The sequence below is a fragment of the Amphibalanus amphitrite genome, unplaced genomic scaffold (genome assembly GCF_019059575.1).
Source record: "Amphibalanus amphitrite isolate SeventyFive unplaced genomic scaffold, NRLGWU_Aamphi_draft 000340F_arrow, whole genome shotgun sequence".
In the NCBI taxonomy this organism is placed as follows: Eukaryota; Metazoa; Arthropoda; class Thecostraca; order Balanomorpha; family Balanidae; genus Amphibalanus; species Amphibalanus amphitrite.
Genome location: NW_024881835.1, coordinates 116,076 through 179,757, shown reverse-complemented (window position 1 = coordinate 179,757; position 63,682 = coordinate 116,076). Strand labels below are relative to the sequence as shown.

Below are 63,682 nucleotides of genomic sequence, written 5' to 3'. Positions count from 1 at the left end.
GACCCAAAAAAGTTGCTTACAAAAGTTGTAAGTCGTTCAACGAACTATCAAACGCCGTTGCCGTTTGTCGCTACGATTCGTGCTTTTCGAGTTCTGACGGGGGCCAAAAAGGCCCCCGCCCGATTCAGAGACTTTCAGAGCCCGCCCGGAATACGGTTAAGCGCTTGAACGATATATGATAACACACCAAGTGTTACTCTGACCGTCATCCAGTATCCACCCATTCCTCGCAGATCCTCCCCCTCCTGCTGCGGTCCGGCCGCCGCCGGCGCCCGAGTTTTTTTTTTTTGCCAGTTACCATGCCACTCGGAGGCTTGTGGTATGCGTATGTTTCTTACCGCTGCCGCGGGAAGAATAAAGAAACATACCAGTGCGCTGGCCATATGAAAGCTGAACAAAAGTCTGCATTATGTTGTATGTAGGCATGAGACCCTCTGATAGAAAGGAGGCCCCTTTAGGGAGGAGGCCCTCTGTAGAAAGGAGGCCCCCGGGATTCCTCCGCCCCTCCCTTGGCCAAATCCTAGCTACGTGCCTGGTGAGAGAGAGAGAGAGAGAGGGAGAAAGAGTGAGAGAGAGAGAGAGAGGGGATAAAGAGTGACAGAGATAGAGAGGAAGCTACAAACACACAGATGATAGGTACTGGTGGGCGTGGAGTGCGGAAACAGCGGCCGGTGGGAGAGTGGAGAGGGAGACGAAACAGAAAGAGAGAGAGAGAGAGAGAGAGAGAGAGAGAGAGAGAGAGAGAGAGAGAGAGAGAGAGAGAGAGAGAGAAAGAGAGAGAGAGAGAGAGAGAGAGAGAGAGAGAGAGAGAGAGAGAGAGAGAGAGAGAGAGAGAGAGAGAGAGAGAGAGAGAGAGAGAGAGAGAGAGAGAGAGAGAGAGAGAGAGAGAGAGAGAGAGAGAGAGAGAGAGAGAGAGAGAGAGAGAGAGAGAGAGAGAGAGAGAGAGAGAGAGAGAGAGAGAGAGAGAGAATGGATCGGAAGGTGAGGGGGATATAGAGAGAAGTACCTAAGAGATGAAGGAAGTCGGAAAGGAGCATTCTGCTGCTTTCTCAGTCGCATATTGAAATGCAGTTTGCGTGCCAAGGTAAATTTACATTGCATTCTTTATACAATTACAATGGAATAAAAAATCATCCAAGTCAATGCATGTGAAGCGTTGGAATGTTGAGCGTACTATACTATTTCTGGCGAATGACCCATATTGGCCCGCTCCTGAAGCAGGTTTTGTTAGCACACATGCGTTTTTCCTTGAAAATCTGCATAAAAACGGTATATCTGTCGTGACCATCAGCTACTATCGGCATATAAACTACGGCGTCTCCTTCTTCCTGTAGCATGCACATAAAACCGGCATAATCTGCATCATTGAGGGAGCCACCGGTCGACCTGTCCGGTGCCGTTTTGCGTACAAAAAGTCGGGCCATTCTGCGCACAATGCCCCGTGTGTGCAATGCGCGGTGACGGCCGCAGGCGCGGTCCGCCGTGTGGCTGCCCGCAGGACGGGCGCTACAGCATGCCATTCACGTCCTCTACCCGGCCCGGACCGATGCTATCGACTACCAACGGAGATGGTCAGTGACCCGAGGTCCCGGTACATGCAGCGATGATGGACGGCGACATATCGAATGCCCGATCCCCCTCTCCCACCCATCGAGCAGCCACTCAGCCACTCTTTTAAGAGGTCAAATTTTCAGGCAAAGGTCAAGGGATAGATGTTAATTGTGTTCTTTGAAAATGAAAATATTAATGCAGTATCAAGCACTTTGGTGCTGAAAGAGCTCAGAGCGGAAAACATGTGTGCGAGGTTTTGCGGATTCATATATCATTAATCACACAACTGATTTGAATACGACCTGTTGATAAACCTCAACATTTACACTGGGAAAGTGCCAGTGCGACGTTTCCGAGCCGTTAGATGACTGTCGAACTTGTCTATCACTTTTGTTGCCTTTTTATTGACATAAAAAGCCTATAAATGAGAAACTTTTCACAATCACGCCCCGATTCACGGGGGTGATTGTTAGTAAATGAATCACGCCCCGATTCATTTACCACATTTCACTCATGAGTGAAATGTGGTATTTTGCTCACAACACTGACAAAGGTTTTTCGCAATGCATATTTATAGATGTGTCTTGTTGTTTAGTTCAGAAAAGCACAAAGCGTTCTTTTGTCTTACTAAAGACATCCAACGTACCATTTGGCTACTCGTAAAAGCCCCTGCCATGCAAGAATAAACGGGGAGAGTCGAGTATTTGATAAAAGGAATAGACAGAGAAAAGCAGAGAAAAATACACAGAGGAGGGCTTGGAGAGAGAGAGAGAGAGAGAGAGAGAGAGAGAGAGAGAGAGAGAGAGAGAGAGAGAGAGAGAGAGAGAGAGAGAGAGAGAGAGAGAGAGAGAGAGAGAGAGAGAGAGAGAGAGAGAGAGAGAGAGAGAGAGAGAGAGAGAGAGAGAGAGAGAGAGAGAGAGAGAGAGAGAGAGAGAGAGAGAGAGAGAGAGAGAGAGAGAGAGAGAGAGAGAGAGAGAGAGAGAGAGAGAGAGAGAGAGAGAGAGAGAGAGAGAGAGAGAGAGAGAGAGAGAGAGAGAGAGAGAGAGAGAGAGAGAGAGAGAGAGAGAGAGAGAGAGAGAGAGAGAGAGAGAGAGAGAGAGAGAGAGAGAGAGAGAGAGAGAGAGAGAGAGAGAGAGAGAGAGAGAGAGAGAGAGAGAGAGAGAGAGAGAGAGAGAGAGAGAGAGAGAGAGAGAGAGAGAGAGAGAGAGAGAGAGAGAGAGAGAGAGAGAGAGAGAGAGAGAGAGAGAGAGAGAGAGAGAGACTGTACGCGGATGCAGGCAGGGTGACTGAGGGGCCCTGTTCCCCTTCCCCCTTACCGTAACTGCGCCGCACCTTCAGAGCTCGGGCAGCTCAGGTCGAGCGGTCAGTACGCGGTCAGCCCACGCCAACCAGATTCCTCGGTAAAAAGCGAAAGGCATTGACCTGGCCGTGGTGTGCTGGGGCAGATGCTGGGGAGCCGGAGGGGTTTCTGGAGGCGGAGGTATGGAGGGAAGGAGCCGCACCACGCGAGCGGGTCGGGCCGTGTCGGGAGGGAGAGACGTACGGGCTGAGCTGATGCTCCGACCTGCCGGACGGACGGACGGACGGACGGACGGACGGTCGGACGGTCGGACGTTCGGACGGAGCCACGCAGCCGGCCGGCCGGCCGCCGGGCCTCCTAACGGTGCGCCGCCACCGGCACCGGCAGCGGCAGCGGCAGCCCGCACGAGCCGGTAGTCGGTCACACGTGAGCCGGCCCCCGCCGAGACAGCAGCGCACTGACCGGGCGGCGGCTGCAGGGAGGCACAGCAGAGACTCACGTGCTGAGGTGACAGTGGCAGTGGTAGCGCGCTTATACACGGGGCTGAGTGCGACTGCGGACCTTCTGCGTTCGGAGTGTCTAAAACCGTGACAACTATTTAGAATAGGTAAGTGGAACAAATGGCGTCAGGCTGGTTGAACTTTATCACAAATTGAAATATGCACGCTTGATTCCGCCTTATAAGCTAAATGAATTGACAAGTGAGCTTAACCTATACACTTAATCTACAACTGAGCTCTGAAAACCATAACGGAAGTCGGAATGATAGAAACTATCTACATTTACCTAAAGTGTGCCTTTATATTTATAAACCTCCAACGCTTTTATTATTTGCAAAAAAGAAACATTTTCATTATTGCGGTCTTGGCATTATCAACAGTTAACGGACATTGTCTGAAGTCAATGTTCCTGGGAGAGGAGCAATAAAAACTGCACTCCAGTAAAACTACATATGTGTGCGTAACTCTTTTTTGCAAATCTAGCAATTGTCACAATTCAATAAATGGTATAACTTACCAGTATAACGCCTTTTGGGGCGACTAACGGAGCGAGCGAGAGGGTGGGCCTTGCACGTGCGAAATTGCGAGGGGGTACCTCCAACTGACTTGTGCACGGCACCCTACTAACTGGTCTCTAGCGATGTGCCAAATTTGGGCACAATCGGCCCAGCCGTTCTCGAGATCTGGAAGCGGCACCCTGCACGTGCGCACGTGCAAAATGGGTCCCAACTGACTTGTGCACGGCACCCTACTAACCGGTCCCTAACCGTGTACCAAATTTGAGCGCAATCGGTCCAGCCGTTCTCGAGATCTGGAAACGACCCCTGCACGTGCGCACGTGCAGCAGCACCCCAACTCTGGCACATGTATATGCAGTGCCTAGTGGGTGCCTACCTACATGCCAACTTTCAGCGCAATCGGCCAAGTAGTTACCGAGATATTGCAACAATTACAAAAGTGACACCTCTTCGTTTTGCACGTGGCACGTGCATAAGGGGTCACCCACATGCATCGGGAATAGTCCAATACTTGGTAGAAGGAATGAAGCTACCCTACAAAATTACCGCGTGTAAATCGGTCAAGTGGTTGCTGAGATATAAGCCTCGCAAAAGCGTGACCACGGCCGGCCGGCCGGCCGCTCATACTCAGAAATTTCCGTTAATCTAAGGAAAGACTACGCTCGCTTCGCTCGCTCCGTAATCAAATTGTTTCTTGTCAGCGAGGTATTTTTTGGCTGTATGCTGTAGTGCATTTTGGCCATATTGAGCATTGTCGCTATAAACACCAGTATAACGCCTTTTGGGGCGACTAACGGAGCGAGCGAGAGGGTGGGCCTTGCACGTGCGGAATTTCGAGGGGGTACCTCCAACTGAGTTGTGCACGGCACTCTACTAACCGGTCTCTAGCGATGTGCCAAATTTGGGCACAATCGGCCCAGCCGTTCTCGAGATCTGGAAGCGGCACCCTGCACGTGCGCACGTGCAAAATGGGTCATAACTGACTTGTGCACGGCACCCTACTAACCGGTCCCTAACTGTGTACCAAATTTGAGCGCAATCGGTCGAGCCGTTCTCGAGATCTGGAAACGACCCCTGCACGTGCGCACGTGCAGCAGCACCCCAACTCTGGCACATGGATATGCAGTGCCTAGTGGGTGCCTACCTATATGCCAACTTTGAGCGCAATCGGCCCAGTAGTTACCGAGATATTGCAACAATTGCAAAACTGACACCTCTTCGTCTTGCACGTGGCACGTGCATAAGGGGTCACCCACATGCATCGGGAATAGTCCAATACTTGGTAGAAGGAATGAAGCTACCCTACAAAAATTACCGCATGCAAATCGGCATGGGTGGAGAACATGCCCCGGCCACCCCGGCCGTGGCCGGGGTAACTTTCAGCCGACCCCGGCGCGGCCGGGGTAACTTTTTCCACTTTTGTAAATCCTAAAAGCTGTCTCCATACGAAAAAAACTGCCATCTATAAAAGCGTCTCTCATTATTCTTATCTACCTTGAAAAGTTCTTGAAAATTTACTTTATTTTCATTTTGGAGCTTCTATGTTTTTAAGTCTTTTCATCGCGGAGCCCGACATGTTTCATCAAACAGAAGTACCTAAGTCATATTTAAGGGCCGTTATCGTAAGATGGCACTGTAATAACATCACAAGACAGGACGAAGGTGATATCAGTGAGATAGAAGGACGAGCTGCTGGGGCTCAAGGCTCCCCCAACTTAAACCGCGCCAGGGTGGTGGCCTTATCGTAACACGTTGAGTCGAGAGGTGGGCTTTTCACGCTCCTTCTAACTCGGCTACTGGGCTACGAGGCGAGAAGCGGAACGACGTTTGAAAGAGCGACAAACGTGATCAGAGAAACGTGATCAGAGAAATCTGGTCATGTTTTAGGCAAGCTCAATAATAAAATCCCCATAGATCATCAAAAGCCAAATTTCTCTGATTTTAGCGTTCTCCGACAACTTTTCTCACAGTTCATGAACATAACGGAGCTTAAACACTGCAAACAAAACATTCGATTACTCGTTTAAGGCTCGGTCGCGAATAATATTTCAGGCGCGAGCTCAAATCAATAAGAGGGTCAAAACGGTCAAATTTGACATTTTGTTTTGTGTGGGAAGGTTGCAACTTCCACGGAATAAGCTTTGCAAAGGGCATGATGACATTTTTAGCACGATCATCCAGCAAATTTGACCTGATGACCTGACCTAGCACTAGGTGACATGCGTCCGAAATTTTAAGGCGTGTTGCAAAATTGTTGTTACAATTACGAAATCTTCCGCACCTGCGTGCAGCAGTTTTCCCTAAAAACGTACAAACAGCAGACATCCATTATTCTATGCCACAGAATAGGGGTTTGTTGATAACCGTTGACAAATATTTGAGCATCATCGTCTTTCTGACTTTCAGTCGCCGGCCGGGGTAATTTTTTCAAACATTCTCCACCCGTGCAAATCGGTCAAGTGGTTGCTGAGATATAAGCCTCGCAAAAGCGTCCGCACGGCCGGCCGGCCGGCCGGCCGCTCATACTCAGAAATTTCCGTTATTCTACGTAAGACTCCGCTCGCTTCGCTCGCTCCGTAATTATCGGTACAAAATGAGATATATTTTAGCAGCGGGAGAAAAACTGCAGGAATATTTCAATCAATGCATGATTTTAGTTATCTCTTCATGAGGCGATCTTTTGTTGATCAGTTTATTTTCTTTTCAGGCTTTGTATCAGCAAAACGTATAGCAGAAACTCCCAATTAATAACGAGCTGAAGAACCTTAAATTTGTTTTTCACTCTACAAGGAAAGAGTGAATTTGTAGTTGTTTGCACCAGAAGACATACCAGAAGTCTGGGAAGAGCAGGCCCACGTTCTGACCTGCCGACCTGGTGTGACCGGCAGCGCCCCGGGCGCTCCCAGGTTCAGGTCACAGGATGGCGCCCTGCCGCCGGCTGGCGATCTGCCTCTGTCTGACATTGAGCCTGTCAGTCTCGGCTGTGAGCACCAATGACCCGGCGAAACTGGGTGAGGTATCTGCCGGAGACGTACCCAGGAGGGACGGCGGATCGGGGGTCCCGCCCCGACCGCCACCCAGCACTGCAGGACTCATCGGAGGTGAGTCCAGGGGCGGAGGCTGGGTCCATTTTTAGATGACGGAGGGGTAAAAGTGGGCATCGTGTGACTATTTTGATAATCCTACTATCCAATTCACTAGGAAGTAGTCAAATGAAACACTCCCGGTCTAAAACTCTTCCGGGCTCGGTAATTAATGAAACAGAGCTAAGTAATGTGTTCATGCTTCGTATGTCTTTCATTTTGTGAGAAAATGTACCGATTGTTTAAAGAAATGCAATAGTTTATGGCGTGAGTGATTCGGCAGCATTGACCATAAAACACCTTGTGATAGTCGCACTCCTTGATCCCGAAAATGTGTCTAGTCTTTGGATTACCTATGACTGTATAGGGAAGCTTCAAGAAAAAAAATAAGTCAGAGTTTCGTAAAACTTTAAATCGTTACATAAGCATTAAGCAGCGCTACTCGTCGGTGCTGGAGACTTCAACGGCGCATATGAAAGGAAAGAACTTTAATGCGGACCAGCACACTAACCCACGAACCGTTAGCAGCAGCCCGTCTCCGTGCCGCGCTCCTGTCGCGGTTTTCTGAATCGAATACCACCGGAAACATCCGTCACAGGGACGAAGTCACGTGCCCACACACTCGCCGACAACAATATGCTAACGAACGCGTCTGCTGGTGTCGGTAACGGTGGGGGCCAGCTGTCGTGCGACCGCAGCGCGCAGCCGGCGCGGCCGCGGCCACCGACACACGGTCTCCGCCAGTACACACAGCGGCAGTGAGCTGCTGTTGTCCCGGTCCTGTACATACAGAGGAATATTGTCACCGCTAGTATACACCACAGCAGCCACCGACACACGGTCTCCGCTGGTGCACAGTGGCAGTGAGCTGCTGCTGTCCCGGTCCTGTGGAGAGGCATATTGTCACCGCGCTCCCGCAGCTATACCGACACACGGTCATCGGCAGGATCACTCCGAGCACAGCGGTTGTGGGCTGCCGTCTGTTCAGTGGCACGCAGTCGCCACTCGGCCGGTCCTAGAACTCACAGCGGCTCTCGCTCTTGGGGCTGCTCAACCCCGGTCTGTACGAGTAGGTGTGAGCACAATACTGGTCCGTGACTCTGTGTGGTGGCAGGAGTTATCAATCGCGATTGTCTGCACATTCCCAGACGGCTGTCGCTAGTCTAGTTGTGACACTTATGCTTATGTGGGTGGTCATTTATCGTCCCGGCTCGCACGTGAGCAAAAAGCTGCCTTCCGCTTTGGTTCGTGCACTGGACAGACGGCGGCTGCTCGCTCCAGTAACAGTCAGTCGGGTGCCTGTCTCCCTGCTCCCACCGGGCCGCCAAAGGGTGCCAGCCACCCGCCCATGCCGAACCCTAAACACCGCGCCGGCCGGCCGTCACCCGATCCGTCCGGCGGTCCCACACTCGGCGCCGTCACGTCACGTCGCGTCACGTTACAGCGTCACGTCACGGCGCCCCGCGGAGTCGCGTGGGAAGTGGAGCGGCGCCGCCGAACGCGCCGGCACGCAAACCCGTGTAACCCGTAATAAGCCGAGGAAAACCCACACGCACCGCAGGAGTATTCACCACACCGAGAGCCGTCCGACTCTTAACCCGCGAGTTGCTGGGGGGGGGGGGGCGTTAAACGCCCCCACTTTTTTCGCCGGGCCATAGCATAAAAACGGCGCGCCGCAGGCGCGCCAAATTTTGTGTACCTGTAGGAAATTGATTGAAGTTTATTGTGACAAAGTTTCAAAAAAATCGGTCGGAAAATTTTTGAGATATCGAGGTTTTAGTGACGTCATGATTTCTGAGTTTTCGACCAAAAACGGCATATGTTCAAAAAATCATATAAAATCACAGAATAGACATACAGACATGCCGTAAACGCCATTAGACTGCCAATACCATGAACAATCAAATGGCTATCTTCGATTATTGATTATCGTTCCGCATTTTCCAAAATCTTGAACTGAATCTTGGCAATTTTTCGTGACTACTTCACGACCATGATACATGAATTTCTTAAATTGAAGTTTTTGAGCCAAACACGTACACATATGATAAAATGAATGTCACCATCGTGTTCTACGCCCCAAATTACCTATAAAACATGTGTCACAGGCTGCGAATATCAGTTTTGATTATCGGGGATATGTGCCTACCCGGTTGACCTGACCTTGACCCTGACCTATGTTTGACTGACCCCTATATGGAGCTGACACTCTTGTAGGCCTTATAGGGTGGATTGTGCACCGTTTTGACAGAGTTTATGGCGAGAGGCGCCCATTGCGAAGTCCTGAAGTCCATGCTACTGAAAGCCCGATTTCAGGTGTTTGACCTGACCTTGACCCGACCTGTGACCTCAAAATTCAACTTTAAAGTACTCATCTGAAGCGTCTCGTCGCGCTCTTTCGTTTGCCGCCTCGTGCGTTTCGCTGCGCCTATTGGTTCTCGAGTTATCGGCTGGGGGCGTTTAACGCCCCCCCCCCCCAGCAAACGGTGGGTGGCGAAATACCCCAGCAACTGCCGGGTTAAGAAGCACCCAAGCCGTGTGCCGTGAGCTCCTACTCCAGCTGCCAATGAGAGTTGAACGACCGGATCGCGAGAAGCAGTTGATTCTGGACTCTCTACAAAACCCTAATTTTGTAATTATTTTGTGTTTATCGGTTCTTTCTTGTATTTTTTTATTTTTTTTTCAGTTTATTCATATCTAAATGGAGCATTGACAATTTTCGTGCAAACAACTTGTCTAATAATTGAGCGCCGAGTAATGCAGGACTCCGTCAGCTCACGATCGCCCCATCTCCGGCGGTCCCGTGTCGGCGTCCCGGTGCAGCCTCCTACCTCCGGCCCACGGGCCACGCGCCTCGTACGGTGCATGCCACATTCCTCGGCGCGCGTTAGCCAATCAGGCAGCTGGGTTCGGTGGGCGCCGCGCTGAGAGGAGACGCCAGCCGGCCGGCGCCGCCTCTGACCACACCATATGGTGACCCAGTGACGGCGGACGTGACCTCTGACCTCGGCGGGGTCACACAGCAGGCGGGGTCACACGCGGGCAGTGTGAGATCCTGAGTCACGGAGTCACTGAGTCAATGAGTCAGTGAGTCAGTGAGTCAGGCGGTGGGGCAGAGACTGGGTCACTCGGGATCCTGCGGTGATGCATCATAGAACTGGCTGCCGACGGACGGCGTAACATCCGTCTCTGGTGACCGATCCTCGACCACCAACACAAGTTCTGTGGCCGGTGACGAAACTGCACCGGCCATGGGTGGGGTGAGCCCCACTTTTCCATCCGTGACCGGGGAGTGGTTACAACACTGCTGGGGATGGGCCATTGCAGCAGCCGGATGTCCGGTTGCCGGCTCATGCTCGCATCTCGCAATTTCAGTTATTGTGTGAGAGCTAAAAATGTGCAAATTTCCATTGCAAAAGAGTTGAACATCCACCAACGGCGCACTGATTAAAGGCGTGATTCTGTACTCCGGCGACACTTCGTCACTTAACCCTCGCCCGCACATGGGGGGGGGGTGGTTGCCACCCCCCCCCCAGGCAGTCTTTCTGCTCTGCACTCAACATTTTTAGAGCTAGAAAGCTGATTTTTCGTATAGCTGCTCATCTATTCTTTCTTGATGTCCACTGAAAATTTCAAGTTTCTGTGATTTTTGGTTTCGGAGATATGACCTTGTTTTTCAGGTCATGTCATGACCCAAATGGCCAATTCTCAACATCTTGCGTTTGCCATGGGCCTTGTGAGCTTTTGACACCCTGATTTCGGCCTTTTTTGCCAGTCTTACCTCCCACCTATCATGGAACATGTTGTTCGACGATGTACAGGGGTCAAGGTCAGGGTCAAGGTCAACCTAGGTCATCTAAGATAATTGCGTTTTAGGCAAGCGGAATTTACTTTTTGTGAAGTTTTTTGACTGCATTTTTGGTAAAAGCTTCTCAGATCATGATTTCATGTGATATGGACCCAAAAACAATCGGTGCACACATCAGTATACACACAGACACACACAGACATACAAACACATATAATTGACCTTGACCTAACTTGACCTGAAATGACCTCAGCAGCAAAATTCTGGTCGGATAGTGTGACAAAGAGGTTCTAGCTGGCTTGGCACCAGAAAACAGCATCGTCATCGGTATTTGATAAGCAGCGCACTTGATATCCAACGGTGACCCAAAACAGCAACATTTTTTAGTTTGACCTGACCTGGAAGGTCAATGACTGACCTGAGAAGGTAAAACTGGGTATCATTGGATTCGTCTCTTCCCAAAGAATCTTTTTGGTCTTTACTGCTAAGCTCTATCTCCAACAGGAACGAAATGGCGCGGGGGGGGGGGGTGGCAACCACCCCCCCCCATGTGCGTTCTAGGATGGGAAAATGGCATGTGCGGGCGAGGGTTAACATACGTTTATTATGATGAAATACAGGAACTGCATTTGGGTCAAGGCCCTGGTATTCTCATATGGTAGATATGTTGCGAGAGAACCACCGACTCGTCCTGCCATCTCGTCGCTATTTTTGTCCCTTCCGTGCGCTGGTTCGCCGCACGGCGCACGGCTGTTTTTTACTCACCAGCGGCCACGGGCCGGACGCAGGCAGCGAGGAATGTCAGTTATGCGCCGGAGACGGAGGACCATCGGTATGCCACCGGTCCCCATGGTCCGCGGAATTAGGACAACAGCCGCCGAGCGCATCCCCCGTGTCTGGAGGGGCCGTCAGCTGATTGTGACGTCATCAGCCGGGAGCGGCGGCTCCGGCGCGGGTCATTGGCCTCCCGACTCGGGAGCGGCCTTGGCAAGGCAGCCGAAATAGATGGGTCAAGGCATTTCTTTCAGCTCCATGGTGCTTTAGTTGGTCACTGGGACGAGGGAAGAAGAAAAAAAAAATGTTCCACAGGTGTCGAGCTCTCAGGTCTCAGACGTTCCGCTCCCGAATCAGACCGATGGGATTTACGAAACGATGCTGAGGCCTGAGAAAATGCAACGGGAACTGAGTAACATCGAATCGAAATTTTGGACAATCGAAAATGTGGTACGAAGCCTATGGAATGTGATATTAATTATCATCAGCCAGGGGCGTAGGCAGGGGGGGGGCCACTGGGCCATGGCCCCCCCCCCTTGGGCGCCGAAGGCGCCCTTTGCGATTGGAGGGCGCCGAAGGCGCCCTCCAATCGCAAATGCAATTGTGATATAATCGAATCGAAAAACAATCGCGACTGAAGGGCGCCCTCCAATCGCGAATGTGTTTACAGGGAAAATACGGATGGAGGGCGCCCTCGGAGGACGCCCATTCCAAATACGCCCTCCAAATACGGTTGGAGGGCTCCCTCGGGCGCCCTCCAACCACATTTGTAGGCTGTAGCTCTCTAAGCGTAACGGTGGTCGCCTATGTAAGCCGCTGTCCTGTAAATAAGCGCCCTCTCACCCGAAGGCGCCCTCCTGTAGGTCGCCACCCTGCTACACATTGCCGCCCTTCTGCTGATCGGCTCCTCATAATTATTGGCGCTCTCCTACCTATTGAGCCCTCATGTGAAATTTTGAAGGCCGCCTTTCTCCCTTTTGGCACCCTCTTGTTCAGTGCCGCCCTCCTACCTATTGGTTCCCTAGTCCTTCCTGTTGAATGTTAATCGGGGCCCTTCTCCTATTGGCGCCCTCGTGTAGATCGCCGCCCTCCTAACCACTGGCACCCTCCTGTTGATCACCGCCCTCCTATCCACTGGCACCTTCCTGTTGACCAGCGCCCTCCACACAGACGCCCTCCTGTTCGTGTCATCCTCTTGAGCAAAGGCGCCCTCCTCACCATTGGCATTGCCACCCCCATTTTAATCGTCACCCTTCCGCTCATTGGCGACTTCCAGTTGATGACCGCCCTCCCACCTATTGGCGACCTCTTGTTGATCGCCACCCTCCTATTGGTGCTCTCCTGTTCCTCGCCACCCTCTTACCTGGTGGCGCCCTCCTGTTGATTGTTGATCGGCGCCCTCCTACCTATTGGTGCCCTCCTGTTGATCGCTGCCCTTCTATCCATTGGCGCCCTCCTGCTGCTCGCCAACTTCCTACCTATCGGTGCCCTACTGTCGAAACTCGGGATGTTGATCGGGGCTCTTCTACCTATTAGTGCCCTCCTGTGGATCGCAGCCCTTCTACCTATTGGCAACATCCGTTGATCGCTGCCCTCCTATCATTTATTTACTCCTTTGGCATGTTTTTCAACTTAGTCGTTCTATTGCACATAGTTGATGTCTTGCCTGTGAAAACTGTCACAAATGAACGTGCATTCAGCACAATGAAAGAAGTATCTATACCTACCAAAACTATCTACGCTCTACGATGCATAAAACACGTCTTTGGTCTTAACGGATTGATCCTACTTTACGTGCATCATGGCATCTATATGGATTACGATTAAGTATTGTCAACAGGTTCGGGCGCAACAGCAGGCATCTGAAGTTTCGGTGATTGAAACTGGTTATGTGGGTACACTGTATGCATGCATCTGTGAGAAGGCTATATGAAGGCTGGTCTGAGGTAATTTGGATGATGTTTACGCATCTCGCGCTCCGGTATCAATCCGATACGGTGATCTGGTGCGTAGATATGCCACCGCCAATAAACTTTTATACATCGACACCCATGAGCCAAGCTTTCTGTACAGTTTGTGTGGCAGCAGCCCGACCAAACCTTAGGTATTTTTTACACCTTCAAATTTGGTAAAAGAGCGAGAGGAGCTTTGAACAGTGATCGTATAAAAGGCGTGCCTAAAAAGCGGAGGAAAAGGTTGTTTTCACAAATTTCGCGCGCCTTCGGCGCAGCATTTCAAGAACACTTGACCTTTTGTGACCTGGAGTATAAAGAATACACACGATGCAAAATCAATGCAGCACGACCTATACGAGGTTACGCAAAAAAAACTGGTGGCATGGTAAAAAACGCCTCCCAACCCCCCCACCCCCACTGAGCGATTTTTTATCTCGCGACCGTATGGCGCCCTCCTTGGGTGAGGTGGCGCCCTCCAAACCCTTGGCCCCCCCCTTCGCGATTTTCTAAATACGCCGCTGTCATCAGCTCGCTGATCAGCTTGATTTAGCTTATGCAACTATCCGTCTGTGAGCTGAGCTTTCCAGTCCAAGCTGTGAGCTGAGCAAAATATGTGTGTGTTACATGATGTGTCCGTCTGTGTTCTGATGTGGTGCTCTCATGTTTGCGGCTGTAATGTGATGTTTCTGTGCTCTGATGTGTCTGTCAGTGCTCTGATGTGTCCTGCTGTGTTCTGATGTATCCCGCTCGTCCCCAGACCTGTTCAGCTCGTTGACCCGCTCCTCGGCGGGGGGCGACTGCCCGGGCCGCTGCTACCACGCGCTGGCGGCTCTCATGTGTGACCGGGTGCTCGAGGGTCACTCCTGCCCCCGGCCAGCGATGCGCTGCTGCGCCGGCCCCGGCCCCGGCCCGCTGAGACCGGGCGCCCCGCCGCCGCCAGGGCCTCAGAGACTGCAGACGACGACCACGACAGTAGCACCGACCACACGGCCAGCGCCGGTGAGCGAAGACTGAGAGCCTTGCCGCCATAGACACGGGGCCGGCAGGGGGCAGTGGATAAAGTTTTCACTTTCTTTTCTTATTAATTCAAACATAAGTATTTAATTTATTTATATGTATCAGGTATTACTTTTGTCGTTTTTTTTCGAACTTAAAAGAAATAGCGATGCATGTGAGTTGGCAGTGCTCCATTATCACTGTTGTCAAGTTTCTCCGCATACGTCCGCAACGCTAATTAAGCACGATATTCCAGACCACAACTGCAGCTCCAAGTACGACTACCAGTCCGCCCAGCACAGCGGCGCCTGAGGCTGCCGAGAAGGTGGACACTGCTCAGCTTCCACTCCTTCGGAAAGCGCCACCGCGTAGAATAGCTCAGGCTAAACGAAGTAAGTTAAAGAGTATCTGGATAAAAACTATAATCTAGTTACATCGACGTTCATATGAAACTTTTATTTTAAATGTCCATAAGCTCTTATTACGTGAACTTGCAAGTTACAAGACAGAGCCATACCTCTACGGAACTGTTTTTATAGCGCTGCATTGTCCTTCCTCTGACCAATCCTCCTCTTCTTCTCTCGCTCCAGTCGCCTGTCCGGGCGTGTGCGTGGCGTTTCGTATCGCACACCACTGCGAGGCGGCGCTCGACATCCCGGGCGCCTGTGCCGAGGACCAGCGCTGCTGTGTGCCCGCTGACCTGTTCGACTCCGAGCCCTCCCCGCCACCCGAGTTTGTGCTGCTGGACAAGAAGACAACACCCAGCCCCCAGCCTGAGCAGGCGGAACAGCCCACCAAACCACCGCGAGAGCAGCAGAAGCCCGAGCAGTCAGCACCGCAACCAGAAACGATAGCTGATAAGGCAGAAGAGCAGCGGAAAACAACTCCGGATAATTCTCGACCGAAGACGGAACCGGTCAGGCCCGTTAGCCCATCCCCGCCGGCCGAGCGGGTGTCTGACTCTGAGCAGAAACCGCAGGAGACACAGCCGGAGAAGAGACCGGAGGCTACCCAGCCGCCGTCTCCGTCTCCGTCTCCGTCTCCGTCTCCGTCTCCGTCTGCGCGTCCTGCGAACCCCGGCCGTCTCTCTGGTGAGTGCTAATTAGTCTCTGCTAGAACGACTGTATGCATTGAGCATGGAATAGGACAGAGATAGTGATTAATGCTATAAAAAGAAGTAGTCAAGTGCTGCCTGATGATGAATATCACTTGTCGCTAAGTGTCTATCGCTCGTAAAAATGCATTAATAGTGATTAAAAATGCCATAACAATGGAATGGAAAAGGTCAGTAAATTGTGCACTGGCAGGCGCCGGTTTATCTAAAAGCTCTACTGGCACGGTAAAACTTATTTGATTCTAAGTAAAGTTTAGGCGAATTAAGTACGGTTACTGAAGTAACAGTCCGGTTTGTTTTCATGCGAGTTTCCCAATCGTCACAATCGTCACAGATTCTAGTTCCGGTGCCAAGTTAGAATTCTCGTATGTATGTATGTTTCAGATCGGCCCACAGTCTCCACGACCGACAAAAACGTCTGTGACGGCGAGTGCATCACCGGTCTGTTCTCGTTCTTCTGCGAAAGGATCGACCGCAGGGTTCGCTGCAGCAACGGCGGTCGCTGCTGTCTGCGAAACCGACCCCAGCGGCGGCCGGAGCCGGAGCCGACAACACCTCGACCGGTCCGGCCCGCGGGCTCGACCGGCGAGCCAGACAGGCCGGCTGGCGCCACAAATGCGTCAGCTACTGAGCCGGCTACACCAGTTACTGAGCCCGTCAGACCAGCAGTGCCGGTGACGGAGCCGGCGGAGACAGCCCCACCCGCCGCCCGGCCTACCCTGCCGTCACCTGAGCCCTCCGCACAGTCGACCCCTGGACCTTCTGTTCTGCCCCCTGCGGCCACTGATCAGCCCACGGAGGAGACCGAGGGGCCATCGGGACCGGGCGGGCTGATCAATCAGGAAGGCGAACAGTACGAACAGAGTTATGGCCAAGGTTATCGCCCAGAGTACAGCCCAGAAAACAGGCCTGGCTTCGGTCAGGGATATCGCCCAGACTATCAGCCAGACAATAGTCCAGATTATGAAACAGAATATCGTCCGGAATACTATCCTGGAAATAATGAAGACCTCAGCCCAGCGGATGGCTCAGAAAGCTCGGAGTACAGGCCTGACTACGAACAGAGCTACCGACCAGGCAGTGGCGGAGAGTACGGACCTGATACTGGTCTGCCACCGAACCCCGCAAACTCCGAGCCCAACCAAACACCAGCGGTGCTTCCGAACCGCAAAGTGTCCTACTCAGGCTCGTCCAGTGTGTTCGGTAGGCCCCAGGGTGGACAGCTCTCGAAGCCAAATGGAGACAATTTGAGACCAGCGCCGGAACAAGTGGAGGATGTGAAAGATGAGGGTAATGCTTATCCAAACGAGCTTCAAAACGAATCCGTAAATTCACCATTCGCTGGCGGAGCTGAGAGCCAGTCAGAGGAAGTACCTACCAATGGCGTCTCCGCCCCCGGGTTCAACTTGCCACCACCAGCACAGGGGTCAGCGGAGGAGTCCCAGGGACCATCAGAGGAGCCGACACAGCAGTCTGAAGCGTCTCCCTCCGTCCCGACTCCGACCTCTCCGGCTTCCACCGCTCCGCCGGCTCCCTCTGAGGGACAAGGCGACTGTCCGGGCACCTGTCTGCCCTCGGAGCTGCTCTCGCTGTGCCGCCCGCCCGCTCTGCCCCTGCCGCAGCTGCCAGTCTGTCCTAAGGCGCACTTCTGCTGCGGCGCCGCCGACAGCCAGCTGGCCAAGAAGCCGGAGGTGGGCGGCGGCGGCGGCGGCGGCGGCGGCGGCGGCGGAGCGCCGTCGTCCTCCCTCAGCACCCTGCTCGGACAGGCACTCTCCTCCGGAGGCGGCGGAGGGGGAGGGGGTAGCGGCGGGGGTCTGCTCGGATCGCTGGCGCCGCTGGCCGCGTCCCTCCTCGGCGGTGGGGGCGGCGGCGGCGGCGGCGGAGGCTCGGCTAGTGCTCTGGTGCCGCTGGCGGCCTCTCTTCTGAGCGGAGGCGGCGGCGGCGGCAGCGGTGGTGGTCTGATGCAGGCGGTGCTGCCTGCCCTGCTGGGCGGCAGTCCTGCGCAGCGGCCCAGCCGGCCGGCGCCGCCCCCGTACCGCCCGTCGGGCCCGGTCCGGCGGCCCCCGCCTCCGATCCGCCCGCGGCCCACCACCACCGCGGCACCGGAGCCGGAGGACCCGCGACTGCCCTGCCCGGATACCTGCATCTCGCCGCTGCTCTCATTCACCTGCTTCGGTAAGTCCCACAGACTGCTCATTGCAATGTAACGTCTGCAGTCTGCACTACATAGTGAGCGCTGGGGATGGTTGTCAGTGAAAGAGGGGAGTTAGGTTCATGGCAAATTGTGGAACAGACGTTGACGATCTGTTGTACCAATCGCTTTCAAAAGTGTTTGAGTGAATTTTACATGTGCGAATTGATGACAGAAACTAGTTGAAATATCCGGTAGCCATCGACTGCGGTGTGTATTCTGTACTGTCTCAGACGACTCTTAGTGTCGAAAATGATATTTTATCGATAGACGATAGTTACGGCAGCCTTTCCACCTGTCCCTCAGCTGACTCCGGCCCTCTCTCCCTCTCCTCAGGCGGAGCGGAGATGACGGACATTTTCCAGTGCGTCACCACCTCTGAGCGCTGCTGCGCCAAAAAGTCGTCCATCCGCCGGCACTGGGACCTGCTGAACCGACCGCGGCCCTCGGCGGCCGGAGCGTACCCACCGTACCAGGGCTACCAGACCGGCGAGCCCGGGTACCAGCAGTACCCCGAGCCGACCGGTACAGCCGGGTACCGCCCCGAGTACCAGCAGGGGTACCCGGAGCAGCCAGGGTACACCGATCAGACAGGGTACGCCAGCCAGCAGGGGTACCTGAACCAACCAGGGTACAACGGGCAGCAGGGGTACCCGGGCCAGGAGCAGTACCCCACGCAGCAGGGGTACCAGGAGAAGGTCGACTACAACCAGGGGACGGGAGTCCAGACTGGATACCAGGAGCAAGCGGGCTATTCGGGTCAGTCCGGATATACTGACCAAACCGGGTACCCAGCTCAGACCGAGTACGCTGAGCAAAACGGATACACCGGGCAGGCAGGCTATCAGGGAGCCAACGGATACCAGGAGACCACTGGGTACTCTGAGCAGACCGGATACTCCGAGCAGTCAGCGTACCCTGACCAGGCCTCGTACCCAGCTCAGTCGGGGTACCCTGGCGAGGCCGGGTACCCGGACCAGGGCGTGGCCGCCTCCTCTCTCTCGGCTGAGGGGTACGGACCAGACAGCACCGTCTCGCCGGACTTCCCGTACGGACCGGCCGGCGACCCGCCCTCGTCTCCGTACCGGCCGACCAGCCCGACCCCTGGCGGTGACCGGTACAACCCCGCGGCGACCTCCGGGTCCCAGCCGGCCACCGGCCTGCCACCTGGCGGCGGAGACAGCTACCAGCAGCCGGGCCCGGCGTCGGGCGGCGTCAAATACAGACAGCCGGCGGTGGCTTACCAGCCAGGTGAGCGAACGATGACCAGACGGATTTTCATTGCTCACCATTTCAAAGAGCCTACTGAATGAAACTTCACTTCGTGTGTCGCAGACAAAGCTTCATCGTTTGACGAGTGCCTAAGGAGGTCCTTTTAGGTCTTTAACCCTCGCATGTGTAGGGGGGGGGGGGGTCGGATGGACCCCCCCCATGGTTTTTCGCGAATATCTCGCGTAAAAAGCGGCCGATCGTGACGAAACTTTCAGTACCCTCGCATTGATCAATTTTACACCTACCCTGAAAATTTCATGACCCTGACCCAAATGACCTTTGACCTGTGACCTCTTTTCCGAGACCATGTTTGGCCGGAATCGCGATTTCGCGTATGTCGGCTCGCACTAGCCGCGTGTTTGCAAGCTTTTCGTGGTTTCAAACGTTCAAACATGTGATTTGATGTTACTCCCGTGTGTGTCAAGGTCACCTGAAGGTCAGGTCAGGTCATTGACCTTTGGTGACCTCGGGTGACCTCGGGTCACTTTTTCGAGTTTTACATGTTTCTAGGCTAGTTTTTGGAGCTGAATTCGAATTTAGCAACCATTTGAACATTTACGAAGTAGTTTTGGTGACTTCGTAACATGTTACGAAGCTGTCAGAGGCGGTTGACACGTACTACGAATACCCGTCACGACGCCTACTGGTTGACCTGACCTGACCTGACCCGACCTGGTCTAAATGCTTCAAGACATCATCTGTGATCAAAACTAACACGATATTCGTGATCAGCACCCCGAAAAACCCCTTAGCAGCCACACTTTACGACTTTCTAACAGGTCCCCATTTTAATTCTTGTAGTGCTCTTTGTATGTAAGGCATGTAGGTGATTGGTAAATTCCTTTTTAATGACCTCCTTACAAATTATTTATGTTTTTGATGTATTTAGCTTGATACAAATTTTCGGCCACGGGCCTTGATCACATATCAGTTTAAACACAGACACGAAAGTCTTTCGTGTCTGTGTTTAAACTGATATGTGATCAAGGCCCGTGGCCGAAAATTTGTATCAAGCTAAATACATCAAAAACATAAATAATTTGTAAGGAGGTCATTAAAAAGGAATTTACCAAAGGTCCCCATTTTCCCGACTTTGGGTCATTGACCTGACCTGGAAGGTCAACCAATGACCTAGGACCTTAAAATTGGGTATCATCGGCTTCCTCTCGTCACGGGCAACACGCTCGTTTTTTCCGCGAAGCTCTAGCTCGATCAGGGGCCAAACGGCAAGGGGGGGGGGTCCAACCGACCCCCCCCCCTACACATTAGAAGCTGGCAAACGCCGCACACATGCGAGGGTTAAATGACTGATGATCGTGATCGTCCTCTTGGTTTGACAGCACTTTCAGTTTCTCATCATTTATCTTCTATTCGATGTCTGTAACTCCTCCCTGACCCCATCTGACAGCTCCCTCTCCTCCCTTATCTGCTCAGAGACCACGGCTGCTCCGCCGGCCCCTGTGGCGCCCTCTGCGGCCGCTCCGACCGCGGTGGCGCCACCGTCGCGTCCGTCCCGCAACAAGTACGTGTGTGGTGTGAAGGGACCGGCGCTGACCCGCCAGGCCCGCGTGGTGGGCGGCAGCGACGCAGCGCCGGGCGAGTGGTGCTGGCACGCAGCCCTGGTCAACTCTCTCAACCAGTACCTGTGCGGCGGAGCCCTGATTGGTACCCAGTGGGTGCTCACAGCCGCGCACTGCATTACAAAGTGAGTGCGGTCGTCAGCCTGCACAGTGTGCGTGCACACACCCGGTGGCTGCTAAATGCATCACAAAGTTAGTACGGATTGCAGACGCGGTTATCGTAGATCCCAAAAACAGACATTGCCTTTAAATGATGCGGCATGAGACAAGCGTGATGGATGAGAGTGAATAGGTAATCTTATTGATCTACCGTTCAAAAGGATTTGGAAATCATATAGCAGTAGCTCTCGGGGCTGCCAAGTGTTGTGCTTTGAATATCAGTATGTGCTTTTAGGTACGTATTACTGAGCGAGAATGTTTGACCTTCCTGCCATTCTCTCTGCTTTCAGCATCGTCCGCTCCGGAGACGCCATCTACGTGCGAGTGGGCGACCACGACCTGACCTCGAAGCAGGGCTCTCCGGGAGCGCAGACTCTGCGCGTGTCCACCACCTATATCCATCACAACCACAACACGCAGACACTCGACAACGACATCGCCCTGCTGAAGCTCTACGGAGAGGTGAGCCACTGGGTGTCGGAACACCAGAATATAGCGGGTGGAGCCGACCTGGTGACTCAATACTTACAGTCATAGAATAGATGGCCATTGAAACGGCATACCTTCACATGCCTTCACACGGCATGCCTTCACTACGTGCCAGCTACCCTTTCCTGGAATGTACGCACATGAAAAGTAAAATATGGGCCCCGTTCGTAGGACGGGTAGCCGGTCATTTTGTTCTTCCGTTCACTGGGCAATGTGTGAGCTCCGCCCATGTCCGTCACAAGTTGGGCTGACAGAGAGGGTTGTCTGGTCTGTCCGCCCGTCTGAGGTGTGGAATTGACTGAGGGATTCTGTTTTTTCAGGTGGAGCTGACGGAAGGTGTCTGTCTGGTGTGCCTGCCCGTCCGAGGCGTGGAACAGCAGGCGGGCAGACGCTGCACCGTCTCCGGATACGGCTACATGGGAGAAGGTACGTACCGCGGCTACATGGGAGTGGGCCCATGTAGGGACCAGGTAAGAAGACCGCAATAGCCATGCTCCGGAGATTAAAATTCAGTTATGCAAGGATATCAACTGCAACTTTTACCACTACCATCAGCTGTCAGTGAATTGAAAATATTCATTCCTTCCGTCCTTCACTCCTCATTCTTTCATTTATTCGTTCATTCATTCTTTCGTTCATTCGCTCGTTCGTTCGTTCGTTGTTTCGTTCGTTTAGTTTTCGTTCAAATGTTTTTAAACAATTCATGCATTAATTACATTAATCAATGCATTAATTTTTTATAATTAATCCATTTATTCATTCATTCATTCATTCATTCATTCATTCATTCATTTATTTATTCATTCATTTATTTATTCATTCATTTATTTATTCATTCATTTATTTATTCATTCATGCATTCATTTATTCATTCATGCATTCATTTATTCATTCATTTATTCATTCATGCATTCATTTATTCATTCATTTATTCATTCATGCATTCATTCTTTCATTCATTCATTCATTCATTCATTCACATATTTTCCGTACTCTTGTTGGTTTCTTCGCCCATTCCATCGGTCATGCAGCCCTTCATCTTAGCTGTCTTTCATTTTATTTGTTTATTTGTTCCTCGTCTCACACCACTTCCCCCCCCCCCCCCCCGCCGCCGGCAGAGGGTACGATCCCGCTGCGTGTGCGCGCCGCCGAGCTGCCCATTGTCGCTGACGACGACTGCATCAGCCGCATCAACTCGGTCACCGAGAAGGTGTTCGTGCTGCCGTCGTCCAGCTTCTGCGCCGGCGGCGAGCTCGGCCACGACGCCTGCCAGGTCAGTCACAGGGCACAGGGTCCCTGAAATACTGTAAATGCAACCCGCCGGCGGGGAGCTCGGCCACGACGCCTGTCAGGTCAGTCGCAAGGGACAGATCTTTGAAAAAAGTGTAAATGCATCCATCGACGGCGAACTGGGCCACGACGCCTGCCAGATCAGTCGGAGGTCACATGTCAGTGTGCAATAACGTAAAAAATACCCCGTCGTAAGACCGTGCATCAGTGGAAGACACGTGCAACTGTGTCACGAGAAAGGTTTTTTAGTGAGAACCAAAAACATGGTAAAAAAAAAATATTAACCCGCGCACCGACGGGGGGGGGCGGATATCCGCCCCCCCCCCTGAGGTTTTTCGCGGATAGCGGGAAAACCGCGGCGCGTAGCGCCGCGAAATTTGGTATGACTATTCTCTCATCAATTTTACACATGGTGTGCAAGTTTGAACCTCCTAACTTTTAACCCGCGCACCGACGGGGGGGGGCGGATATCCGCCCCCCCTGAGGTTTTTCGCGAATAGCGGGAAAACCGCGGCGCGTAGCGCCGCGAAATTTGGTATGACTATAACCTCATCAATTTTACACATGGTGTGCAAGTTTTAACCTCCTACCTTTTAAGGTCAGGTCACCAGGTCACTTTGAATGACCCAACCTCAAGTCACTTTTTTGCAACTTTGTCACCGTGCCAGAGCTACAGTAGATGTCGGAGGCCTTTGAAAGTCACAGGATATTATTAGGTCATTAGTAGCTACAATTTGTATATCTCGGAATTTTGATATCGGTGACCTAAGGTCAGGTCAATTTCGCGACCTCCCCGTTATAAGTCAATGGGGGAAAAATCAACTCCCTGTTTTTACCACTAAAACGGGTCGGAATGGCCCCATATACCATACATGACTTCATATACGATCAACCTTCACTACCTTGAGGTCTGTTTTGCTGTTGGGCAGCTGTAAGGTCATGTGACGTCATCAAAGGTCACCAGCGGTTTTTTGCCAATAACTCCGTACAGGAACAAGATACAGCCGCGGGGATGGTCTCATTGTGTTCAGCTCGTCAAGACGCATCGAATGATATACATGATGACCTCGAGGTCACGTGACCTGAGGTCAACCTTTGACCTTGACCTTTCGAGGTCAACATATATATCATTCGATGCGGATTGACGAGAGGATCACGATGATGCCCTTAGTTTGTTCCTATCTTGACTAATTCGAAAGTTATTCGAGAAAAACTCTCTCCATATCTAGCGCCGCCATTTTGACTTTTTCGACCCCTGTGACGTCATCTTTGACCTGACCTGAAAATAACCTTAGTAAAAATTGTAGATCTTGGCCGTGCGTATCCGATGCCGTTTACCGCTTGTCGCTATCTTGCTTCGTTCTCGAGATCTCAGGGGGGGGGCGGTCATCCGCCCCCCCCCCGTCGGTGCGAAGTTGGCGCAGACCCCCGTCGGTGCGCGGGTTAAGGTCAGGTCACCAGGTCACTTTGAATGACCCAACCTCAAGTCACTTTTTTGCAACTTTGTCACCGTGCCAGAGCTACAGTAGATGTCGGAGGCCTTTGAAAGTCGCAGGATGTTATTAGGTCATTAGTAGCTACAATTTGTATATCTCAGAATTTTGATGTCGGTGACCTAAGGTCAGGTCAATTTCGCGACCTCCCCATTATAAGTCAATGGGGGAAAAATCAACTCCCTGTTTTTACCACTAAAACGGGTCGGAATGGCCCCATATACCATACATGACTTCACATACGATCAACCTTCACTACCTTGAGGTCTGTTTTGCTGTTGGGCAGCTGTAAGGTCATGTGACGTCATCAAAGGTCACCAAAGGTTTTTTGCCAATAACTCCTTACAGGAACAAGATACAGCCGCGCGGATGGTCTCATTGTGTTCAGCTCGTCAAGACGCATCGAATGATATACATGATGACCTCGAGGTCACGTGACCTGAGGTCAACCTTTGACCTTGACCTTTCGAGGTCAACATATATATCATTCGATGCGGATTGACGAGAGGATCACGATGATGCCCTTAGTTTGTTCCTATCTTGACTACTTCGAAAGTTATTCGAGAAAACCCCTCTCCATATCTAGCGCCGCCATTTTGACTTTTTCGACCCCTGTGACGTCATCTTTGACCTGACCTGAAAATGACCTTAGTAAAAATTGTAGACCTTGTCCGTGCGTATCCGATGCCGTTTACCGCTTGTCGCTATCTTGCTTCGTTCTCGAGATCTCAGGGGGGGGGGCGGTCATCCGCCCCCCCCCCCCCCCCGTCGGTATGTACTAAGTTGGCGCAGACCCCCGTCGGTGCGCGGGTTAAGCGTAACATCGACTTTTATTGTATTTGCTGGTAGCTCTCGTTATATTTGAAGGCAGGTTCGATCTTCATTACGTGTCTATCATCACTTGAATTTGCGTAATAAATCATAAGTACGTAATTAGCATCGTTAGGTAAGTACCCGGCGTATCCGTGTATGCCATGGATGAGTCATCGCACGTTGACCTGTTATCTCAGGGTCGACCTCCCCTCATTTATGACTCAGTCGTACAGTGATGTCCCAACCAGCACCGTTTGAGTCTGTGACATGTCGCAAGAACCCGACCGAACTGCCGCGAGCCGGGCCGGACACAGCCAGACGGGGTATTTCACCAGCGATTGGCTCTGTTCACCACACAAGTACCGCTCGACCAAGCGCCGGTTAAGGAGTGGACACGGTTACTGGTTAGTCGTAATTAGCCATGATGAAGTAGGAGGCATTTTCTCGTGTTTTATTTGCAATAATCGTTCTGCTTAGTTTCTGATCACCTGGAACATGTTCTGGTTCACAGGGTGACGGCGGAGGACCTCTCGTTTGCTCCGTGGAAGGCTATTACGAACTATCGGGAATCGTCAGCTGGGGTAAGTTGAATTCGTTGATTGTAATTCGATCTTCAACAGCTGCGGATTATAGAGTAGTGCTTAGATCCCCTGAAATAGAGTGCTACAGCCATGTCTGTGGTCATCAGTTACAGTTTTGTTTTTGTTATGTAATTGTGCTCTGTTTATGTGAATATCTGATAGACATGAGCAAACAAAAAACATAAAAGTTGAATTGCTCTGATACAAACTCATATTGATGGGACTCGTATCGCCAATAAATCTTTTGATACCTGAAAAGCGTTCTCAACTAGCACGAATGTAAGACGGTGGTGTCATGAAATAACTCTAAATGCAAACATCGTTATCGTCATTACGAGCGTGACATCTAAAACCCAAATGATCGCCTGACCTACATGCTTAGCCGAGCGTGTTGGCATGCTAGTGAGATAGTTTGCTGTTAATCTCCTTGTCTCTAATCCGCTGACCAACATTTCCGTCTGTTCCTGCGCAGGATTCGGCTGTGGAAGGGAGAACGTTCCTGGCGTCTACGTCAAGGTGGCTTCTTTCATTGGCTGGATCAACCAGATCATCAGCGTCAACAGCCTGAGGTGAACACCGCATACACGGTGGCTGTTCGGACGTTATGTGAAATGTTAGCGTGAACAGCGTGTGACGTGCAAGTATCAATGAGAGATCGGTTTGCGTCATGCGGACTGATAAAACTACGACGTGAGTCCTCCAGCGAATGACTGGCAATATTCTGGAGCGAGTGCAGATGCTGCTCGAAGGACTATGTGTGTGTTTGCACATAGAATGAGTGACTGAATTTGTATCACGGGACATGGGGCTGAGCTCAGCCCAGGACAATGACCAGTGATTGGTGCGGCGGTTAGTGGGTCCAGAGCTCCACTGAACCGCCAAGATTGGCGTCATCCACTCCCAGCCAGTGACGTGGGAAGACGGGGCCTTTTACCTTTCCTGAGGTGTTATTTTATAGACGGCAGCCGCCGACGGTTCAGACGCCGATGACGGATCAGTTGGTCTTTTTCTCACGGTTGTGAGCTAAAGGACCCTGTGCTAGTGTAACTGAATGCTCATATGAAGTATTTTGGGTGTTTTAGTTAGTTTATATGAAAGAGTATTTTGATGGCATTTCTGTTCAGGAACACATGCTAAGGAGGAGTGATATGACTAGTTTCTATAGAGCTCTTCTGTGCCAGTTTAAAGTTAAGGCATTATTCTGTAGCTGACCAAAGACAGCTACCCTATATACTTCTTTACTTTATGAATATATGCGTTTGTCTTCTATCCTTATTTGTATCATTTTCTTTGTTATTGCTGAGATATTCGGTCTGCTTTGTTGTCAATTGTTGTGCGTTAAATAGTTTTGTTCTTTCCAACCTTCACTTGTTTAATTTTTTTTAATTGTACATACTGTTAAAGGCTTTGTTGTTGTATCGCAATGCGTTGTAATTAAAGTATAATTGCTATTTATACATATTTAAGATCTGTACGACGCCTGTGTTACAAGATATCTAATTTATTTAACTATTTATCAGGTAGCGCCGGCTCAAAAACATTGAACAAAGCGCAAAAATGTGTAAAGTGTGCTCAACGCTTTTAATGTAAATTGCCGCGTTTCATGTATCGCATGCTGTACTGTTTCATCGCCTTCAGATACGAATCTGTGAGCAAATACATGACGGAACAGAGGTTTTACATTCCCGATCTGATATGACACTTTCACTCGCTCGCTGTTATACTCGTACAAGCGTGAAATTGAATCAGGACATTCAGTTGTCCGCTATTAGCCAAAGATAGACAAATAATAACGAATTTTCAAACCGTGCGGAAGGAAAATCGGTACCCACAGCAAAATGTAAAATTTCTTTTGTTGAAATCCCTTACATTTTATGACACAGATAGTGCACAGCAATGGTTTCCTGAATAGTGTTTCGATGGTTGACATGCGTCGAATTAACCACAATTTGACCTTTAACCCTCGCCCTGGCAGGGCATTTTTCATAACACGGCCTGGCAGGGGGGGGGGGGGTCGATGCGACCCCCCCCTCGCGATTGGCTCCTATGGCACCTAGAAACACCAAGTTTGGTAGGTAGGTGGGCCCCCTGGAGTTCTCGCCCCTGTGCAAATTTGGTTGCTCTAGGTCAATATTTAGGGGGGTTTTGGGGGGTATAAATGTAAAAATTTCGCTAAAAACAGGTCAAAAGTTTTTCGCTTATAACTTTTGATCTAATTAAGATAGCGCAAAAAGAAAAGCACCAGTGAACTCAGCACGTTAAGGCGCGTCGAATGATATACTTTTTAGCCTGCTTAAGCGTACTTAAAGTTTTTATTAAATTTTAAGTAAACTTAAATTAATAAATTAAGTTCAAGTTAACCAAATTGCATCATATCGCATATCATTCGATTCGGCTGATCACTAGGAACACAATGATACCATTTTCTAAGCTCTAGCGTCATTATGTGCCAAGTTATTGGCAAAAACGTTATTTGACCTCAGTTGACCTCATTTGACCTGACCCATGGATAAGTACACCAAACAAAGAAGCACCAAGTGACCTGCTGTTAAGTACTGTGGTTTCAAAGCACAAAAGTGATAGAACGAAGCGGATATCTCCAGTATTTTCCGAGTTTAGTATTTTCCCATAGGCTTAACATTACGACGTAATGACCTCTAACTGACCTCAGGTCAGTGACCTCAAAAAACCCGAACTATATGTTATACAACTCGGTGAACTTAGCACATCCTGAAAGTTTGAAGGAAATCAGTCGAAAACTGTGAGTTGGACAGGTGCAAAAAAAAATTGAAATTTGACCATGACCTTGTACCGGTTTTTCTGACCTGGTGACCTGACCCAAGGTCACCCGGACCTGAAATTTTCAGGTCATATGTAAAAAGGTTGCCCCATAGGCTGTGCCAAATTTGGCGGCGCTGCGCGCCGCCGTTTTTACGCTATCTTCGAAAAACCTTAGGGGGGGGTCGCATCGACCCCCCCCCCCCCTGCCAGGGCGAGGGTTAAAGCTAACTTCAAAATTTAACTTCAGGGCCATGACCTGCGTAAGGGTCATTTGTATGTTCGTTGATTTGTAACGTTGACCTGAATACATCCGAGGTGGTTTCATTGCTTTAACATGTCTTTAATAACCCGGCAGGCGGTGGGCCTCCCGGCCACCTTCCGCGCGGTGGGGGAAGGGGGCATTCCCCCCCCCCCCCCGTAGTCCGAAACTACTGGACGGATCCGTAAAATTCAAACGGCGTACGATAGCGCTGTCAAATTTGTGGAGAGAAATTCAATTTCATTGACCTTAGGGTCACCGATGACGTCACAGGTCAGGTCAAAGATAAAATGTTTTGCCGTTCACGGTTCTTCTAGGGAATGCGCTATAACATCGAGTAAAACGCATTTAATCGAAAATCAGCGATAGGGTGTCAGTTACCTAGTACATATGCTGCTATAAGAGATCACTGATAATACCAGGTCAGGTCACAGGTCAGGTCACCAAGGGTCAGCACATGAACCCAATTTTACTGGGCTGTGTGATGCATGCTTTATGGCCAATTTTTCATTTCCAACATAATGGTGTTGGTTATAAGACCATCAGGCAGGCTTAGATCACTTTCTGGTGGAGGCCAGGTCAAGGTCAGGTCAAAAAAGGTCAAACTTCAGCTCGTCACGGGGAGTCTAATGGTGGTCTTTGTTTTGCAACACGTGGTCTAGAATTGCTAAAAATTGAGTTTGAAAATTTGACGTCATCAATTTTGAACAGTATTTTCCGCTATAACTTGGCGAAAAACGAGGTATCGATCTCAAATTTGGTATGCGGATAGAAAGCGATAGGGACTGTCACCTTTATTCCTGTTTTTTTTTTTCAAAAAACCTTTTGGATTTTTTGGCTATTATATAAAAAAATGTTGTTGATTTTTGGGGTCAAAATCTATAAAATTCAAATATCTGAGTCGATAATGTAATATTCAAATATCTGAGTCGATAATGTTATATGTTATATAGCCCTGTTAATTTTACACCTTTTATCTGTGAAATATTTTTCTCTTTCTCTAAAGCTGTAGGCCTGACAGCTCTTCCCTCGAAACCTTTTTTGGGTCGAAAATGGTCGAAATGTCGTCACTCCGACGTTATTAGCGGCCAACCTATCGAAGCCCTTGGAAAATGTGTTCGTCACAATGTGTAAAAGCTACTCACGGGAGGGTACTGCAAGTTTGGTGACGATCGGCGCAGCGGCTCTGGAGATATCCCTCGCCGGCCGAAGGGGGGGGGGGGGCGGGTGCCGCCCACCATAGGGTTTTTCGCGATAGCTCCGAACACGCTGGCGATAGAGAGCTGAAACTTGGTACACCTGACCTTTGATCCAAGCCGGATCTTTTGACACCAACCGCATTTTTGGGTCAGGTCAGGTCACTGACCTATGACGTCATAAGTGAACCTCTGCACGGTCATCAGATGTCGCAACTTCGCAACGCCCTCAGTGTCAGAGGAAGATTTCACAGGGAGATGAAACAAACAGACGTAGTACCTATCCTCCAGAGGTGCCACAAGTTGTAGGTATATCTCGGATTTTCCCTAAAAGTCACTTGAGGTCAGGTCGGTCTGGTGACCTCACCATTATAAGTCAATGAGGAAAATGAAAACTGCTATTTTGACACCGGGAACGATCTCAAACTATCTCAAGCACAAGATATCGTGAATTCATGCACTCCTTGCAAGGTCCAATGTTTCACATTTGCATTGTTGAATTTGCGTGACGTCATTAATGACGTCACTAGGGTCATAAGAGTTTTTTGTCAATAACTCCCGATCAAATTGAGCTAGCGAGTCGGGAAAGCTACCATTGGACTCAGGAAGACCTGCTGAATCGAATTGTGTGCAATGTGACCTCCTTCGACCATTTTCGTGACCTGGGGGCTCTGACCTGTCCTTGGCCCGAGGTCAACAACTCAAGTTGACCTTACCCGAGCCAAAAGTATACCATTCGGCGAACACGGTGATACCAAAATCGCGGCGCTGTGACCGTTTTTGGCGGAGTTATTCTATCAAAAACTCGTGCCTTGAGCCACTTGACCTGACCTCAGAGGTCACCGGTTGATCTGAGACCTTAAAATCGGTTACCAGTCGCTGCGTCTCGTAACGGCGCACACGCTGTTTTATTTTTTTCACCACGCCTTAGCTCGATCAGGGGCGACACGGCGATGGGGGGGGGGGGTCGTACCACTCCACCCCTTTCCCTTCGGCCTGCGCAAATGTAGAAAACCAATAGGTCCGGCAAGACGAGGGTTTTAAGGAAAAATTAATGAATGACTCTAATTGCGGAAATATTAGTGACATGATATCCGCTGCATTTCAACGTTTTTGTTTTTATTATCTTAGTTGATATCAATAAATGACTAGGTATGTGTTTGCCTGCTGCAAGAACGCTAGGGTTGGGTCAACTGAGGTCATAGCGGTAAAACTCGTCTTTGCTTATACCTACCTAAGCTGGCACACAGTGAAGCTAGAGCTTCAAAAATAATGTCCCTGTGTTCGTTTTGATACGCTGCGTCGAAAGATACGCGACATGATGCATTTTAGTAAACTTATAAGCATTTGAACTTTTAAGTTCACCTACATATTGGATAAATTCTAAAAGTTCACTTAAAGTTATCTGGTTTCCTATGTTTTTCAGCGCACTTCAAAGCAAGTGCTTCTAGCGCTACATGGTGTGTACTGTGTAGTCTTCTCGACCCCTTTAGCTTCTCTGGCCACCTTTCATTGTTTGCTTGTTTTGTTGTATTGCCTACGCTCTTTCGGTTAACAAGACCATTTTAGAGTCAGAAGCATGATGGGCATTAGGGGGAGACATTGGTTTGGGCGGCACTCTGCGTGACCCGTCGGGGCTGAGCCCATCACGAGTATAGGCCACCCAGCCCCCTGACGGTCATCGCACCCGACTACGGGCCTGCTCCTACTCGTATGTAAGGTGGACCATGTGGGTAGCATGGGATAAATTAAGGGAGTGGAGGCGCGAAGGAGAAGCATTTGACTATCCTGAGGATGGAAACAACGGAACGGAGGCCACCCTTCATTTACTCCTCAAAATTGTGTATGACACCAGGAAAGCCTGCTGTGTTTTGTAGTTTTTTTTTTTGCTTTTTCTTTTGAAGTTGGTCTAAAGAGGTCACTTCAGAGCCGGAAGGATGATTGGTGATAGGATTTAACCCTATTCCTGGCGGGGGGGGGGGCCTCAGGAGCCCCCCCTGAGGTTTTTTGGTTATTTCTCCCAAACGCGTTGAGCTAGGAAGCTCAAATTTTCTGACTTTTCCTAAAAGGCTTCTACGCAACATGTCTGAAAATTTTGAGTTGATCTGACCTCAGGTCAGGTCACCAGAGGCGGTTTGGTGACCCTACCTCAGAAAAGTTTGCAATCATGCCAGAGCTAGAGTTTTTGACCGATCAATTTCTTCTCTTCAGGCTTTAGTTAGGGTACCAGTTTGTGCAATTTGTATATCTCGGAATTTTGATATCGGTGACCTAAGGTCAGGTCAGTTTCGCGACCTCCCCATTATAAGTCAAAGGGGGAAAAATCAACTCCCTGTTTTTACCACTAAAACGGGTCGGAATGGCCCCATATACCATACATGACTTCATATACGATCAACCTTCACTACCTTGAGGTCTGTTTTGCTGTTGGGCAGCTGTGAGGTCATGTGACGTCATCAAAGGTCACCAAAGGTTTTTGGCCAATAACTCCGTACAGGAACAAGATACAGACGCGTGGATGGTCTCATTGTGTTCAGCTTGTCAAGACGCATCGAATGATATACATGATGACCTCGAGGTCACGTGACCTGAGGTCAACCTTTGACCTTGACCTTTCGAGGTCAACATATATATCATTCGATGCGGATTGACGAGAGGATCACGATGATGCCCTTAGTTTGTTCCTATCTTGACTAATTCGAAAGTTATTCGAGAAAAACTCTCTCCATATCTAGCGCCGCCATTTTGACTTTTTCGACCCCTGTGACGTCATCTTTGACCTGACCTGAAAATGACCTTAGCAAAAATTGTAGACCTTGTCCATGCGTATCCGATGCCGTTTACCGCTTGTCGCTATCTTGCCTCGTTCTCGAGATCTTAGGGGGGGGGGCCGAATCGGCCCCCCCCCCCGCCAGTTTCTTGTCCCGGCGGAGCCCGCCAGGAATAGGGTTAAGGGAGACACGGCCACCTTGGTGGCTGTCAGCTGTGTCTCCCATCTAATTGGTCTGGACGGCCATCTTGGTGGGCCTCCGGGCTGAGCCCGTCGCATCACAGTGCAGGAGAGACCACCCAGCCCTGAGCTACCGGTCACCCCATCGCACGTGAACTGCTCCCTCTAGGCACGTGAGCCTGCTCCCGATGAACTACTCACATCGGAAGGTGACCGTCCAGCTCTGATCACTCAAAGGTGTTACAGCGTGGAGGAGAAGGGTTTGACTGTGCTGGAAAATGGTGGAACGGTGACCAGGAACACACGAGAATCTGACATAAGAGTATAACATTAGGTATATTACAATGCGGCCTTGCGTTTGTTTGTAGGTATGTATGCAAAACCATACCACGAATAAAACACCGGACGCCTGTATGTCATGCCGCTGTTTGTGTTGTCCTTTAGCACCGTCACTGCTCGTTTACCATGCACAGCTGTATGTGGGTCAGTGCAGTGCAGATGCAGCCGCCTCCCAGCTGCAGCCCTGCGCTGAGCGGTCGACCTGGCTGGCCTGTCCGGCCGGCCAGCTCTGCCAAGTTCAGCGCGGTGAAAGGGAGAGCCGGTGTGGTCGCAGCCGGTCACCACGCAGCCACCAGTCGGCACGGAGGAGGCACGGCTCACGGGCGGTGACAGGAGCTCCGGTCAGAGCTCGCTGTCCCCCACAGTCGCCCCCAGTGACCCGCGGTCAGCTCCAGTGAGCAGCTACAGTAGCCCACAGCAGTGGGACCTGTGTCCGAGAGAGTGAGAGGGGAGAGAGTGATTGGTCAACAGTGAGAAGAGTGGAGCTGCCGTCAACAGTCGGCGGCCTCTGTGACCTCTCGTCTATCACAGCGTCAACAGTGTCTCCAGTCACGTGGTCTCGCTGTCTCGCGCGGCGCCAGTACTGGCCGAGTCACGTGCTCTGACTGACTGACGCGCCAAACTCGAGTAGGCGCAGGGAAAGTTGGCGCCGCCGGCCTGCGTTCTGCACACACCGCCTCCTCCTCTGACTCAGACACTCGCCAGGTGAGTTTCGTCTCCAGCTAACAACACTACAGGTGAGATGCACACAGCTTCGGCTATCCGCAACACTTACACATGCCCTGTATCTGATGTGATGCAAATGCATCAGTTGTATCGGAGATTTACCAGAACATCTGTGACCGGCACTTCAAACAAGGAACTGATTTCCAGTTACGCAATGAGTTTTGCAAGACCGTTCGTGATTTTTGCGGTGAGAAGGACGATAGGAAACTATGAAAGTGAAATGGCGCAAAAGCCCGATGTCATCTGTAGCAAAACCACCCAGTGCTCGGTTACGACATACAAGGACACGGTAGTAACATCAAAGGATGTCTGACAACGCTTGAGTGCTTTCCACTCTTATCAATGAAATATCTTGCCCACATCTGATACCATCAACCATGCACTCTCACATCAGAGTGCACGAACACGATCCATCACATCACGAGCATGGTCCTGATGAAATGGAGAAGCCGGCGGAAACAGTGCGCTCCGGAACCGCTCAAGCAGGACCTCTATCACGAGCAGCCGCTGTGAGCCGGTCGGACCGAGTTCCCGTCACGATCCGCGCTCCGTCCAGGCCTGTGTTGTCACCGGCGGTGTGACACATCACTTTCACCCGCCGTCGGTCGGCCGGTCGGCGGTCAGAGAAGCGCCTCTGGTCGGCGGGGTAGCCCCGATCTGTACAGCAGCTGATCGGGCAGATGGTACCCGCCGACCGGGGAGGGGCAAGGTCGCCGTTCACGTGGAGAGGCTAATTATGATCAGCTGGGGTTTGGTTTATCACCAACAGGTTTGCAGAGTGCTGGTTTGATGCAGACTTTTTCAGATGCAGATGTAGATTTTGATTGTATCTAGGTACTGCATAGTAACAGTGGCTTGTAACCGGTGGGAAATCTGTAGTGTGCGATTATATTGCCGATGTGAAGTTGAAGCAATTAAAACCTCGTCTCTGAAAGCGCACTACCAAGCCACGAAAATAAGCAGTGAAATAAGCCAGATGGCTAGATAAACGTCGTATTAGGCTGTTAGAGCTAAAGTGCATAATCCAACAAAATCTTAGGTGACTGGTAGACTGAATAACAATAAGGTCTGTGTTGCAGTATTCGAATAGGTAAACGCACAGAATAACAATGCATCGATGTTTAGAATCCAAGCACCAATTTCAAAATTACTTCGGTACATACACAAAAATGGAGACCAATAGAGAACCATGGCAAAAATGGAAACACTCGCATCACTTCCCTTTTTACTTATTATCTGCGCGTCCCGAAAGCTTGTGGAAAAATTTCATTTCTTTTTTGATAAAAGTAAAGCAATCATTGCATGACGCTGACATTTACCAACACAATGGATGACATCGAATGAAGTTAATAACCGTCCAAACTTCAATCAAAAATACTTCGTAAAAGTGTAAATACGTACACCATGCGAAAATCATAGGGGAGAGTGGGGAAAGATGCCCAGGGTTTTGCTTTGTCATATATTATTCGAAAATGACGATGGGAAAGCAAAAACTTGGAGTTTCAACGGAAGCCGACATCATTTTTCTCCAAAAATATCACACTTTCGTGCCTGAAATATTATAACATTTTTTGCTATTAAGCATTTTCCTGAAGAAGTGAAAGGGGCAGGGGCGCGGGAACTACTTTCCGACTGGGGGGGGGGGGGCACACCATAATAGAGATCAACCTAGGGTACCCCCAAATCTAGTTTTCTCACCGGTTTTAGGCCACTTATTTTTCACCCCTCGGCTTTTTCAACAAAAAAAGAAAACATTTGCAAAAAAAGTGTGGTATTCCGTCTCAAAGCTGTGGGGGCACCGCCCCCACGGCCCCAGAGTTGGGGGGGCAAGCTGCCCCCACTGCCCCCCCGGCTCCCGCGCCTATGGAAAGGGGGCATCTTACCCCACAGGGTGGGAAAGACGCCCCCTGACGTTGGGAAAGATGCCCCCCCCCCTGCACTATAAGTGACATAAATGGGCACGTGAATCGCCTGAACGAATCAGTAGGCCCTTCGGGCCTGCAGTAGACACCAAACGTCATCATAAGGGCCCTCAAAAGTAGTCGTAAGGGGCTTCAGAGGTCATCGTTAGGGCCATCATAGTCCAGCGCGGCCAAACAAGCCTCCGTGGTGGCGTTCGGAGACCACTGTGGGGCTCTAATAGGTCTTCATGATGCTTGAGGGCCCTCGAGCCCATCGTGGGGCTGGGGACCTCCGATACCAGCGCGGCCCGTGGGGCCAACGTGGAAGCCCTCAAAGGATGTCGTGAGGGGCCCTGGAGCCAATAATGGGGCCCACAGAGGCCGTCATGAGGGCTCTCAGAGTCAGATGCCGCCCAAAAAGTCGCTATGTGGGCCGAGAGACCGGCATGGGGAGCACCCGACCGTACTGGACTCTCAATAGTCCCAGATCGGCTTTTGTCTACATCACAAGTATGTAATAAATGATTTGACGGGCTGTTTGAAGGACAGCCTACGGATTTAGGGGGGGGGGGGCGTCTTTCCCCATCAGGACAGGGGGCATCTTACCCCAAGGTACCGAAGTAACATTAAATCAGTACAATTTGTTAGCCATAAAACTACACCCAGAAACAAACTGTTTGGGACACAGTGCACGCATGCTAATGTATCACGACTATAGCAAGGGACGCAAAAATTATTTACCTTCTTTGATATTTACAATGTTCTGACACCAAAATATTTTTTGAAAGCAGCAAATAAAAAACATGCAATCATCAGCCAGCCGTTGCCCAACTGAGCTTCGCAATTTTTTGGTGCAGTTAACAAGGCAGGCTTCCGCTTTACGCTAAGAACATTAATTTCCAGGTCCGATTCTTTGTTTCGCCGCTAGAGGGGGTGGGGCGTCTTTCCCACCCTGGGCATCTTACCCCACTCTCCTCTACGAACCTAATGATTGGCAAATCGCTCGAAACGATGAATGTCACCATGCTGCTGCCATAAAACATGCGACAGCTTGACATACACCATTGATATACAACTCATGTAGCAGATAAATCAAGTGAAACTTTTTTGTTTTGTTTTCTGGATCTGTCAAATCAGAAATGGCATCGTTCTGTTTATATACTGCAAGATCTATGTATATTCTGTTACATAATTATGTGACAGAGTTTATTGCTATTCTTATTGTTTATTCTATTCCTTTCAATTCTTTCTTACATACAGTGCAACGCTGTCATGTTTTGCAATGTGTATGAATCATCAAATTTGCTAAGCATTTCTGGCAATATCTAGCATTTAAAATATATTTGTCTTCTCTTGTCAGCCCCAAGCAACCAAATAACTTTAAGAAAAAAAAAACGCTTTACACCACTACAGCTGAGACAGCTGGGAAAGACCAGAGAACGTTCTCCAGAAACGCTTCCCCGAACGCGGCACCATAACACGCGCAGTGGGTGCGCGTCTGTCGCCGGTGCGTGGCTGACCTTGGGGTTTCCCTGTGTTCTGCCGGTGTGGGTCAGACCCTCTGTGACGTCACAGCCCCCGGGCCGGCCGGCGGGCGGACGTGCGGCCCGCGAGGTCTTACGCCACCTGAGCAGGGGACCCGGCCAGCCGGCCACTCTCCAGGATGTGCCCTGACCTTGACCCGGCCGGCCGGACCTCTGTCCACCTCCCTCCCTCCCTCCCTCCCTCTCCCTTCTCTTCCCGGGATCCGGCGTCCCGGGCACCCGGCCGACCGACCCGGAGATGCGGTTATGTACCCTGGGGCAGTCACAGGGCGGCAGCGGCAGCGTGGTGTGTCGAAATGTGCTGGCCGCGGACCGCGCGAGAAGCTGGTTACGAAGTAGTGTGGTAAACGGGGTGTTCGCGCCGCACAGCCGTAAAGCATGAAGCGGAAATCCTGAACGAAAGTGAACGCGACCCACGACACTGCCAAGCAATCGCAACGCTTGTTATGTATGGTTTCAGCATGACTGGGTACACGTCCAACGTAAAATCGAAACAGTTGTGTAAATATCAGCGCATAGCTTGGTTCTTCTGCTGCTAAACCTTACAGATACTCAGTTGTTACTGCCATTGGTTTATTTTGCTCTTAGTTCTTACTTTAGTGGAATATGACCTGTTCAAGGTGTATATGTAGAGTTGGAGTGTTTACATGGCCCATGGGTTGCTTCTGTTTCAGATATGAAGCCAAGAAGATTGATACAGTGTGCGATTGGCATTTTGCTGCTCACTGTCTGCTCAACCGCCTCGGCAGAAAAAGATGCCGCCTCAACAGGTATGCACCTGCAACCCTACAGAGCGAGACACAGATGCGATCGCCTCTAGCCGCTCACGTCCTATGTCACCAACGGTCTTCACTTTTAGTAGGTCACGTCATGCATGTTTCCCGTTGTTCAGGGTTGGTGAATAATTCATAATGGGAAACAACTTTGACCAGTGACTCTGGGACCGAAGAACAGCGTACGTTTATAATGCAGTACCGAAAACATTCCAGAAAAATTTAAGAATGATTAATCCATCCATTAACCCGCGCCCCGTTTGGCTCTGCCGAGCAACGCGCCCCGTTGGGGGGGGGGGGGGCTATTTTGCTCCCACCCCTAAGATCTCAAGAACCACGCAACCTAGCGACAAGCGGCAAACGGTGTTGGATAGCCCTATCAGGGAACTACCTTGTGACCCAATTTTATTGACCTAGGTCAAACCGATGACGTCACAGGTCAGGTCAAAGGTCCAATTTTCACCGTTTACAGGCATTTCAAGAAATGCGTTGTAAAATCGAGTAAAATGCATTTCATAGAAAATCATCGATGGGGAAATGTTCTTCAAACACATATTTTGCTATTTGAGGTCACTGATACCAGGTCAGGTCACAGAGGTCAGGTCACTGGGGGGTCACAATATGAAAGTGTCGTGTGATACATGTTTTATGGTCCATTTTACATGACAAATGCGATTATGTGGGTCAGACAGCCTTTGGGGCCAGCTTAGGTCACGTTTTGGTCAAGGTCAGGTCAAGGTCAGGTCAAGGTCAGGTCAAATTAGGTCAAATTTCAAAGTTGATATTTTTGCATAAAATGGGTATTGAATCGATGCAGCTCGTCACGGGGAGTTCAATGGTGGTCTTTGTTTTGCCGTACGTGGTCTAGAATCGCTAAAAATTGAGTTCAAAATTTGACGTCATCATTTTTGAACAGTTTTTTCGCTATAACTTGGCCAAAAAACAGGATATCGATCTGAAATTTGGTATGTATATAGAAGAGCGCAGGGACTATCACATATATTCCGGTTTTTTCGAAATTCGGAAAGTTGTTTGTTTGTTTTTAGTTTTTCTAAAAAAATATTTTTTTTGAATTTTTGAGGGTCAAAAACCCAAAATTTTGAAAATCCGAGATAACAGTGTTGTAGCGCCGCTTTTTGTCTACCAGACCATATAAAAAACTTTGAAATTGCTTGATAACTGTAGATTTGGTGAGCGTTTCAAGATTGCATGTTTTTTGCTCATTTTTGCACAAACATGACCTCAGTTTGACCTCAATAACTCCTGACCTAAGGTTACCTAAGACTTGAAATTTGGTGTGAAGGTGTCAAATTGATGCCCGGGAAGGTACTGAAAATTTGGCAGCGCTGCGCAACGCCGTTTTCTTGCTATTCAGGAAAAACCACAGGGGGGAACAAAATGGCCCCCCAACGGGGCGAGAAAACAAAACTTTAGTCGGGGCATTCCACGCCAAATCAAACACCGAAATCCGTCATCCCCTTCGATTTTTCTCAAAATTTGTAGGCAGACTGGGCATGGTTCAAAACTGAGTAACGTATAATATTTTCGAAATTTGATAACGTATCGCTGAGATATAGGTCATCGAATATAGCGAAAAATGCCACACATCAATTTTTTTAAATGGCTATAACTCTGGTTCCTTTTCTGGTATCAAAATGATATTAACAGGGTCTTATAGGCAATTGATAAGGCTTTGATTTTTAATTATAAAATTAAATTGAAGTGACCTTGAAATGCATTTGACCTTGAATTAAAACAGAAAAATTTAAATAGGAAAAAACACGTCACCTTCGATTTGGTTAATTTTTACATATTATGTCCGTCACAATGTTCCTAACCATCTGTGAAAAAAATGGAGTGGGCCATTCATAACTTTCGCGGCAAACGCCGTTTTCATGCAACAACATCACGCAACCGCGCGTGACCTTGAAAGACAGAGTCAAGACATGCTTGCTTGTGTACACTTTCTGAAATGAATGATTGCTGATTAGTGATATCCTAAACTCTGCGAGAATGGAAATGCATAGTCATCGTAGTCAAGCATTCACGTTCCATAGTAAAAGTGTCTCAGGCAAACGGTATTTTGCGGTGAATTTTGAGCCGTGTGGAAATGCATCATGATGTAAATTCAACGAAAACATTATCACGCAACGATATCTTCACGTCTTTTGATCTTCACGATACGAAAGAACATACATTTTTTTTAGTATGTATGGGGAGTTTCTAGTTAATCCAATAATAAATATGGCAGTTAGAGGCCTGCTAAGAGTAACATGTCGCCGGCTGAGGCGGGCTCGGCCGATGCGGGAAACGCAGCAATCACAATTTTGTGTTTACACGTTCATATTTCAATTGTTTACCCAACGATTTTCAAAATTCTTTCACCATAAGATTGCCTGTACAATTCTTAGTCTTCTCACAAAATTTGACGCGAATCGAACGTAATCAGCGGTAGGGAGCGCGATGTAAAGACGGAACCGTTCCGTTCCGTCCCGGCACAGTCTACAATTCAGGCGGCGCGTAGCGGTCGGCGCCGGCTGCCGAGTCGCCGCGTCGCTGCGGCGACAGGATGTTCACTTTACACCGCTATTACTAGAACAGTTGTGAACCGATTTTCTTATTGCTTGCACGATGAGATGTCCAATTCAATTCTTGACAGGTAGCCATAATTAATTTCGCATTAATCTTATGAGATATTGGCGAAAAATAGGACGGGTGGGCGAAATTCGCTCTTCCCCCTCCACTGCGCGTGCTAACATACGTTTGCATATGTGCAATTTTCTTCAAAACTTATGAATGGCCCACTCTAATTTTTTCACAGGTTGTTAAGAATATGGTAGGCAATAAAATATATGAAAATGAGCCAAATCGAAGGTGACGTGTTTTTTGCTATTTCAATATTTGTGCTTAAGAACAGAGTTAAGCAAATTTCAAGGTCATATATTTAAGTAGGTGCAATTCTAAACAAATGCTTAAGAAATTACCTAAACAGTAAGGTTTATTTCATTCAAATCAAACAAGTACAACCAAAGTTATGGTCGTTCAAAAATATAAAGATGCAACATTTTGTAAAAATTTGATGCCCTATATTTAGAGGACCTGTGGTCAGAATGTGCAAAAAACATCAATGTAATGTCCGGGGCCACACAGGAACGCGCTCACAAATTTATAATGAAATCGCTGATGGTAAGGTGCAAAACAGCCGATTTTTGTTCGATTTGACGTGGAATGCCCCAGTCTTACCATGGCATAACCTTTTCCTGAGACCACATTTCCGTGTTTACAGACTCGGACTCGGGAGGTCGCGACAGGTCGGGGGACTCGCGCGGCCTCTTCAAGGAGCTGGTGAAGGGCGCCCTGGTGCTGGCCGGTAACAGCGTGCTGGGCCCGAACGTGACCAGCGCGCTGCGGCCGCTGGCCAGCCCGCTGGTGGACCGACTGCTGCCGGAGGACGGCCTGGGCGGCCTGGGCGGGCCGTCCCAGCCGCTAGACCCCGCGTTCGGCCAGCAGTCGGGGGCTGCTGCCGCGACGGCCGTCCAGCCGGTGGCGCAGACGGCGGCGGCCCAGCAGAACAGCGGCCAGCCGGCGCCCAGCTGCACCACGCCCCAGCTGACCAGCGGAGAGTGCCGAGACCTCAGCGCCTGTCCGCAGATGCTGCTCGACCTGGGCAACCTGCGCAACAGCATCTGCTTCCAGTCGCTCTTCGTGCCCGGCGTCTGCTGTCCCAGGTGAGGGGAGCGCCGAGCGCCACTAGGTACCTGCAGGCTGCAGGCTGGATGATTGACTAACGGCTAGCCATTTGGTATTTGCAATGTGTATTGTGCAATGGTGGTCTGTCGTTTCCCATTATTCACATCATTTTCGCCATCCTCTGAGGTAAATCAATATGAAAACACATTCAATATTAAATTTGTATTTTATGTTAACCCGGCAGTTGCTGGGGTATTTCGCCACCCACCGTTTGCTGGGGGGGGGGGGCGTTAAACGCCCCCAGCCGATAACTCGAGAACCAATAGGCGCAGCGAAACGCACGAGGCGGCAAACGAAAGAACGCGACGAGACGCTTCAGATGGGTACTTAAAAGTTGAATTTTGAGGTCACAGGTCAGGTCAAGGTCAGGTCAAACACCTGAAATCGGGCTTTCAGTAGCATGGACTTCAGGACTTCGCAAAGGGCGCCTCTCGTCATAAACTCTGTCAAAACGGTGCACAATCCATCATATAAGGCCTACAAGAGTATCAGCTTCATGTAGGGGTCAGTCAAGCATAGGTCAGGGTCAAGGTCAGGTCAACCGGGCAGGCACATATTCCCGAAAATCAAAACTGATATTCGCAGCCTGTGACACATGTTTTATGAGTAATTTGGGGCGTAGAACACGATGGTGACATTCATTTTACCATATGTGTACGTGTTTGGCTAAAAAAGTTCAATTTAAGAAATGCATGTATCATGGTCGTGAAGTAGTCACGAGAAATTGCCAAGATTCACTTCAAGATTTTGGAAAATGCGGAACGATAATCAACAATCGAAGATAGCGATTTGATTGTTCATGGTATTGGCAGTCTAATGGCGTTTACGGCATGTCTGTATGTCTATTCTGTGATTTTATATGATTTTTTGAACATATGCCGTTTTTGGTCGAAAACTCAGAAATCATGACGTCACTAAAACCTCGATAGTTCAAAAATTTTCCGACCGATTTTTTTTGAAACTTTGTCACAATAAGCTTCAATCAATTCCCTACAGGTACCCAAAATTTTACGTGCCTGCGGCGCGCCGTTTTTATGCTATGGCCCGGCGAAAAAAGTGGGGGCGTTTAACGCCCCCCCCCCCAGCAACTCGCGGGTTAAAGGCAATATTACGTCACTGTATACTGTATAGTGTATACATCAAAAGTCAATGAATGTTAAGCGGAAGGTATACAAAAATATAATCACAGCACGCGACCCAACCAAACGAGCATGATAGCGCTGCTTTGCATAGCACGTGCAGCTCATTGCCTTCGTTTACCAGCCATAACATCCTGATTGCTCGTTCACGCCCACTGACGGAGATCCACCTCCCTTCCAGCTCGGGCTCATCGTCCAGCGGCGTCCAGACAGCGGTGGCGCAGCGGCCGGTCCGGCCTGCTCCGGTGCCCACCCGGCCCTCGTTCGGCGGCTCTCTGGGCCAGGGTCTGGGCCAGGGCCTGGGCCAGGGCCTGGGCCCGCAGAGGCCCCAGAGGCCGCAGCCGCCGCGGCCGCTGCCCCCGATCGCCGGCCGGCCCCCGCCGGTGTCCCGTCCGCCACCCGTCAGCATCCCCGGCGTACCGGTCACACCACAGCGGCGCTTCCGTGAGTACGCCGGCCGGCTGAGGGCTCTGTTTATGATTCACTTATGTGAATTTTACTACCTATAACACGTCTACTGTGAGTACCTACTGCTGGTTCATAAGTAGAAGGAACTTGTTAGTTTTCGTGTACGTACGTGCATTCTTACACATACCATGAATTTAGGCTAATATTTTTGTTTCAAGTCCACAAACGACAAAACAGTGCAATTCAAATCTTTATATCTATATAAGATTTGCGAAATATAGATATAAAGATTTGAATTGCACTGTTTTGTCGTTTGTGGACTTGAAACAATGTCTTCTTACCAACAATTTGGCTAATATACATATACCAGAATCAATATGGCAGACATCCCCTGTTTGTGTTATAGGTACCTTTTCATTTCAGTGAGGCAGAGTATGCGTGTACTGCGGTGCAATATATCAATTGGGCGTGTAATGTGTATTGCGGTGCAGTCTACCTGTCAGGCGCGCATGTGTAATGCGGCATAGTCTACCTAGCAGGTGTGTAGTGCGGTACAGTCTATATAGCAGGTGTGTGAAGTGCGGTACAGTCTACCTATTGTCTGTGTATTGCGGTGCAGTCTACACCCGTTGTCTGTGTATTGCAGTGCAGTCTGCTCGCTGTCTGTGTATTGCGGCACAGTCTACCCGTCGGGCGGCTGCATGGTGTGAATTGCCGTGCCATCTGCCCATTGTGGTTGTGATGTGTATTGCGGTGCAGTCTACCCGTTGTCTGTGTATTGCGGCACAGTCCCGTTGGGCGGCTGGTGTGTATTGCGGCACAGTCTACCCGTTGGGCGTCTGATGTATATTGCGGTGCAGTCTACCCGTTAGGCGGCTGGTGTGTATTGCGGTGCAGTCTACCCATTGTCTGTGTATTGCGGCACAGTCTACCCGTTGGGCCGCTGGTGTGTATTGCGGTGCAGTCTACCCGTTAGGCGGCTGGTGTGTATTGCGGCGCAGTCTACCCGTTGTCTGTTTATTGCAGCACAATCTACCTCTGCGATGATCAGCTAGCAGTCTGTGCCACCTGTTCCGATGGTCTCGCCCGTTAGCTCTGATGGAAGATAATGTAGAATCTCTCATTGGTTTGAGGGCAGTATTATCCTGCTTTCATGCAATTACGCGTATTTGTTACGGATCAACTTTTAAATAAGGGCGGCTTTCGGCCAGTCAATAAAAACGGCTGTTCCAGAGTAATAATGAATGATTTCACTAGTTAAATCCTCCTGAACACGTGACTCCAAAACATGGCATAGCTTTCAAAATCCATGTTTTATGGCCAGTCTAACAACATCCAACCTGACCTCTGTTTCGGTCTGCGGAGTTCCCCAGGAGCCACAGCCCCGTGTCTTACTGTTGGGTTATCACTGACCTGACCTTCCCCTACCCTGACCTCTGCTCCCAGCCTGCGGAGTGCCGCAGTCCCCCCAGTTCCGTGTGGTGGTGTATCACTGACCTGACCTGCCCCCGCCCCCAGCCTGCGGAGTGCCGCAGTCCCCCCAGTTCCGTGTGGTGGTGTATCACTGACCTGACCTGCCCCCTGCCCCCAGCCTGCGGAGTGCCGCAGTCCCCCCAGTTCCGTGTGGTGGTGTATCACTGACCTGACCTGACCTCTGCCCCCTCCCCCCAGCCTGCGGAGTACCGCAGTCTCCCCAGTTCCGTGTGGTGGGGTATAACTGACCTGACCTGCCCCCGCCCCCAGCCTGCGGAGTGCCGCAGTCTCCCCAGTTCCGTGTGGTGGTGCATATCACTGACTGACCTGACCTGACCTGCCCCCGCCCCCAGCCTGCGGAGTGCCGCAGTCCCCCCAGTTCCGTGTGGTGGTGTACCACTGACCTGACCTGACCCATCCCCCAGCCTGCGGAGTGCCGCAGTACCCCAGTTCCGTGTGGTGGGGCACCACTGACCTACCTGCCCCGCCCCCAGCCTGCGGAGTGCCGCAGTCCCCCCAGTTCCGTGTGGTGGGAGGCGACGTGTCCCGTCCGGGCCAGTGGCCCTGGATGGCCGCCATCTACCTGCACGGAAAGGGTCGCAAGGAGTACTGGTGTGGCGGCTCACTCATCTCCAGCCAGTACATCATGACGGCCGCCCACTGCACCAAGGACTCCAAGGGAAAGAGGTCAGTGACAACTCGTGTCAAATTAACATAACACGACCTACATATTCGTTCTGCGTTACATCTTTTTCGGTGCAATTAAAAAGACATTTGAAAAAAAAACGGAACAATTAATTTGATTGAAGCGCTATTACCTTCATTTACCCGGTTGATCAATAAATTAGCTTTGCTATTTATTGTGAAACATCATTACATATTTTTTGACTTTCTAGTAATTTTATAGGGTTCGAGTGATTTTGCTCGCTTCACCAGCCCGTTCAATCCATTGCGCGGCATTGCTCCGTCTCCCCTGGCGCGCTGGCCGCGGGTTCCCAGCGTCTGTCTGACGGCGTCTCCGCGCGTGTTTCAGCTTCCACCCGCGTCAGTTCACCGTCCGCCTGGGCGACACGGACCTCTCCACACAATCGGAGGCCTCGGCCACTGTCACGTACCGCGTGTCCGAGTACACGGCACACCCCGACTTCAAGGTGAGGTCACGACCCGCCCCTACCGCGCACAGTCCGGCTCGACACGGCACCGCACAGTGGGACCTCCCGGGCCGCAGCGCAGGAAACAATGGCGGGACAAACGGGTGATGACGTGCGGCAGCGGCGTCACGCATGGGGGTATCGTCTGAATGTGCTCGAAGAAGCTCTTTCATGGAGGTTAAGGTCACAGTGGCACACTTACTGAGATCAGGTTGTGTTGGGAAACACCATACGTCGTTATTCCTAAGCTGCCGAGCCCTAATCCTTTGATCCCTGGGACCTGTTGTCGAGTAATTTATCCGTCATGAAATGTCTCGAATGATTCAGTATAAAGGGCTGTATCTGACTACATATTGCGACGTAGTCTATTTTATATGATCCGAACCGGGATTCATCTGCAGCGAAATCACTCGGGCGAACATTACATGATACAGTTTTAAACTGTTGTGCGGTCGTGAGCCACTTCGTTTTCTAGTTTTAGTACCCTGACGCCCTATTCTCCGTTTCCAGTTGAACGGCTACTACAACGACATAGCTCTGTTCAAGCTGGACCGGCCGGTGGACTTTAATGAGTTCACCATCCCCATCTGCCTGCCGGAGGAGTACGAGGGCGCCGCGCTCGACTCGCTGGTCGGCAGGACGTCCCACGTCATCGGCTGGGGTGTCACCACATACGGTGAGCTGGCGGGGCGTCACCGGGCGTCATCGGATGACACTTCCATAGTAGGATGGACGGTTAATGTTTCTGCCGCAAGTGACGTAATCAGGCAGTCAAAACTGCTTTACTATTAGTTTCACTAAGTAAAAACTTAATCATCAAAAATTATTCAACACTTTTTCTCCTTCGGTTATTGTCGCAATAAGTTTCCAAATGCAACCTTGCCGGGGACGTATTATTGTTTCTGTGGTTCGCGATATTACAAAATGAAGCGCTGCGGACCACGACCCTCGGTCATCTGCTGAGTTGCGACACGGGTCACCCCTGTAACGACGGCTCCAGAGCCATCCAGTGAAATATTTCCCCGGTGAAAGGGAGCCTTTCGGTTTGGACTGACGGGTCTCAGACGTCGACCTTGAACCGTCACTGGTCCTCCCGGCATACCGGCCCGGCCACCGCACCGACACGCGCTCAGTGACAACAACAACATCTCACATCTCGCTGAGATAACCAAATGTAAATGAGCTTGAGCCAAGAGAAAGGACGAATTGCCACATCATTGACTGAACTCTTGGTATCCAAAGAAGCAAGCAATAAGCGATGTCGTTGCAAATGATTATTGAGTGGCTTAAATCCGGTAACGACTGACGCATGACTGCTCGGGCTATTCCAGGCGGTAAGGAGTCGCCTCAGCTGCGCAGTGCAGAGCTGCCCATCTGGACCCAGCAGAGCTGCGACGAGGCCTACTTCCAGCCCATCCAAGAGATGTTCATCTGCGCGGGCTACGACGACGGCAGGAAGGACGCCTGCCAGGTGAGCCGCTGATACATCCTCACAATCCTGGGCTGGGCTCAGCGAGCAGTCAGGGATCCAGACGAGCAGATCCAGACGCGAGCAGATCCAGACGAATATTTGTCGAAAAGGGAACGAGGAAAAGTAAATCTGCACAAGGTCTTAGATGCACTCAGGTTCTTTTCAATTGTTTGTGTAGCAGTTCGGCTGTCATTTTATTTATAAGGTGTCATCATTCTCCACTTAGAAGCACGCTATTCATGTATCGCAGCGTGTCGAATTGGGTCATAAAAGCCCTGTCTCTATTCATGTGTTGTCCGAGTACCCACCGGCCGCTGACTATAGTGTACCCGGCCCCCGATAGGGCGACTCTGGCGGCCCCCTCGTCTACTACGAGCGCGGACGCTACATGCAGCTGGGCATCGTCTCCTTCGGAAACCGGTGCGCCCAGGCCGGCTACCCAGGCGTCTATACGCGAGTCACCAACTTTTTGCCCTGGATCCGACAGAACCTCCGGGTGTGATCGTGTGGGGTCGTAGGACCTCCGAGTGTGACCAGGCGGACGATAGGACCTCCTAGTTAGTGTCACCAGGTGAACCCTTGGACCTTCGAGTGTGACTGAGAAGGACCACAGGACCTCCAGGTCGAACCGGACGGGACCACAGGACCTCAGAGACTGACAGGGATCGGCGGCCGATGGCCAGTCGCGGTCGATACAACAGTGTACCACTGGCTGAGGGACTTTGCGCGGCGCCTGCGCCGAATGCGACCGACTTCTGCTGGCTAAAGACGTCTGTGTGCAGTGAAAGGGTTAGTGACTCATGCCTGCGTATTTACTCAACCGCTAGTGCCGCTGGATGTCGATAAATTTCGACAAGGACTTGTAGAAGACTTCGAGCTGTGACTGTCATCAGTGCGACCTCAAGTTTGCAGCCGGGTGGTTTTCGTCTTCCATGCGCATCCCGTGAGTTCAGGTTCCGAACTCATCACTCATGACCCTGACCTTGTCGGATCGCGGTCAGGTCGTGCTCACTGTGCAGCGCGGCTCAGCAGGGAAGGGGAGGTGCAGGACAGAAAGTGTCTCCTCAACTGAAAAACGGTCGGCCGACGAGTGAGTGTTCGATCGAGCCGGCGAGCGAGACGGTCGATCGCGCCTCAATCGCGATTCGCTGTTGCCACTTGCCACCGCCGCCGCCGCTACCGCCGCCGCCGGCCGGCCTCAGTGAAAGTGCTGCTCGTTGCCCGTGGGTCCTCCGGCCGGGCCGTGCGCGGCTCGCTGGCACGGCCCGGCCACGGCGCAGCTTGTGCCGGCCTCCCGGGCCGCCGGCGGCCTCCCAGCGAAACAGAAAGCCGCCCAGGCGTGGGCGACCGCGGGCGGACGTCACACACCACACTGACGTGCGAATCGCTCGCCGCTCGAGAGGTGCTCGGCGCCTTAAGTGAAACTGTTTTTTATGCTTTTGGTGATGTCTGAGCATTAAGTGACACAGCCACGTTGCTAATGTTTTAAATGTTATAAAATGTGGATTTTGCGAGTGTTTGCTGTTTGCGGTAACAATCAGGGTCGCAATGCCATGTGTATGTTGTTTGGCATCATATGCTCATTACCCAGTAGCTAACATGCGTCCCAAGGTACTCAATTGTTACCGATCATTTGACATGTAAAACACGTTAAATAAACGACGTGACTGATACTTTGAAAGTCTCTTATAATATGCCATTTTAAAGGCAATACTATCGGTGTGATATTCTATTTCGTTTTCCATAGACCATAAGGAAGGACAATAGGCAAGCTGAAATACATAAATTAGAAAAAGGAAAACTGCCATTCTTGGTGTGTTCAGTGTTCCTCACCTTCTTGCTGCAAGGATTCGGTTTTGTTCGGTATTTCACGTAACCTTACTCTCGTGAGCTGTCCTCACACGTACTTTTGACATTTATTTTCACATGATCGATTTGTTTTCCTTCAAATCATTTCATCCTCGCTGGCTTGCATTCAGCGATAACAAATACTTACGTTTTATTGAGCCTTTATTATCTAAAGCTAGGGCTAGTTAAGCAACACCAAACTGCTGGTGTACCAAGAGACAGAAACAAAGGGTGATGTATTGAAAGTGTGACCCCGCTACGACGAACGGTGCCAAAATCACACAACTTCCTGGGGGATCCGACAAATCCGGGGTCTTAGCAGGCTCCTCCCTCGACAATGTGCAGATGTCGATGTTTGCGAGCTTGACTGCTTACTGTTTACTGTGCGACGATTACACCTTAGCTGTTACAGGCGGAATTCGGCTGAAGGCGAGAGATATTCATCACGCATACAATAGCGCTAGTTGACATGAAATAGCATCATTAGAGTGCCTAACAAAGCGTTCCTAATATCTTGAAATAATTTATTTCCCAAATAAAACACCGATTAATCACGGTTAAAGCTTAACGGCGCACAGAGCACGGGAAACATTAACGAAAAATGTTTCTGATAACAAGACAATATTTTTGTGCCTACCTACTACATAAATTTCTGATCAGTTTGACTGTTTGATTACGTGCGAACAAATGAGTATGCATGCTACCACTGAAAAAAGCAAAGAGCATGGCAGTCGTCAGTGCAGATAATTCCGTTATCTCAGCGGCTTAGGGGACGCCCCGTTCACTGGTGGAAGCGAGTTTTCGGCTGAAGACTTTCGGCTGGCCGCGGACTGCCCGGGAGGTGCCAGCGGCTCGTCTGTCGTGCCTGGCGACTTTCCACCCGGCGCTGGGGATTTCCTGTCCTTTTCTGAAGATTTTGCGCCCGGTGTTGGAGATTTTCCTCCGGAGGATGGCGAATTTCTAGAGCGCGACGGAGATCTAGAAGGTGTCTTTTTCCCGTTTGGTGGTGTTGGACTCTGTAACACAGAGCTATTATCAAGGTCCACCACTTTTCTCCGACATTCCCTCCTGCTGTCCTCACATTCACCAGCTATACCTACCTACCAACCAGCCTTTAACCGATTATTCCAAGTAATTCATGGAAAAAATTATGTCACAAAAACAGCAATTATTGATGACGTTATACCTTATCCTGGTTTTTATCCCAATCAATCACAACCTGTTGATCGAACAAGAATGTTTCATTCAAAGACATTACAAATTTTATTTAAATAAAGCATGTTACCAGGTTCGTTTAGACGACAAACTTGGGTACGCTAAATGCTCACGATTAATGGCGATGTTTATTAATTAACTTTCACTACTACTGCCCCACCACGCACCAGTATTCTTATTTTATAATCTATGCATTCATGTGCCGCTTTCCCATTTAACACGCGCACTGCAGGGGGGGGTTGTTTTCAACCCCCCTCTGTTTTTTTTTTCGCTGTAACTCAAAAACCAGTGAAGCTACGACTTTGAAACTTTGAATAGCTGTTCATCAAACGATTTTACATCACCTCTCAAAAAATTAGTGTTAGGTCATGCAAGGTCAGGTCACCAGGTCACGATAAGTGACCTCACCTCATAAAAAATTTGACGCTGTGCTACATCCACACCATTTGACTTAATGCTATGAAACTTTCAGAAACATATTATGAGACCATAAGGAACATTTAGAATATTTCGAAATTTTCATTTCTGTGACCTTAGGTAAGGTCACTTTTTGGGGCCCGGCATGCAATTCAACGGTCACCAACGGTTTTTCTTCAATAACTTTTAATTGAATAGAGATAGAGACTCCGTTCGACGTTTATCGTGTTTGTCTCGTCAAGGCGGATCGAATGATATGCAACATGACCTATTTCGGTCAGGTCATGACCTTGACCTGAGGTCAACTTTTGAACTTGACCTTTCGAGGTCATATTATATAACATTCGATGCGCCTTGACGAGCTAAGAACGATGGTGTGTGAATTATTTCTCTATCTCTTTGGGAAGAAAAGTTATTGCAGAAAAAGCATTTCCGGAAAATTTGCAATATTGATCTGACATTACATGACCTCTGTAGGCTGAACCGTTGACCATAGGTCAAATCTGAGGACAGCTTAGCGAAAGAGCGTTTCAACAGCTATCGAATGCTTTTCTCGCCACTTTCTAGCTCATCTAGTTCCCGAGATAAAGCGGGAAATATGGAGGGATGTCGAGATCGCTAAAAAATCGCAACATTTTGAGTTTGGTGACCTCTGCTGACCTCGTTTTTGACCTGACCCAAAAATGATCTTAGTATTTCTTGTAGATCTCATCACAAACTATCCAACGCCGTTTACCGCTTGTCGCTACGTTGCGCCGTTTTTTAGATCTAAGGGGGGTTGTTTTCAATTCCCCCCCCCCCTGCAGTTCGTGTTCGGCTCAGACCCGCTGCAGTGCGCGTGTTAATTCGCCCGTTCCTGATTTACAATGTGCCTAATCATTATGATGCGGCACAATCCACCACAGAGACCAGGCTGATCAGACGAAGTTATCTTACGGTATCGCCGCTACCCTTTAGGGAGCCAGAGTTGGAGCCAGCACCGGTGCCAGTGGCAGGCTCAGCGCCGGTGTTGGTTCCGGGCTCAGCGCCGGGGTTGGTGCCGGAGCCGGGCTTGGAGTCAGTGCCGGGTTTGGAGCCGGGCTCTGCCCCGGGACCGGATCCCTCGGTGCCTGGTCCAGTGCCGGGTCTGGAGCCGGGCTCTGTGCCGGGACCGGATCCCTCAGTGACGGGTGTGGTGCCCTTGTCGGGCTCAGAGTTAGGCTCAGTGCCGGGCTGAGTGTTGGGGGCACCGGATCCCTCAGTGCCTGGCCCAGTGACAGGCTCTGTGTCGGGCTGAGCGCCAGTGCCGTTGCCTGGCTCAGCGCCGGTCTCGGTGCCCGGCTTAGAGTCCGGCTCGGTGCCCTGCTCAGTGCCAGGTTCGGCACCGTTGCCGGGCTCTGTGCCGGCCTCTGAGCCGGTGCCGGCCTCGGAGCCGGAGCCGGGGTCGGACGGCCGGGACCCGAGCCGCCGGGACCGGCCGTCGGTCGACGCAGAGCGCATCTGACGCAGGTAGGCGGTGTCTTCAAAGATGCGCCGGTCGCCGCCGGTCGGACGATGGCCGACGTTGTCCAGTGAGCCCACCTTGCTGGAGACGGACGACAGGTGCACTCGCTGGGAGGTCACCTGCGACGGCGGCGCCCCGGGCGTCACCGGGCGTCACCAGGGGTCACCGGGGGTCACCGGGTGGGTCACCGGGCGTCACCGGGCGTCACCGGGTGGGTCACCGGGCGGGTCACCGGGTGGGTCACACGGCAGGGGCAGCGCCCCGGCACTGTAGGTGTCCGCTGTAGTGGCGGTGTGTGTCTGTGCAGGTCTGGTAGGCTTCTTCGGTACTGTTTTGTCTGGCTTTGCCGGTTGATACGAGCATGTGTGCTGCATGAGAGGTGTAAAGAACTAATGTGAAGCATGTAGTGTTGAGGTGACTGAAACCAGACTCCTGTGAGCTGTTGTGCTACTTTGTCAGTGTTGTCAAGTCCATTCAATCACGCACACAGGTAAACGTGTAACATGCAGCTGGGATGCAATCCGGGGACATGCCTGACGATCACGTTCACATCCAAGCCGTGTGGTGCCACGAGAAGCTGGATGTTTCGGGGAGCAGCAGACGGACATGCAGCACGGCACACCCGGCCTCTGGCAGAGCTGAGCGGGTGCGGGGAGAGCCGATACCACAGGTAACTGCGTGCAGAGCGGACACTTACATTGCTGCGACTCTGACTGCGGGACCGAGGAGAGACACCCAGCAGCTGAGCAAGGCGCAAAGGATCAGTCACATTACATTCACAGGACAAACACACACACAAACACAGATAGGAACGGGGAGACATCCCGAGCAGCTGAGCAGGGCGCAAAGGTCGGTCACAGCACATTGACAGGACATATATACGCAGAGCCGGGCGAGTCAGATGTCGGCAAAAAGCGATGGCACTCTGAGCGTCATAAGCCAAACACATACCTGAGACAAGTTATCAGCGCTGAGAGAAGCCCGGCACGGCAGTAAGCTGTTAGCTGCATGCCAGCTAATTAGCCAATTAGCAATGCTTACAGTCTAGCTACGAGCGTCATAAAATAAGCACGCTTGGCCCTATATTGTATTCAGAGCTATAAAAAAACCACCTGCCCATTTTTTCTCCAGCATTGCTACTTAGCATATGCTGCAAGTGCATATGCACGTTTTGAAGAGAACATAAGCCATGCAACTCAACGTCAATGTTAAATGCGGAGACGTATCTGTTTTGAATACATCGAAGTGTGCAGTAACATGTCTACATACTGCCTAGTATAATGGTTGTAATGGTGTTTGAATTGTATGTGCTGTGTAATGTATGCATACCTAGGCCCTAGTATGATACAATCCCCAACCCAACACAGACATACATACACCGGACTGCAGGTCGCACATCGGATGGGAAGAAGTTTCGAGAAAAAAAAAACGCTGAGAAGAAATGAGAAAGCCTATGCAATACCCGTGGATAAAAATGCACACATAATTTGTCAATGAAGACATAATGATTTAATAGCACAAGGAAGAGAAAGTTATCAATTGCCAGCAGCCCAACATTTCTTACTTGACAGTATTAACTACAGATTACTTTCAGCAACTTTTCGTCGAATATCAACGTTTATCAAACATGTGAACATGTGCGCGATGACATTTAAAACATAGAGATGAAGCGCTCATTGCGCAGGGAATCCTCGTCCGACCGAGCACCACGGATTATCTGCGAGTTGCACATCAGCTCTGAAATGCCACTGAATATCCTAGCTGTGAGCAGCCGACCGGACCAGTTTGGCAATGTCTGTGTGAAGTAACGCTGCCGTGCAGTCGGGCGCGCTCTCTCGCGTGCACGGCACGGCACCGCGGTGACCTACCTTGACGTCGCCGCCGCCAGGCTTGTGGTGAATGTTGGCCTTTGAGCCGACCTTCGAGGCCGCCTGGCGCTTGAAGTCGAGCTTCTGCGACTCCACCTGGACATTGCCCCCGCCCGGCTTGTACTTGGTGTTAGCCAGGGAGCCCACCTTCGGCTGGCCCTTCCACTCCAGCTTCTGCAGAACGATCTGTGACAGACCGCAGGCCGGTGAATACGGCAACAAGAACGGAAGATGATGGCTCGATTCGAAAAGAATATGTGAGACTTAGTCCGCTGAGCCAAATGTCATTTGACACCACAGGAAGCTAACAGATACCAGCATCTGTAACAGATATTGAAGATTTCGCCAGGAGCCATCCAAAGTATTTTGTCAGGAGCAGACAAGTTGCGTCCTTTGACACTTCCCTCGTCGGCTGTTCTCAGGTGTCTGACCTTTTTGTTGCCGCCGCCGGGCCGGTAGTCGGAGCGCGCCTGAACGCGTGGCGCCGCCTTGCTCACGTCCACCTTGTGGTGTTCGATCTTCACGGCGCCGCCGCCGGGCCGGTAGCCGGTGTTGGCCAGGGAGCCGATCCGCGACTGGACGGCGCTCAGGTTCGGTGGCGGAGCCGTCCCCACCTGCACCTTGTTCATCGGCAGCTCTGGAGCAATACGCAGGGGCACGTCAGGGAGAGGGAGACTGGTCACGGTTTGTGATACTGCCCCGTTTCGGTACCAGCGGCCGATTTCATAAAGGGGACGGCTGATGCAACAACACATTTTGGCTGCATTTTACGCCAAAATGGGTTCATAAAGCAATTGCAGTTGTAACCATGTGTGATGATGTTAGTAACGATGGTTTAAGTGGCGGATGTGGTAGAATACAGTCCAAAACAAACGAACAAATACAGCCGTGAGCCGACTCATAGTAAGCCCTCCGTTCCTAATAAAATCACCCACTTTTAGAGGGAGTAGTTTTTAGGACGTAAAATACACCAGTTGATGTAAAATACTACCAGTAAAACGCCTTTTGGGCGAAGAACGAGCGAGCGAGATAGTGAGCCCTGCTTGTGCGGAAGGGCGAGAGGGTACTTCCAACGGGCTTGTGCAAAGCACCCTTCTAACCGGTCGCTAGCGGTGTGCCAAAGTTGAACGCAATCGGCCCAGCCGTTCCTGAGATCTGGAAGCGGCATTCTGCACGTGCGCACGTGCAAACGGGGTCCAAAATGACTTTTGCACGGCACCCTACTAACCGGTCCCCAACCGTGTACCAAATTTGAGCGCAATCGGCCCAGCCGTTCTCGAGATCTGGAAACGTCCCCTGCACGTGCGCACGTGCAGTAGCACCCTAATTGCAACACATGGGAATGCATCGCCTGGTGGGTGCCTACCTGTATGCCAAGTTTCAGCGAAATCGCCCCAGTAATTACCGAGTTACTGAAATGGGAACAAATTTGGCACCTCTTATTGTTGTATTTTGCACGTACACTGGGGGTCACTCACATAGATCAAGAGTATCCGACCTTTGGTAGAAGGGATGCAGCTACACTATAAAAATTACCGCAAGACAATCGCTCTAGCCGCTGCTGAGATATGAGCCTCTCAAAATCACAACTTTTGCAAAACTGCTTGAACACCCTTGACTTTTCACGTGGCACGTGCCACGACGGTCACTAAGATGTATCAAAAGTAGTCAATTACGGGGTAGAAGGGATGGGGCTACCCAGCAAAAAAGACCGCAGGCCAATCGGTCCAGCGGTTGCTGAGATATAAACCTCTCAAAAGCGTTACAGGCCGGGCCGGGCCGGGCCGGGCCGGGCCGGGCCGGGCCGCTCATACTGAGATTTTTCCGTTATATTGAAAAGACTTCGCTTCGCTCGCTGCGCTCGCTCGCTCGTAACCAAGCTTCATGAAATCGACCACTAGAAGGGATAGATCACTTTGGCCGGCTTGAGGGGATAGTCTCCTAACATTGACAGTGGTCAATTCATTTCTTGCATTGACAAGTGGTCAGATTGGTACTTGCGCTGACAGTGGTCAATTGCTCGCATTGACAGTGGTCACGCAAGTGTATTAGGTCGGTAAAGAAGGGCAGGGGCATTGGGAATGTGGGCACATTCAACATTCCGGTCAACGTTATTGCTTCTTCCCGGAAATAACCGATTGGCTACTGAAGGTAAAAACACATATGTAGATACTGGCACGGTTGGATTCTCACTTTATACGTCCACCGAATCAAAAGTTAGAACGAAGTGAAAAAAGGCATTTCCCCGATAACGAGCGAGCTCGAAGTGAGAAGCAAATCTAATCTGGCCCTAACCCTCGCCGGTGCGGGGCAGTGGCTATATTTTGCGTCCCTCAACGGCTCAAGGGTGACACGACCCTCTGGCCTCTAGTGGCTCGCTCGCAATTATACTGGAACTTAACGAGGAAAAAAGGAAAGTGCTTATCTCTAAAAAATGTAAGTCAGACATTCTTAATTTAAGGTCTCAAGGAAGGGACAGTGGAGACCTCAAAAGATAGGTAAACTATAAATTATATGTGCATAGGTATATTAATAAAGACAAGCAGTAAAAAATAGAGCATGGGCGCGTTTCGATTATTCAATCGTCTAGTGTAAGCACAAGGAAAACAAAATGTGAAACAAGGAAATAAGAAATAAACATATAGTACAGATTGTTTCCTTTGTACTAAGCTGATGACGATTGAATAATTGCACTGTTACTGCTCGTCTTTTATAAAAACATGTTGGGAATGTAAGAAGGATATATTCTGTTACCACGCCTATTTGCAAATGTTGATGTGCAAAACACTATGTCACAAATATATCAAGCAGGGACAACAAAAGATAATTCACCATTACAAATATCGTCGTTCGACCGACAGGGGGGGGGGGGAGTGGCCAGATCACGTAGACACGTCACTGTTAATCACTTTTTACTGGTAACCAGTGACATTTTATGGATGACTTTGATCGCTTCTTTGTCTTTGCTCAGCTGTTCCAGGAAACGTGAAATGGCCTCAGGCATATTCTTCGGCACCTGAAACACTTTCCGCTTCGATCGCCTTCTTTTGACTGCGGTGACCTTCTTGTGGTCCCTAGCCTTCCGGTGCACCTCCTCCAGGAGGGTGGGTCGGTCGGCTGCCCTCTGTGACCTCCCACTGACAGGTCGTGAGCCGGCGGCCTGGGAGGACCGGCCGCTCACCGGCCTGGAGCCACCGCTCCTGGCCGGCGGGTCCCGCGCCGCCGGCCGCCGGCCGCTGCCTCTCCGCGGCCGCCGCCGGGGGCGGTCACTGTGCGTGGACCACTGGTCCTCGGACCGGTCCGATGGTCCACTGGCCTCCGACGGTGAGTAGGTGACCCGGCGCGAGCGGCGGCGGCCCGGCCTCCGGCTGGCAGGGGTCTGGGTGCAGCGACTCCGGGTCCCTTGAGAGGGCTTCTTCGCAGAGACCGGGCGCCCCTGTTTGTGCTTGGTGCTATCTGGATCCGGGTCTTCGGCACGTGTCTGCTGCTGCTGCCACTTAGCTGGAGGATGGCTGTCCCTTGGCTCATCATTTTGCCTCTCGTCCAAGGCAGGCTGATGCATGAACGGAAACTCGTAATCAAACTCAGGCGGCGGAGGGATGATATCTTCTGAAAAAGCCTCAGTCATGCTTGGACATCGCTGATGATGTTGAAAGTAGGCTGCAAGCTTGGCGCTCAGCTCGTCACGAGAGACGCTTGCTGAATTAGCAACAACGGAGTCGCTGGATGCCAATTCTGCCTCTCTAGGTATTTCAGTGGCCCCTGTATGATTTTCCTGGGGCAGAACTCCAGCCACCTCAGTGATCTCTATTGCAGTCACTCTCGTGTTCCAGCTTCGTTGATACGTTTCCGTCAGACCAATATCATTTTCTCTTTGCAATTCTGGAGATGACGCTAGAGCTAGATGAAGGTCAGGCATTCGAGCGTCGGTGAAACTTGTTTGAGTCAATTTTGAATCACCCTTCTTACCACTCTCTTCGAAAGATTTCAGGTTCTTCGCACGAACAGAAAATCTCCTTTTCAATTCTTGCACACCTAAAGCTGGAGTCTCCGTTGTGTGTGCAAACTCTGAGATGTCGTTATCAATACTTCTTGCAGATCTTTTCGGAGAACTGTGGCGGTGTGACTTCCCGTTTTCCTTCTCACTAAAAACAGTGCAGGACTTGGAGGAGAAGGAAGCAGAGTCCCCAGTCGATCGCAATTTAGTTACACCTTGGCGTCCAGCACCATAGACATCACTTAAATGTAACGCTTTGGGCATTCCAGATATTGATGTTTCATTTTTAGACATGCCACTAGAATGTGTATGAAGAGTTGTGTCAGATTCTGCTTTGCATGACGTTTTGCTGCGCTTACTCTGAAAGTTTAACTCTTTATCTCTTTGTTTTCTTGCTAGAGTTTGCAGTGCAACGAAATCAAGCGGCTTATCTTTAATTCGTCTTTTCCACTCATTTTCAATCAAAGATTTAACATCTTCTCCCAAAGCTTTATCCGGAGGCTCTTTTCGAGTTTTCAGTGCTGATACCAGGGTTTGACCTTCCCGAATGTCCGAGAGGCTGGAGCTGGACGCCCATCCCGATTTTCGTTCGTAACTTGATCTCGTTTTCTTTGTTGCCCACGATGGCCGGAATGCTGGACATGATTTTAAACTGAGACTATCCGAGCTTTCGTCGTATTTATCAAAAGTTACAAGATTTCGTCCTAAAACTTTATCTCGTGGGAGAAGAGACGTTAGTTTAGATGACATTAGGTATTCTTAATAGTTCACCTTCCAGAAAATAACGCAATTTCTGTCGAGTTCATTTTGTAACAAAAGGTGATGGCTAGCTAAAATTTTCAAATACAAAAACATTCAACCAATTGAGAAAAGTAAAACAAAAATCAACTGCCTGACAGTTTTGTCGTCATTTTATTATCGGCTGTCTTGATTTCTAAACCAATAAAGACCGTGCATTCGAATCACGGTAAACTTGCACTTTCTGTTACAGTTTCTCGTTTTTTCATCCCTGTGAAAAATGGTAGATTTAATTTAACGTCTGTTCCTCAAAGTGACTTTGCCTTCCCTAGGCTGCTTAATTTAACATTGTAAACTTACTTTTCGGTTTGTCTTGCAGGGGATCCAGCCTTGTTGAAGATGACCGTCCTCTCCTCGGTGAGGCGTTCCTGCTAGTTCCCTGCAATAGACGAATTAGGCATGCAAACAGTTATAAAGAACATGCCACATTGGGAGCTTTAATTTCATGCCATTATAACTCAACTCTCCAGAGGCCAGATAAAACCTCCTTAGTTTTTAGCAATTAGCAGTAAATGTAGTATTACTACGGTAATTGACACCAAATAGTAACTCTGTGTTATCGAGTTATATTCATTTGTCTTTGCCACATGGTTATATTAACCGAAAGTACCTCACAGTCCGGCCGATGTGTGCTTGCTTCAAAGTGATCTGTGCAATCGGTGGGGTAATCGGTTTTCTTCACTTTGAAGATATTAGGCAAATGTCATCATGCAGTCTAGAACTTACATAATACAAAAATTCATACATATCAGCGTCATTATATTAGATATATTATGTTACCAATGGATAAGCACACAGAAAGACACGCGCTTCAGGCTAATCTAATGCAGAAAGTTGGATATTAACAATTATTATAAAAAAACGTCAGACTCACCCGGCCATTGCTACCTCCGCTGTCCCCAGTCGTTTCTGAAAAAAAAAATCGGTAAGTTAGTTAAATATTGAAATAAAACATACGTATGTAAGTTCGTGATATGCTTCATACAGTCGCGGCAGGGTAACACTGAACGGCTTGTGGCTCTTGTTAGATTGAGAGGCTGTATGCGGCATGGTGGTGGTTACGTTAATATTCGATAATCTTCTCAGAAACATTATAACAATACACTGTATTGGTTTGATTGGCAACTCTATTATTCAACTTCATATTTCAATAGCTGTTAGTTTTAAAAACGTGTAAAACTTACAACGATACAGAAACACAATGCATTCCGAAAATAATTGATAGTAAAAGAAACATTTAATTGCAGCAGCCACGCAAGCATGCATCAAGCTATAAAACATTAAAAACATGCCGACATGCCGGTCACGCCCTGGTTTTCGTCTTCCGGTCCTTCCGGTCCTCGCCGCCACTGATAGCCGTTATAGTCTACGAGTAAACACGGGATAAATGTGTGGGTGGTTGTTTGAAAATTTCCCGGAAAGACCATTGCGACTAAGATCAATAACTGTCCCCACCGCAGTAACCCGACCTTCTCCCGTCAGTTTGCACCCAACTCCAGTGAACAGAGGTGACCTTTCGTGCACCAGACACATCGCGTGCACAGTGCACAGTTGGTCACGCGCCGCGCCCGTGCAGCCGCCCACCTCTGCGCCGGCGGGAGAGGGATCGCTCGCGCTCCTCCCAGCGCCGATAATCCTCGTCCAGTAGCCGTTTGCGCTCCACCAGCAGCTGCTGGCCGCGCGTGGTCGGCACCGTCGGCCGCTCCTTGGTCACCACAGGCCGGCGCCGCTCCGGTGGCTGCCGCCTCCTGGGTGACCGGCTCGTCCGGACTTCCGCGGCTGACACGGCAGCGGGGGCGCCGGTCGACCGCGGCCCCCTCTTCGGAGCCGCCGCTGCCGCCTGAGACTTCGGCTCCGGTTCCGCTGCTGCCGGCTGGGACTTCGGCTCCGGAGCCGCCGCTGCCGGCTGGAACTCCGGCTGCGGCTCCTTTGCTGCTGGCTGGGGCTCCGGCGCTGGCGACGGGTCCGGGTCCGGTGTCTGCTTGTGAGGCTCTGATTCCGGCGCTGGTACTGGATCCGAAATATGCTCTGACTGAGTCATCTCTTTTGGTTCTGCTGCCTCTTTCACTTCAGGCTCAGATTTGGAGCCACATTCCGGTTCGATTTCGGGCTTAGTTTTGGTGTCTGATTCGGGTTCAGATTCAGGTTTGCGTTCAGCTTCAGGTTTGGGCTCAGGTTCAGTTCCTGGTCCAGCTTTGGGTTCAGGTTCGGGATCAGGTTTCGGATCAGTTTCAGGTTTGGGAGCGGCTTCAGGTTCGGATGTGGGTTCAGGCTTATCTTCTTGCTTAGGCTCAGATTTTGGTTCCGGTTCAGGCTCTGGTTGAGACTTTTCTTGGTTTACAGGCTCAAATTGCGATTCAGGTTTTGGTTCCGGCTCCGGTTCAGGCTGGAGCTCAGACTGTGGTCTGGATTCGGGTTCGGGTTCTCGGTTTGGTTCAGGATCAGGTTCAGGCTCTGATTCAGATCTAGTTTCAGATTCAGGCTCGGATTCTGACTGATGTTTTGATTCAGGCTCTGGATCAGGTTCCGGTTTTGGTGTCTGCTCCAATTTTGCATCTACTTCTGACGCAGGCCTTCTTTCGTCCTCCTTTTCTTCTGCCTTTAGTCCAGAAGATTCCGACTCTAACTTTGCGTCCTTCTCCTCGCCGTTGGCTTCGTCAGGGCCTGGCTTAGATTCTGGGCGGCCACCTGATGCAGGTTCGTCCGCGTTTGTGTCTTGTGGGCCTGGAACCGAAGGAGCTCGCTCAGGTTCTGGGGAATGAGGTAATGACTTATGCTCGATGTCTGTTGAAGTCTCTTTGGGATCGACATTGGGTTTTTCGACGTTGGCATTAGTTGGTTCAGTGTTCGAGTCTTCCTTCGGCTGGGCGTCTTCTGGTGAAGCGACATGTTCTGGAGGGCTGGAGGGCTCCATTGACTGCTTTTCAGCGTCCTGTGCTGGCTCTCCTTCGACCTGACCGGCATCTCGTCCATCCTCAGGGTCCTTCTGGCCCCCCATTTCGGTCACAGTAACCGCACTATCTTCAAGGCTCAGTTCTTGGTGCTTATTCTCTCCGGGCTGGTTGTCTGCGGGCTCCTTGTTTTGAAGACCACTTTCCCCTCTAGGTGTGTCCTCGTTCTCGTCCTCCTGTTCCTCCTCTCGGCCGTCCGGCTGGTCCGGGCTGGGCCACTCCGGCTCTGCCCTCGTCTCCTGCTGGTCCGGGCTGGGCCACTCCGGTTCTGCCCTCGTCTCCTGCTGGTCCGGGCTGGGCCACTCCGGCTCTGCCCTCGTCTCCGGCTGGTCCGGGGTGTCCTCCGGAGAGGACACGTCCTCCGGCACCTCCGGCTCCGGACTCTCCGGCCCGTCCGAGGCCGTCAACTCCGAGAGCACCGACTCGGGCCGTGACGAGGCCGGCGTCGCGACCTTCAGGGGCCCCTCCTCCGCCATCGACACGCGCCACCACGTGCCACGTGCCACGTGTCGCCGTCACGTGGCGCGGCGGCTGGCACACGGTCAGGTCACAGCGCACCCGCGTCACCGCCACGGACGGCAGCACTGCGTCACATACGTCTATGGCCGGCGTATGTCGAAATGGCCCCAGTGGCTTCGATAGCACCAGATCCTTGTCTAGCGTTGTGGCACGACAATTGAGTTATGAGGACACGGGACGGTGGTTTACCGAACCACTAGGCTGCTTTAGATGCCAAGCTGTTGCAGGCAAGCTGAATTTATGTCCCTGGCATGTCGGATAGGTATTCGGTTTGCTAGTAAGCTGTCCCTCAGTTTAGTAGTGGAATCGTGCATAGTAGCCCCCGCCAGATAAACCAATTTTCTACGTACGCCCTGACCGCCACTGATGCGAGAAAAGCCGAGTTGGTGGAACCCTCTTTGCCGTTTCGCTCCTAATTGAGCTTTAGGACTCTTGGGAAAACGAGCGTTGGCAACGTTACATTACGAGTAGCAGCAAGGTGTCCAATTTTAATATAGTCAACCGATCACCTCTGAGTCAGATCAATTGTACTCGATCGGACCAATAATTGCCATTTCGATCACAAAATAAGTGTTGCGTTCAAGTGTTACTGGGAAAGAAGAAAGCTATGGGATGTCAGAAGAAACCGATGTGTTGATGATTTAATATATTGAGTCGATTAACGGGGGAAATAATGAAGGGTTTCTTAGTAGGTTCATCTGATACCGTTGTTGGTTAGTTGCTGATAGCATGAGGTTTAAATGAATGTACGCTGATACATTATTCACACTCTTTTTAGTGTACCGTGGCTATAATACTTTTGTAAACACCCGGTTGGCCCGGGCCGACGTTTGAGGAGATTGGACGTCAGCTCCTTTCAGTCTGTCTAAGCCGGCTGTTTGGGCAGCGTCTTTGGGGGCACGGATGGAGGCGTCTGCTTGTTTGCACCGCGAGTCCATGTCTGTACATCTTGATGTACAGACATGGACATCAAGGTCACCATCATGGACATCATGATGGACAAGGACATCATGGACATTAGGGTGTGTCATCGAGGGGGTGATTCTCGCAGAATCAAACGCCGTAAGGTTTTTCCTTGGCACATTGATCAATAATGAATTTTCATCCATATCCGAGTCCACCAAAATTAAAATTCGTGCGGCGCCAGCCGTTCAAAGTTTTGGCGCCCGGCGTTGCAGTCTCCAATGCTGAGCGTCACCCAGCACTGCGAGTAACACCAAGTATTGTAGGAGGTAATAATGCAAAATAACTACCGCTG

The 63,682-nt window shown here is 50.6% G+C and overlaps 3 protein-coding genes across 3 annotated transcripts; 2 read left to right on the top strand and 1 right to left on the bottom strand.

The window, feature by feature from the left end:
* The first annotated feature begins 3,289 nt into the window (after positions 1 to 3,289).
* On the top strand, positions 3,290 to 27,141 carry LOC122388969 (protein masquerade-like). Its single transcript, XM_043380569.1, has 13 exons — positions 3,290 to 3,458; positions 6,577 to 6,970; positions 14,247 to 14,488; positions 14,742 to 14,877; positions 15,076 to 15,576; positions 15,984 to 17,774; positions 18,127 to 19,041; positions 20,497 to 20,767; positions 21,092 to 21,263; positions 21,611 to 21,716; positions 22,409 to 22,563; positions 25,398 to 25,467; positions 25,940 to 27,141. Exons 2-13 carry the CDS (start codon positions 6,790 to 6,792, stop codon positions 26,038 to 26,040), a joined length of 4,641 nt encoding a protein of 1,546 aa, XP_043236504.1. The 5' UTR covers positions 3,290 to 3,458; positions 6,577 to 6,789; the 3' UTR covers positions 26,041 to 27,141.
* A 6,147-nt stretch (positions 27,142 to 33,288) lies between these two features.
* Positions 33,289 to 49,006, top strand: LOC122388968 (proclotting enzyme-like). Its single transcript, XM_043380567.1, has 9 exons — positions 33,289 to 33,697; positions 37,838 to 37,933; positions 41,223 to 41,664; positions 43,007 to 43,269; positions 45,201 to 45,393; positions 45,740 to 45,857; positions 46,368 to 46,533; positions 47,189 to 47,328; positions 47,672 to 49,006. Exons 2-9 carry the CDS (start codon positions 37,840 to 37,842, stop codon positions 47,828 to 47,830), a joined length of 1,575 nt encoding a protein of 524 aa, XP_043236502.1. The 5' UTR covers positions 33,289 to 33,697; positions 37,838 to 37,839; the 3' UTR covers positions 47,831 to 49,006.
* Positions 49,007 to 49,320: 314 nt separating this feature from the next.
* On the bottom strand, positions 49,321 to 62,381 carry LOC122388961 (microtubule-associated protein tau-like). Its single transcript, XM_043380558.1, has 8 exons — positions 60,808 to 62,381; positions 60,539 to 60,702; positions 59,829 to 59,863; positions 59,255 to 59,333; positions 54,591 to 54,796; positions 54,160 to 54,345; positions 51,745 to 52,410; positions 49,321 to 50,192 (listed from the first exon to the last, which is right to left on the bottom strand). The coding sequence occupies exons 1-8, from the start codon at positions 62,379 to 62,381 to the stop codon at positions 49,929 to 49,931; spliced, it is 3,174 nt and encodes a 1,057-aa protein (XP_043236493.1). The 3' UTR covers positions 49,321 to 49,928.
* Positions 62,382 to 63,682: the final 1,301 nt, after the last annotated feature.

Bases quoted from the DNA above. Each gene is read 5' to 3' on its own strand.
- LOC122388969 (XM_043380569.1), top strand. From the start codon at position 6,790: ATGGCGCCCTGCCGCCGGCTGGCGATCTGCCTCTGTCTGACATTGAGC. The intron at 17,775-18,126 runs GTAAGTCCCACA...CCCTCTCCTCAG, and splicing joins GCTCTCATTCACCTGCTTCG to GCGGAGCGGAGATGACGGAC. The intron at 25,468-25,939 runs GTAAGTTGAATT...GTTCCTGCGCAG, and splicing joins ATCGGGAATCGTCAGCTGGG to GATTCGGCTGTGGAAGGGAG.
- LOC122388961 (XM_043380558.1), bottom strand. From the start codon at position 62,381: ATGGCGGAGGAGGGGCCCCTGAAGGTCGCGACGCCGGCCTCGTCACGG. The intron at 59,864-60,538 runs GTGGGCGGCTGC...TTTTTTTTTCAG, and splicing joins CCTCTCCCGCCGGCGCAGAG to AAACGACTGGGGACAGCGGA. The intron at 52,411-54,159 runs GTAGGTCACCGC...CCGCCGTCGCAG, and splicing joins CTGGCGGCGGCGACGTCAAG to GTGACCTCCCAGCGAGTGCA.
- LOC122388968 (XM_043380567.1), top strand. From the start codon at position 37,840: ATGAAGCCAAGAAGATTGATACAGTGTGCGATTGGCATTTTGCTGCTC. The intron at 46,534-47,188 runs GTGAGCTGGCGG...GGGCTATTCCAG, and splicing joins CTGGGGTGTCACCACATACG to GCGGTAAGGAGTCGCCTCAG. The intron at 47,329-47,671 runs GTGAGCCGCTGA...GGCCCCCGATAG, and splicing joins GCAGGAAGGACGCCTGCCAG to GGCGACTCTGGCGGCCCCCT.